The sequence below is a fragment of the Homo sapiens genome, chromosome 7 (assembly GCF_000001405.40).
Source record: "Homo sapiens chromosome 7, GRCh38.p14 Primary Assembly".
Lineage (NCBI taxonomy): Eukaryota > Metazoa > Chordata > Mammalia > Primates > Hominidae > Homo > Homo sapiens.
In genome coordinates, this window is record NC_000007.14 from 79,620,196 (window position 1) to 79,692,284 (window position 72,089).

Consider the following 72,089-nt stretch of genomic DNA (forward strand, 5'->3'; position numbering starts at 1 on the left):
TTTTTATTTATTTTTTTATTTTGAATTTTTAATATACAGGTAGATTACCTAGTGATATGGTTTAGCTCTTTTTCCCCACCCAAGTCTCCTGTTGAATTGTAATTCCCAATGTTGGGGGAAGGACCTGGTGGGATGTGATTGGATCTTGGGGGCAGAATTCCACCTTGCTGTTCTGGTGAGAGTGAATGAGTTCTCATGAGATCTGATTGTTTAAAAGTGTGTAGCACTTCCCTCTTTGCCCTTTTTTTTCCTGCTTTGCCATGGTAACACGTGCTTACTTCTCCCTTGCCTTTTCCCATGATTGTGAGTTTCCTGAGGCCTCCCAGCTATGCTTCCTGTATAACCTGTGGAACTGTGAGTCAGTTAAAGCTTTTCTCCATAAAATACCCAGTCTCAGGTAGTTCTTTATAGCAGTGTGAGAACAGAAATATACACCTAATAAACACACTAGTTTGTAGTTTAAGACAGAAATGTGAGCATATAGTATATATTTGGAGTCATCAGCTTCAAGGTACTCACTCAAACCTCAGGTATTGTGAAGATCTGCTGAAGAAAAGACAAGATACACAATAAAATTAAAATAGGCCTGGTGTTCAATTGGTCCAAAAGCCATAGGTATGAAATCTATTTGTGAGTTGTTGTGAAAACAAAAACAAAAACAACTGTTTCTCTTAGAGGAAATTAATTATATGTATATCAACTTGGGTTAAGCAGTGAAGCAGTAAAACATTTTTTTTTCAATGTTGTTATCTTATACAAAGCGTTTGACTACCATCAAGCCATGAAAGTGAATGACACTCTCAACACTTCACAAAACTTTCAATTACACGTAGGGTAAATGGAATTTATTAAGTTTTTCCTTTTTTGAGTAGTATTTAATAAATTAAGCCAGTTGGCATAACTGTTTTTAACTTTGGCTACAGAGCATAGCATATTGCTGAAACTTTTTATAGACAGGAATAAATAGTGGATGTTGAAACGTATATCAAAGTTTACTTGAATTATGATACTAGCGGGGATGGAAGGACACTTTCTACAGAAAAAAAGAAATGAAATAAAGTACTAATCTGAATTTCAAACATTCTGGCTTCTACTGGCTTGAATTTTGGACTTTCAGGGTTTATGGAGAAGCAATCAATTAGAAAATTAGATCTATTAGAACAAGTTCAAATAAGAAAATTTTTTTTAAAGTTACCCAAGAGATAACTTTATTCTCATCCTTTCTCCAGGAACTACAAAATAAGACATAAGAAAATAAGTAACAACTGTCACAAGACAATTTCACTGATATAAATAAGAAAAGAGCAGTGTATTAAACACTTGATTAATTAGTATTGCATTGAACACACTTCTTTGGGAGTATTAGAAAAACGTATCAATTTCTATTCTATTAATTTTGATGAGTTCATTTTTGGTTCTCTTAATAGAATTTCCCTATCCTAAAGTATTCTAAAACCTGTTAGTCACCCAACCATTCTTAAAGCAGTAGATCTCAACCCTGTAAAAGCAAATGTTCCTTTTTTGTAATAGTTTTTCAAGGCAGTAACTCTGGAGTTACAGAACCAAAACTTTTCAAGTTTCCTTGGTGATTTTGGTGCACAGCCACAAATGGGAATTCCTCAATGAGGAAACTCGTGGCTAGCGCAATCTCTAATCCTTTCCCTTTTCTCTTTCTCTCTCTCTTTTTTTTTTTTTTTTGAGACAAGATCTCCCTTTGTCACCCAGGCTGGAATGCAGTGGCAGGATCATGGTTCACTGGCACCTCAAACTCCTGGGCTCAAGAGATACTCCTGCCTCAGCCTCCTGAGTAGCTGGGACTACAGATACACGCTACCATATTCAGCTAATTTTATATATATATATAATCAGGCACACACATACACTATATATACATACACATACTCTATACAACATGTTATATATATACACGTACACAACATTTTATATGTATAAAATATATATATATATATATATATTTTTTTTTTCCTTCAGCTTTTCTACAGCTTTTTCTTCAGCCTTTCAGGCTGTCCTGAAACCCTAGATTTCAAGTGATCCTCCCATCTCAGCCTCCCAATGTGCTGGCATTACAGACATGAAACCACCATGTCTGGCCCCTTTTCTTCTGAGGAGTGTAGTTCGTGCTGTTTGTCTACTGGGCCTGTGGATGAGCTGAGCAAGTGTCATCAGTGGAGAGGTAGAACCAACAGAATAAAGAGAAACCAAGGGTCTCAATATTAGAATTATAACCAAATAAGGAAAAATGTGGAAATCAATATAGAGTTGGACAAGTCTGATGCATTTAGTAGAGGAAAGAGTTTTTATGCTACTTTCTTCTGTGTCACTATTCTGAATAAGAAGGAAAGACTTAGCAATGGAAGGCACAGAATGACAGTTGCTGATAATTAAGTCATGAAGAAGTTCCAGAGCATAGCCAAGGCTATCTTGAGTTTGAATAAGACACACAGGTAGGGAGGTATGGCTGAAAAGATTTTTTTAAACCAAACCAAACTTTGCTGTACCTAAGGTAATACGCAGCCTTGGGAGTTTCTCAGAAATTTGTTGACATTTATCCAGCAAATTAGGCTCAATTCACTCAGAATTATGGTCTCAGTTTGCTGACACTCTCTTGCCTTCTCACCCCACACTGCTCTTGCTTCAGTCTTCTTGCACTGTGTAATCAATGAACTATAAATTAACATGAGTGAGCATAGTTTCATGTTGTAAATAAAAATTGACAGGTACTCTGAGTCATATTTACTTTTTTGCATCAGAGTTGTAATACAAGTTGGTAATTAGTCATAATGGGAAGGAAATAAAGTGCTTGTGTCTGGCAAGTTTTCTTTTGTTCATTGCCTTCTAAAAACTTTATGTATATTGGCTGCTGGTACCCTTGGTAAGGTGGAAAATGGCCTTTGGGAAATATGAACAAATGAGAGAACAGAGAGAATCCAAGCGTCTCCAAATAGGAAGTGGTGCAGGTGATCCTTGCGGGAAAGGGCACAGGACCACTAGATTTATAGAGGGGGAGAGTTGAACTGCTGGCATGAGTAATAGAACTTAGGATAGAAGCATTTAAAATGTGTTTCAGTAGACTGCATGCTATGTTCTTTTAAACCGCTCTTTAGTATTGACAGCAATCCTTCAGAAGAGATCCCTCTCATCAGTACTTTTGTGAGGTTTGCGTAGCAGTTGTTGTTTTATTTATTTTTGTGTGACAGTATGCTGACACTGGCCCCAAGAAAAAATATGGATTCTATTTACAGGTCACAAATAAACAAATTCTAGATGGTTCACAAAGACACTAAATACTAGTTATTGAGTCCCATATACATTGTTTCATTTTATCATCAGTATAATTACTTTCATTTAACTATTGCAAAACCGAGGCTCACAGTTTAGGTGACGAAGTTAAATTAAATGGCAAACCCAGATGTAGACACTATTTCCACAATGCTGAGCCACCCTTATTAATTGGTCATATTTATAAAGGTTTTATATAGCAAAATCACATGTTGGTGGCTATTTCTCTTTTTGTACCCCATTATATATAAACATATTATTTTGATAATTTTTCCTGATATCACAGAAGAACTTTATTCTCTCTCCTCTTCTGAATGACTTTTTATTTTCTCTGAATTACTCTCTGGCCATCCTTCGTAAGAATCACACATCCTATAGTCAATAATTATTTAGTAATTACGATTATTTAATAAATGATATTGTTAATCTTGACATGTATTGATGCTTACATATTATGAGATTATATTAAATATGATACACACTTACTATAAATGTCAATTTGTAAATGTGAGGTATATAATGATGTTTTTCATACGTGTTTTGCTTACTATTATAAATAATAAGCTTTAATAATAAGCTTGTAACATTTTATTTTTGTAGAATTATTGTCTTTGGACAATACATTTATTTTTAATTGGGAAATACATTGTTTCATATATATATGAAACTATATATATAGAAAGCACTATATATGTATGAAACACTATAGCTATATATGTAGTGCTTCCCATATAAAAATATATTATTTTTTACTATATTTTCTAATTATTGGAGATGTTATATTATATGTTATATAATGACTATATATAATATTATATATATATATATATATATGATTTTTAAAGTCATACCAAACTTTGCTGTACCTAAGGTAATACTCAGCCTTGGGTGTTCTTAGAAATTTGTCAAAGTTTATCCAGCAAGTTAGGCTCAATTCATTCAGAATTCTGGTCTCAGTTTTCTGACATTCTGTCACCTTCTCACCCCACACTGATCTTTCTTCAGTCTTCTTGTGCTGTGTAATCAGTGAGTAATTAGCATAAGTGGGCATAGTTTTATATTGTAAATAAAAATTGACAGGTACTCTGAGTCATATTTACTTATATATGATTCATTATATATATGATTATTTTTATCAAATATAATTACATAAAATGTATATTATAAATTATGAGTCATATAAAAGTAAATATGATTCAGAGCAACTGTCAATTTTTATTTACAACATAAAATATATCTAATTATATATATTTTATGTAGTAAATATATAATTATGTTATAATAAATATATATAATTTTATTATATATTTTATGTTGTAAATAAAATGTATGGCTTATATAATATATGATACATAATATATAATATATAATACAATATATAAAATTTATGGATTATATAATATATAGTTTAATTATATATTATATAAAATATGTATTATAATTATATATCACATATTATATGTTATATATTATATATTAAATGGATATATAGATATATAATATATATATTGTATATAGAGATATATTATATATTATATATCTCCCTCAAGATATAAGATATATCTAATCTAAATCTCTCTATTCATATTTATATATAAATTATATATATCTTTCTATATATTATATAATATATCTTTCTATATATTATATATCTTTCTATATATTATATAATATATCTTTCTATATATTATATAATATATCTTTCTATGTATTATATAATATATCTTTCTATATATTATATAATATATCTTTCTATATATTATATATCTTTCTATATATTATATATCTTTCTATACATTATATCTTTCTATACATTATATAATATATCTTTCTATACATTATATATCTTTCTATACATTATATAATATATATTTCTATACATTATATATCTTTCTATATATTATATATCTTTCTATATATTATATATCTTTATATTATATATCTTTCTATATATTATATAATATATCTCTATATTTTATATATCTCTCTATATATTATATAAATCTTTCTTTATATTATATAATATATCTTTCTATATATTATATATCTTTATATTATATATCTTTCTATATATTATATATCTTTCTATATAATATATCTTTCTATATATTATATAATATATCTTTCTATATATTATATAATATATCTTTCTATATATTATATAATATATCTTTCTATATATTATATATCTTTCTATATATTATATAATATATCTTTCTATATATTACATAATATATCTTTCTATATATTATACATATCTTTCTATATGTTATATATCTTTCTATAATATATAATATATCTTTCTATATTATATATTATATATCTTTCTATATATTATATGTTATATATATTTCTATATATTATATATCTTTCTATATATTATATATTATATATCTTTCTATATATTATATATTATATATCTTTCTACATATTATATATATCTTTCTATATATTATATATATCTTTCTATATATTATATGTAATATATCTTTCTATATATTATATATCTTTCTATATATTAAGATTACACATCTTGCACTGTGTAATCAATGAACTATAAATTAACATGAGTGAGCATACTTTCATGTTGTAAATAAAAATTGACAGGTACTCTGAGTCATATTTGCTTTTTTGCATCAGAGTTGTAATACAAGTTGGTAATTAGTCATAATGGGAAGGAAATAAAGTGCTTGTGTCTTTCTATATATTATATATAATGTGTCTTTCTATATATTATATATAATGTGTCTTTCTATATATTACATATATCTTTCTATATATTATATATGATATATCTTTCTATATATTATATATGATATATCTTTCTATATATTATATATGATATATCTGTCTATATATTATATATGATATATCTTTCTGTACATTATATATGATATATATTTCTATATATTATATATGATATATCTTTCTGTACATTATATATGATATATCTTTCTGTATATTATATATGATATATCTTTCTGTACATTATATATGGTATATCTTTCTGTATATTATATATATCTTTCTCTATATTATATATGATATATCTTTCTGTATATTATATATATCTTTCTATATATTATATATGATATGTCTTTCTATATATTATATATGTCTTTCTATATATTATATATATGTCTTTATATTATATATAATATATCTATATCCAAATCTCTCTATACATGTAATTCTCTGTATATAAAATTATATATGTCTATATAGAGCTTCCAATATAACATATCCAATAATAGGAAAATATAGTCAGGAAGGGTATAGTATAGTCAGATGTTTTGAACTAATCATACTGATTTTTAAAATAAAATTGTCGACAATGTCATGCATAAAGTATACATACCATACATATGTTCATCTACTCATGAAAAGGAACTCAATTTTCAGACATTAGATATTTATCTGGAAATATTTCAGAATACATCTGTAAATGATAAGGACACTTTTAAGAAAACTAATCATCATTGTAATTTTTTATAGTTACAAGATAATTCTCTAAGGTGATCAAATATCTTTAATTGGTAATTAATCTGATAATTGGTAACAATTATATTTTGCCAGTGACAAGGTCTCACTCTGTTACCCAGCCTGGAGTGCAGTGGTACAATCATAGCTCACAGCAGCCTCAAACTGCAGAACTTAACTGATCTTCCTGGCTCAGCCTCCCAAGTAGCTGCATTGACAGGAGTGTGCTACCTTCCCCAACTAATTGAAGAAAAAAAATTGTAGAGTTGGGGTACTGCTATGTTGCCATGTTTGGTCTCGAACTCCTTAAGGGGTCCTCCCACCTTGGCCCCTCAAAGTGCAGAATTATGGGTGTGAGCCATCATACCTGGCCCTTTAATTTCTTTGTTTTAATCAGGGCCCAAATAACATCCATATATTGCAATTGAATGATAGTTTTAAAAATATATATTTTACTTCTCCATCTCTTTTTTCTTTCAATATTTTATTGAAGAAACAGGGTCATTTTTTCTGCAGTGTTGACAAGCATGAATTTTACTGAGTACATAGGTACTCATGTAATTTAATACGCTGCTTTAATTAAAATACAATATGTCCCTTGCATTTTCTGTAACTTATAGCTTTATCTAGAGGCTTATCAGAGTCAGGTTTGTTTGAGGGACAAAAATACTTCATAGGTGATGCTGTGTACTTTCATCAGGAGGCACATACTGACCATATGGATGGGATTCTGAAACCCTCAGGAAATTTCCTACATAAAAAAAGGACAGGATGTACGTAAATTTAGAAAGAATTTTATAAGCATGTGCTGTGCTTAATACATTTTAAGGGCAAAAATATTCAACAAGGGATGCAGAATATGGGGAGAAGATAAAGCTTAGAATTACTTTGAAGTGTTCTGTAATTAAGCTGTAAATGACCAAAAAATTTAATACTAGTTTAACAGTTTTCAAATATTTAAAATTCAAGCATTGAGTTCACTCGTTTAATGTGTTACTCTACATAATTCCTCTTTACCATAATCAAGAGAATAAAAACTCTGTTTTGGGATCTTGTTTAAGAAACATAGATTCTAGAAAACTATAACATTTTTTAATAACTAATTTATTTCTTCATTGACAGATTTCTAAAAGTGCTTATTTTCCCATTTATCCTAATAAATTATAATGCTATAAGTTTTATGAAATACATGGCTCCTCTTATGTAATTGTTTTACAGCTCTAAAAATTACATGAGAAATCTACTGATAGAAAGTAACAGCCTTCATGCAACACACATACACAACTATGGGGAGATAAAAACACTATTAAATTAAAGTTACACAGGTGAAAAATGAAAGACTTTCTTATAACTTAGCTCTCTGCTACGGTCTGAATGTGTCCCCCCAAAATTCATCTCTTGAAATCTGCACCATGAAGACAATGGTATTGGGAGGTAGGGCCTTTGTGAGGTGATTAGGTCATGAGGGCAGAGTCCTCATAAATGGGATTAGTGTCCTTAATAAAACAGGCCTCATCTTACTTGGTTTATCTGCAGTATTTCACATTTGATCACACCTTCCTACCAGACTGAAAAATAGGAATAAAGGTAAGGCCTCTTTTTCAAAGCACTTTGGGAATAAAATAAAGCAATGCATTTTATATAGATTTGTGACTTATGATGTCCAATAAATTACTAGTTATTTTCACTTGATAACTTCAAAGTAAGTGAAAACTTTTTAAAAAATGAAATGCATTTATAACAGGAAGTACATGTGATGAAATTCAATAAGAATCTTTAGTAAAAGTGAATGGAAAATACTACCAAAAAATCTATATATCACTATAAATTCAATGGTATAATATATTCAATGGTATAATATTCAATGATATATATATATATTTATAAATAAATAGACCTTGATATGACCCATCTCTTTCTCTCTTATCTATACCTATCTAATATTTTATCCTGGAATATCATAAAGGAAGATACTATGAAGGGATTCTAGATGTGACAGTCCTTTGAAAATACTGACTATTTTGACTTTCCTAATATAGTAATCGGTAAGCTATCAAAAGACTTAACCCTTAAAAAAAAAAACGAAGTAATTTGCCTAGAAGAAAATAACTTTTATACAAATAGATCCCGACTTACATGGAATCATACCATACTTATTCAAAGTATTCTTAGACATTGTTTAGCTTTCCACTTTGATAAATCTGGTATGCATCTGTTGAAATGATTTTATATTTTCTCCTTTAATAATTTTGTGGTTTATTACTTTGTTGATGTTTTTGCATCCCTAGGAAAGGCCTGAAGAATTATGATGTATTATCTATTTCATACAGAGTGGCTACAATCTCATATTTTATTTTGTATGAATGGCTAAGAAAGCAGATAAAAGTCCATCAGCATATGGCTTGGCTAGTGATGGGCAACTTTTCAAATTTGCAAGAAATCACTGAGTAATTTATAAAAGTTAGTCTATCTTACAGAGGTATGTGCACCTTGGCTATTTTTATAAAGTTTTTGTTTTGTTTGTTTTGTTTTAGTATTCCTAATTGCTAGATTAAGATTAAGTGCTATTTGTTTAAGGGTTTTGCACCCATATTAGTGTGTAATTTCCATTCTTTCATTTTGTTCTCATTGAATTTGAGTACGAACAGTATGATAGTATCATAAACGACATTACTGAATATTCTTTCTTTTCTCCTTTTTATAATAGTTTAAATTATCTTTGCTATGATTGTTTGGTAGAACAACCAAATGAATCCCATTTGAGCCTGAGTTTTCACTGTAGGAAAATTTTTGACCACTAATTTGATTACTTTAATGGTTATAGGACTATTCAGATAAGGTCTTACTGTGTTGCCCAGCCTGGTCTCAAACTCCTGGGCTCAGCCTTTAAAAAATTTTTTTTTTAGTTTTTTTTCTAGAAACAGGTGTCTTGCTATGTTGCCCAGGCTGATCTTGAATTCCCAGCTTCACAAAATGCTCCTGTTTCAGCCTCCCAAACTGCTAGGATTATAGGTGTAATTCACTGAAACTGGCTGAAGTTTTCTATTTCTTAAATTTGGTTTGATAAGTTTTATTTTCTTAGGAATTTGCCTGTTTCCCCCAAAATGTTCAAATTTATGGGCATATAATAATTTGTATTATTCTGTAATTATCCTTACAATATTTGACTGCAGTTCTAGCTTTCTTTGCATTACCAATATTATTTGTGCCTTTGTTATTTCTTGTTCGATTTCACTAGAAATTTGTCAGTTGTATTAGTGTGTTTAAAGAACCAACCAACTTTTGCTTTTTTGATTCTCTCTATTGAAGTTTTGCTCTCTATTTTATTAGTTGTTACTCTTTTTTTTTATTCATTCTACTTTTTTGAATTCTTCTGGTATTGTTTTTTGTTTTTCCCCCTAACTTCTTTCATTTTTTTTTTCTAATTTAAGATTCAAAACTATACCTGTTATCTGTAGTCTTTGGATTACTTAGAAACCTATTTCTTAATTTCCACAGATGTAAGAATTCTCTATTGCTATGTTTATATTTTTGATTTATAATTTACCTGCACTTCTAGCCAGAGAACATATCCCATTTGAATTCAGCTTTTTAAATTTGTTGAGACTTGTTATATGGTCCAGTATATGGTGAGTTTTTATACGCACCTCACCTATGTTTGAGAATAATGTGCTCTGCATCTCATCAATGCAATAAGTTGTATGTATTTATGGGATCAAGAATGTCAATTTTGGTTTTGAGAATTTTCTTATATTTACAGACTTATTTTGGTTTTTGGTTCTATTAACTATTAAGAGGTATATTAAAGTCCACATTATAATTGAGGATTTTCAAATTGTTCTTGTAGGTTTGTCAGCTTTTTCTCACTATGCATGAGGCCCTCTTCCTAGAAGTATACACATTTATTTGCAGATTAAAAATTGTGATATATTTTTTATTTCTTTAACTATATTATTATTAAGTTACCCTGTTTATTTGAAGTAATGCTTTTTTCCTTAAGGATAATTCTCTTTGATATCAGAATTGACAAAAATTTATATCAGAAGTTATACTAGCTTTTGTTTAGTAAAAATGTGTCTGATATACTTTTTCATTATTTACTTTCAATATTTATTTAGTTTTATGTTTTAACTGTGTCCCTTGCAATTAGCATGGAAGTTTTAAAACTATTTTTAATTCAGTCTAACAAGTTTGAATTAACTGAAGTGTTTAGTCCATTTGCATTTCTTGCAATGACTTATATATGAATTTTTATCTGAAATTTTTTATTTTGTGCTTTTTCATTTTCCTGCGTTTATTTTCTCTTTTTCTTTATATCTGTCAGCTTCTCTCTTTCCTATTTTATATCCTTTTATTTTTCCCCCAATATTCAATGTTTTCCTTTGACAAGTTTGGAAGATTCATATAGTATTATAATTTTTCAGCAGTTCCTTGGATAATAACAAATTCAATTATTGCCAAGGTCTAGAGTTAATCAATGTCTATAACCCCCTCTAGAGCAATACACTAATATTACCTTAGTTGCATTTGCCCACTTCCATCTTATTTTATATATATATATATATATTCTTCTTTATTAAATATTCACATGGAATTGCTATTTTTGGTTTTTAAAATATTTTCAAACTATGTATTTTTTCAATTTAACCACTGGCTTTTCACTTTATTTTTCTTTTCTTTCCTTCATCTCAGACCTTTCTTTTAGTCATTTCTCTTCTATTTGAAAAACATCCTTTTATATTTGTCCTTAATAAAAGTCTGCAGTAGTAAGTCTTTTGAATTTTTGCTTTACTTGTTTTGCTCTGAAGATATATTTCATTGGATATAGTATTCTAAATTGACAGGTTTTTTTTTAGAATTTTGAAATACATCATTCCACTCTCTTTTGCTTTTGTATTGCTGTTGTCTACTGCATACACATTTACTCTTTTAAAGTAGTCTGTCTTTTATTTGGGATTTTTTTTTTTTGGATGGAGTCTCACTCTGTTGTTCAGGCTGGAGTGCAGTGGCACAATCCTGGCTCACTGCAACCTCTGCCTGCTAGGTTTAAGTGATTCTCTTGCCTCAGCCTCCTGAGTAGCTGTGATTACGGGCATGTGCCACCATGCCTGGCTAATTTTTGTATTTTTAGTAGAGATGGAGTTTTGCTATGTTGGCCAGGCTGGTCTCGAATTCCTGACCTCAAGTGATCCTCCTGCCTTGGATTCCCAAAGTGCTGGGATTACAGGTATGAGCTGCTGCACCCAGCCTTGGAATATTTTTAAAACTCCGTTTGTGTTTCATATTTTTTCCATTTGATTTTGATATATCACAATGTGATTTCTGTGTATGTTTATTGAAACACTCAGGACTATCCTTGTTATATTTATATGTCAACTTGACTGGGTTAAGGGATGCCCAGATAGTTGCTAAACATTATTTCTGGGTCTTTCTGGAAGAAATCAGGACATGAGTCAGTAAAGTGAGTAAAGAAGATCAGCCCTTACCTAAGAGGCAGGCATCAACCAATCCTTTGAGTTTCTGAATAGAACAGAAAGAGAGAGGAAGGGCAAATTACTGCTTTCTTCTTGAGCTGAACGTCCATCTTCTCCTGTCCTTAGACATCAGAGCTCCTGATTTTTGGGATTTCAGACTCTGGGACTTATGGCAGTATCCTGCTCCCTACCCTGCAATCCCCCACTGCATTGGACATGCACTGAATTACACCACCAGCTTTTCTGGTTCTCAGGCTTGCAGATGGCATATTGTGGGACTTCAGCCTCCATAATCACATGAGCCAATTTCCATAATAAAAATCTTTTCTCTGTCTTTCCTTCTTTCCTTTCTTCCTTCCTTCCTTCCTTCCTTTGTTTCTTCCTTTCTTTTCTCTAGAACATTGGTTCAGTTAGCCTGAAGAATCTTGACTAATAAAAAGACATTTTAGTCTGGATTGGGAGTTTTATAGACTGAAAAATTTGGCCCTTGACCCTAATTCCACCTCTCGCTTACTATTTCTCTCCTTTGTTTCTGACTCTCTGATTAGATATATATGTTTGGCCTTGTAGTGAATTTCTTGAAGTTTTGTTTTATTGTGAATTTTCCATCTCATTAATTTCAATTTACCTTGTTATCTTACATATATCTTAATTTATTGTATATACAATTATCTCTTTTTTTTGGAACATATTTCTTCTCATCATTATCCAGTTGCTAAATCTCATCTTTCTAATTTGCTATTTAAACCATTCAATATTTTTAAAATATTAAGGTATAATTAACATACAGTAAAATTTACCCTTTTTGTGTAGTTTCATGAGATTTTTAAAAATGCATATAAACACAACCACCACATTAATCAAAATTTAAACAGCTCTATCATGAGAAAAAACCTCTCATGACTTTTTGTAGATGCTATTACCCAGCCCCACCCACTGTCAACCATATAAATTAAATTATACAGTATTCTTTATTGATTTTTTCAATTCACATGTATTACTCGTAGAGATACATTTGATTTTTTCACTTTATTAACATATAATTGAACTTCTAGTTTTTTATTACATGAACATATTTAAGCTTTACTTTTGTCCTACACATATTTACTTTATTGTCTATCCATAATAATTTCATTATTTGAAGATTTTGTGAGTCTGATTTGCCTCTATTAATTCTACATATTCTTGTTTATGGTGTCTTGATACATTGTATGTTCATTTTTACTATGCAATATTCATTTTCCTTGGAATTATATCTAATGAAACTGTTTGAGGCCTGAGACAGAACGTGACACACTAAAGAGAATCTACATTTGCTTCTGCATATTTTTGGATTGAGATTTTCTTGAACTTCTCATTTCTTGGTAATTAGGTTGCAATATTGTGTGGAGGTCAGCTGTGATTCCAAATTTTTATTGATTATTATTTTCTTTTTTCTGTTGAGCACCAATATATAAAATGGCTGGCATAACTTCATTCTCCAGTTTGGGGAACATGAGTTTATATATAATTCACTCTTATACTAGTTATAAAGTCTTTTGAGTAAAGAAATTGTACTTCAACAAAGAGAGGTCTGATTTTGCATTAGACTTTTTAAGGTGGGGGCGGGTCACACCAGATGTTAAGGATGGGGTGAACCATAACCCATAGGCCTAGGTTGTGGGCTGGCTATGACAGAAAGACCAATAATGTGACTTAAAGCTGGGCCATGTGTTATCATGTGGTATCCCGGTCATGTGGTATCAGTTGACCTGAAAGCTAAGATCAACCACATGGGCAATTAATTAGTCCATCATACCTATGCAATGGGGCCCCAATAAAAGGTTTGAATATGGAAGCTGCAATGCATTGTTTTGTGCTCTCACTCCACAGAGACAGGACAGGAAATACTCCATGTTTGGAACCCTCCTGGATTTTACCCTATGAAATTCTTCATTTGCCTAATTTTAATCTGTATCTTTTCTCTGTAATAAACTCTAACTGTGAGTATAATAGCTTCTAGTGTGTTCTATGAATTCTAGCAAATTATCAAGACTAAGGGTGGTTTTGTAATCCCCTGACATTGCAGTTGATATTAGAAAGGGCTAGCCATCTCTGGAGGACTCTGTGCTCAAATGTTACAGTCTGGATACTGCAGGCAGGGCCCTGGGTTTATTGGATGGCTGCTGTATTGCAAGGCTCTCCACTTTGGCCATACACTGGGTTTAAACCATTTTTACCTTCCCCCAGCAGGTTTGTGTACCAAACCTTTTGCCTTTGACAAATGCACCCAGGATAACAGGCTGCTCCAGTACTCTGCTTCTTTCTCATGCCTGCCTTCACCTGGTCTCTGCCTGAAGGTATATTATGTTTTTGATGGCTTAACAATGCTTATTAGAAGTTTTTGTTTGATTGATTTTACTCTTTCTTAGTCCAAATATCTAACCAACCACATTACTAGAAAGAGATGCAGAGTTCATTTAAAATGTTAAAATACTATGTTTGAGGAACTTGTAGAATAAGTAGAAGTTAATTGTCAGCAAACCGCTGAAAATATAAAATAAGAAAATGTGCAACTGGAGGTGAAGAAAAATTTTAGGGATGGCAATATAGAATGCAAGTGGATTTTAGAAGTATATAGACAGTTATGAAATGAAAAGAGAAAGTATAAATATTTGGTACAAGAAAAAAGAGTATTTCAGGAAAAAAATGCCCCAAGCAATGGGGAGGACCAATATTTATGACACAATGAAAGTCAGAGAGTTTAAAGGAAGACAAAAAATGGAGCAAAGCAAGAAAGCCAAGAAAATATAAAATTAATTGATAGAATTCATAGAAATATCTCAAATAGTAATCTGAGCTGTCCTGAAGTTATGGAGATTTTCAGTTCCATATAAGAAAATTATTTTTAAAGAAAGGTTAAATTTATCCTCCATCCATATGTGAAAGAGTAGATCAATAATTAGAATGATTGATGGAATATTTAAATCATAGTTCCACAAGCATCTGGACTCAGTAGTAAACTATTGATATTGGCATTATAAAGGGGTTAATTTATAATGGTGAAAATATAATCTGTGAAATACACAGCATGACTACATAGAGACATTTAACAGTATGATGCTGAATTGGTTTTCTCATGTTGCTAGAGCACCAGTTAAGAAAATGGGATTGATTTCTATAACATCATGTCTAGTTTTGAAATTTACCTCTTGTTTATATAGAATACAACTATTCATGAATTTCAAACAAACATACAAAACAACCATATCTCCTGAGCATACATAAAAAGAAACCATGTAAAAAGTAAAGTTACTTTCAAACAGATCTTCCTTTTTTAAAATAATTATCCTTTACTTTCTGAAGTCTAACTCACATGTAGCCAAACTCATGTTTTGGCTTGATTTTTATGTTGAAAGACAAAAGACAGATTTCGATAGTTCAGTGTGTATTCATCTGTTTATTTGGGGCTTAGGAGTAATGTAAGACATAAGGCATAGGCACCACCGTATTTTGTATTGTTGTTGACTTTCTTTTTCTTTGCTTTTTCCTGCTTTGGATGCACAGAGACTTATGACAAGAATATGTCTAAGTCAATGTGCTGAATATTGGCCTTTAACTTGTGCCAGCTTTTTGTCTGTCCTCATGACTTTCAGTTACACTGACTGTACAATTTGGACTTGCATTCTCATAATTGATTTGAGGATGAAATTAACTTTTATGAAACTTTTGGCTTGAGTATTGCCATCCTAAACTAGATGCATTTTACTGATCACAATTTGTCATCTAACACACTCTTTTGTGTTTTAAGTGAGGTACAGTCATTTTATTTTTTCCATCATAAATGGCCGTGATATAAAGTGTATTATACTTTGGAGAGAATGATTGAAGCTATCTCCATACTTAAAGCACTTTGGCTGAAAGGTGCTGTATTTCTGAAATAGGCTTTCATTATTTATTGACTCACTGCCCTATAATAATTTTTCTGAAGCACTTTTGATCTGTTTTATAAATATTGTGTTTTCATTTTGAAAGTATTTAGCATGCTGGAAAACTTACCACTTAAAAAATTATCATAATGGTCCTTCAAAAAGGATTTTGTTTAAGTAGCCGGTAGTTGAAACCTGTTCTCTGGACTCAGGCAAACATTTGGGAACAAGTCATAACTGTGAGCATTGTCAAAATGGTTAATAACACCAGCATCATATACGCTAAGGGAAATGACTGGTGACAAATTTAGGTGAAAAAAAGGCAAGAGCATTATCATTCTGAAATGTAACCTTTTGCTTTAAAATGTCAAGGATAGGATGTCAAAAACAGCTTTTTACATCATCAGGAAGAGTAGGTTAATTTAAAAATCCTGTTAATGCTAGCTAAGTACATGAAGTTCAATAAATCTCTGCTGAATATATCAGCCTATGAACAATTTAGTTTGTGATATCTTAAGCCAGTCCTAGAACAGTATTTTGCACATAATAGGCACTACTAAATATTTGTGTTATGATTTAAGGAATTTAAAAAAAATAATAATCTATCCCATAGTCACCATTTTCAGGGTTGAACTTCCTGAAATGTGTAAGTCCTTGAGGGCTTGGTTCTGACCTTCAATCCTTATCTAGTTCAGAGCCCTGCTAGCTGGAAAGCACACCCATTTTAAGAAGGTGGAGATTTTAAGAACAGTTCAGACTTGGCTATACAGTTTGTTCCTGTCATTCAGTTTTTTTTTTTCTTATTTAGTTTTACATTTATTTATTCAAATGTCAGCTTCTTTGAGCTGACTTCCCTGACTGCTCCAACTCTGGTAACCATGATATTTCAGCACTTTATCATATATATTTTTATTTCTGTAGGGTTTAGTGTCATCTAAAATTGTCATGGTCATTTATTTGTTTGTTTTTGTATGATCTCTCTTCCCAATTAGAGTGTAAATTTGCCTATCTTATCATTAACTCTCCAGAAATGCGTTAGCATATTGTAGGCACTGAATCAGTGTTTATTAAATATATGCCTAAGTCTTTAAAATGTGTGATCACCTCTGAAGTTGCCGGGAAAATATAAGTCATTTCCCCAGGGAAGGCACCGACTGGTATTCCTTTTTCTTCCATACAATTTGTAACTCTTGTGAGGGAGGTTCTGACAACAAAGGGAATGACATTTATTTGTTTATGTGTTTCAGTATTCCTTATTTTAATTCTAGCAATTTAATGTAGGGAGATACTACTTTTGGACTCTATTTGAAGTGTCTTTGATGAATATCTAAGATTCCATCAGTTAGTGATGAGGTGGTGCTGCCCTCCCAGACCAGAGACATGACATGCAGTTTAAATATGGAAAATGTTTTGGGGATGAAAAATAATTGGTTCATTAATATGACAGTAGCAAGGAGTTTAGAAATGGGGGAAATTATTTTGACAAGTATAAATTGTGACTTAGAAAACTAGAAACAGACTACTCAATAGAAAGTGAAGCTGAATAATTAAGGGTGAATACAATTGGGCATTTAATAAGTATTTGTCAGAATGAATGGACACTGAAGTTTTCCTTTTAAAAATAGCATTTCTATGTTATTCCATGTTCAAAACACTTACCACTTGAACATAGCATCACCGAGACAAATTTACTGATTTAATTCACTCATTAAAAATTTACTTTATATAAATTTCTATGTGATTTGTAAGAAGTGTTTATCAGATTTATACTACTGCAGGGAAATATTAAATAATGATTGATCTTGAGTGAAATATTGAGAGGCCAATATTCCAAGTGTTATATTATCCCAAGTGCTAATAATAAATGGTGTTAGAGAAAACAAACTGATTAGATGAGAGTTTATTGACATTTTAAAAAATCATTTAAATTATGTGGTGGTAATAAAGCTCTATTTTATGTTTGCTAATGGCACATACAATAAACTGCCTAAGATGATTTTGGGTTGGTTGTAATGTAGGGTGAGTGAGATTAATATGTTTTAAAATGACAAGTCGTATGTCATAAAAATCCTCTTGAGTTTTAACAGATTTGTTTCTTGTTAATAAACTCATGAAATTGCATTTAAAAGGTTAATGGGGAGAATAATCTCACACAAGGGAGAAATTGTTAGGCTCCTAGAACCTTTTCCTTGGGATCATAGTAAGTGACCTTTTTCTGAAGGTTCCACCAAAACTATTAAAAACGAGTCAACCGTAGAGAGTGATTATCTTTTAAATTAGCCACTGATTACTAGCTAGTTTCAGGAAATGCCAGTTTTAGGAAAATAAATAGTAATTTGTTTCAATGTCTCCTACATTTTTAGGTATGTAAATGGCCTAGGGCTGTGAATATCAGTGAAGTAGAACTTCTTACATACTCTACTTATTCCTCAAGAGACTGGACTCAGTTTGGAAATAAGGTCATTTTTGAAATGTCATTTCTGAACAAATAGCTTATAGTGAATACTTACAATTATGATTACTGCACTTTTTGCCCTTTTAGTCATATGTTAAGAAAGAAAATTAAAATCTTAAAAAATTAAAGTATTTTTGATGGTAGAAATATGAAGAGTATAAAATAGTATAACAATATTTATGGTAGTAAACAATAGTTACAAAAATAGTAAAGCAGTACCATATTGTTTCCAACATGTTTAATGCCTCTGTTGGCCAGGTTCATCCATACATAATCTCTTAATAATAATCTTGTAAGACAATACCCCAATTATTGGAGTAGGAATTCTAATAACAAATACATGGAATAGCTTGTCTTTTGTTTCACAGTTCAGATGTGAACTGTGACCCAGTTTGACCCAGATCTCTCTCTATGCTGATAATCATGTTTATAAAGACTGTAGTACATTCATTGACTATGAGCCTTAGTTTGTCATCTATAAAATGTTGACAGTATCTACTTCCTAAAGTATTTATACTAATGAAATAAGACAAATGCATATAAATTACTAGCGCAGGGTCTTCCCATAGAAAGTGTTAAATAGATATTAGTTATCTTTACTATTATTAAAATTATGACAATTTTCTAATGTTTTATTTTGAAATTATCAGCTACTTAGGTTTCAAAGCTATCTCTGTTTAACTTTTGCACCATCCTTTTGAGGAGCAACTCACTGTCATTTGTTTGAAAATAAAAATTTGCCTAAACAGAGAAAAAATATTAGAGCATTTGTGCTTCATGTTTTGTTTCCTGAGAAGTTTATATTTTCATGAAGTATATTGTAAGTTAATATATTTTTCTTGTTTTCACATTAAATATGGATTATAATTAGAGATTACTATAGGCCCAATGTTTGCCATAAGAATATATGACATTTAGCCACAGGAAGTAATAACCAGTTCACATGCAAAACAGAAACTAGGAAGAGATGACACTCATCATTTTAAACAATTGTACTGTCTCAGTAGGCTTTTGGTTGTTACTGACAAAATCTGTTCCACATGGTTTCTTTTTCCTTATTTTTCCCCCACTTCCTTAAAATGTACCTTCTGTTTATCTACAGGTACACTTGCAAATTTACATAATTGGTCTTTGCTTATATAAAACGAGTCAGAGTTTATAACATAGGGAAATTATTGTGTGATTTTTATATGGTCAATAAAGTTCTTTGATTCACAAAGATTAAGATATTTTGGAAACTGTGAGCTCCACTAGTTTGTTTACATAATTCAACTTATATAACACTTTAATTAACACTGAACCATCAATCAAACCAAGGCATAGTTATATAATCAAAATGGAAAAATAAAAGTAAAAGTGTTTAATAGATTTTCTAGGAAAGTTCAGGGTACCATGAATAATGCAAATGGCACATAATTGGACTCAAGTTACTTAAAACACCAGTTCTGCTACTAATTAACTGTTCTACTTAGGAAAATCATTTAACTTCAACTTTCTCATCTACGCCATGAAGTAGTTGAATTAAATGTGCGGTATCTAAACTATGAAGAAGCCCTAATATGCTCTCCAGAATTATTCAAATACCTTCCAAAGGTGCTGAGTGATATCAAATATGGGGATTTCCAACCATTCTTGTTAAATTCATTTAATGCTGTTCTGCTCTCATCTGATTTACTGGTGCTCTCAGAACATTTTCATTTGTTAAGAAAGGCTTACGTTGCTAGTAACATTTGAAAAACAACTCGATTTCTAAGGTCATTTCTAACACTAAGTTTTATTTTCCATTATTCCAAATGGGAGGACTGAATCTAAAGTGCATATTAACTTTGGAAAAGTGCTTTTGGCTTCCAGAAAAGGAATATATTAGGAACATAAAATTTATATAACTATTTTGCAAAGTAGTTTTGAACAGTAAAGGATTTTGAGGGTCAGAAAAAACTGCCTTTTTGCAATTGTTCCTTCATACATACAGTATGCTTTTTCCTGGCCCTGCTTCTACCATTTGTCAATCACTGTATCAACTCATTTTAACTTACATTATGTCTCCAATATTTAGCAATTGAAAGTAAAAGAGAAAGAAAAGGAAATTAAGAAGTGACAGTGAGGTACTAATTTTGAAAGTCACAGAAATATACTGTGTTGCATTGTATGAAATTTTGAAGTTAACTATAATATTTAGCTAATATTTCTTTGCAATGCAGTTAGGTAAAGACACTTTTAGATATTCTATATCATTAATGAAAGATTTTAATTTTACATGATTTCAATGCACAATAATGCTAAACTGAGGAATGAACATAATGCACACACTGGGAGACTTAAGAAAATTGCTTAGACATAAGGTGGAGCTTTAGATTAGAGCTCTTAGATTCCTAATAATTCCTAGACATATTTTTTCTGAGATACTGTATGTATTACAAGACTAGCTAATATTTATTCTTTCATTTGCAGTAGCCATTTATTTTTTCTTTTTAGATATTATAGCCTAGTATTGGCCTATTTATATATTTCCTTAATTTAATTTATTTATTTTGTTTTTTAAAACATTGTTTTTCTGCTATTGCTCATTTATCTAGCAACATTGTATATGTGTGTGTGCATATAAAATAATGCACTGTTATAGAGTCATCGTTTCCTGGGGCCAAAGCTGTCATTATAAAACATGTAGTCTATCACTGCTAATGTCAATTTTATTATTTCCTTTGCCAATTCTTGCTCTATCTATATATCCTGGGAATTTACTATGTGATTTTGAAAAGTTAGTAATAATTACTATATTTCTGCTGCATTTTGGGGAGATGTTGGTGCCAGGAGTAGTGTTTTCATCTCCCTAAATTTCCACATAGAACACACTGAGCAATTAGGATGGTAAAGACCAAACCTCAGAAAAAATGACTACAACAAAAAGAAGTGCTACCAAAATCTAAGCAAAAAATACCAACATCTACTAGATTCATTTGAAATCTGTATGGAGGAAGTGGAGGCTCTGAGAAAAGGAAAACCCCAAAGTGGTCATCAGGAACATAGTGAAATGGGTGTCAGGCCATTGTGAGATGAACAGTGTAACTGGTAGGGGGATACAGACTTCAATTTTCAGATGACTTCAGACTTCACGGAATCATCAGAAAGTCTAAAACACCTGGAAGTAGTTTGCACCCTGAGAACTCTTGAACACACAAAAGCTCTTTTCTAGCAAAAAGCACATGTGTAGAGAAAATGTTGGGAGAAGAAAAATTCAGTAGAACAAAGATAATAGAAGCAAAGAAAGAGAATATCAAGATAAAGTTGGGAGAGGGAAAGTGAGGAGAAAGAACTCACAAAGTACACAGACATTTTTTATTACTTCAGTAAGGTTAATAGAGTTACAGAGCTACAAAACCAGAAAATTATTTGAGAATGTCTCTCACTCCTAAAAGCATAAGAAAACTAATTTTACTTAAAAAATAATGGCAGAAAAGTACCTTGGTTAAATTCCACACAAACTATTTTAAAAGAAAAGGGAAAGTGAGATTGAATGACATCTTGCAGAAAAACTGTAAACCAATGTTTCAGAATGAAATGAAGAAATTAAAAGAGTAAGAGTTATGAAAAAACATTATGGATTAGAAATTTTAAAGTTAAAAATTTGATTATTAGAAAAACAGAAAATGGGCCAGGTGCAGTGGCTCACACCTGTAATCCCAGCACTTTGGGAGGCTGAGGCGGGCGGATCACCTGAGGTCAGGTGTTGGAGACCAGCCTGGCCAACATGGTGAAACCCCGTGTCTACTACAAATACAAAAATTAGCCGGGCATAGTGGTGGGCACCTGTATTCCCAGCTACTCGGGAGGCCGACACAGGAGAATCCCTTGAACCTGGGAGGTGGAGGTTGCCGTGAGCCTTGATTGCCTCACTGCACTCCAGCCTGGGTGACAAGAGCGAGACTCCATCTCAAAAAAAAAAATAAATGAATGAATAAATAAGAAAAACAGAAAATAAAAAAGAGAAGTGACAAAGTTCTGTTATGTTTTGACTTTTTAATAATAGCCATCCTGACTGGTGAGGAATAGTAATTCATTGTGGTTTTGGTTTGCATCTCTCTAATGATTAGTGATGTTGAACAATTCTTCATATGCTTCTTGGCTATGTGTTTGTTTTCTTTTGAGAAGGGTTTGTTCGTGTCCTTTGCCTTTTTTTTTTTGAGACAGAGTCTCGCTCTGTCACCCAGGCTGGACTGCGGTGGTACAATCTCGGCTCACTGCAACCTCCGCCTCCTGGGTTCAAGCGATTCTGTTGCCTCAGCCTCCGGAGTAGCTGAGACTACAGGCGCGTGCTACCACGCCCAGCAAATTTTCTATTTTTGGTAGAGACCGAGTTTCACCACGTTGGCCAGGCTGGTCTCGAACTCCTGACTTCAGGTGATCCACCCGCCTCGGCCTCTCAAAGTGCTGGGATTACAGGTGTGAGCCACTGTGCCTGGCCGCCCATTTTTTAATGTTTTTTTGTTTTGTTTTGTTTTGTTTTTTGCTTGTTGATTTGTTTAAATTTCTTATAGATTCTGGATGTTAGACCTTTGTTGAATGCGGTTTGCAAATATTTTTCTCTCATTTTTCAGGTTGTTTGTTTACTCTGATGATAGTTTATTTTGCTGTGCAGAAGCTCTTTAGTTTCATTAAGCCCTTTTTGTCTGTTTTTGGTTTTGTTGCAATTCTCTTTGGCGTCTTTATCATGAAATTTTTTCCAAGGTCTATGTCCAGATGGTATTTCCTAGGTTTTCTTCTAGGGTTTTATAGTTTTAAGCTTTACATTTAAATCTTTAATCCATCTGGAGTCTATTTTTATATATGGTGAAAGGTAGGGGTACAGTTTCATTTTTCTGCATACCACTAGTCAGTTATCCCAGCACCATTTATTGAACAGAGAGTCCTTTCCCCATTGCTTATTTTTGTCAGCTGTGTCAAAGTTCAAATGATTGTAGGTGTGCAGCTTTATTTCTGGGTTCTCTAAATTGTTCAATTGGTCTATGTGTTTGTTTTTGTACCAATACCATACTATTTTGGTTACTGTAGTCTGTATGGTTTGAAGTCAGGTAGTGTGATGCCTCTGGCTTTGTTCTTCTTGCTTAGGATTGTGTTGGCTATTCAGTCTCTTCTTTTAGTTCCATGTGAATTTTAGAATAGTTTTTTTATAATTATGTGAAAATGATTTTGGTAGTTTGATAGAAGTAGCATTGAATCTGTAAATTGCTTTGGGTACTATGGCCATTTTAACAATTTTGATTCTTCCTATCCATGAGCATGGAATGTTTTTCCATATGTTGGTGTTGTCTCTGATTTCTTTTAGCAGCATTTTGTAGTTCTCCTTGTACAGATCTTTCAGCTCCTTAGTTAGCTTTATTTCTAGGTATTTTCCTTTTTAGGTGGCTACTGTGAATGGGAGCGCTCCTTGATTTGGCTCTCAGCTTGGACATTATTGGTGTGTAGAAATGGTACTGATTTTTTTCCATTTATTTTCTATTTTGAAGCTTTAAGTTGTTTATCAGATATAGGACTCTTTCAGAAAGAGAGAGACTATGGGATTTTCTAGATATAAAATCCTATGGTCTATGAAGAGAGAGAGTTTTACTTCCTCTCTTCCTTTTTGGATGCCTTTTATTTCTTTCTCTTACCTGATTGCTCTTGTTAGAACTATTGTATTATACTGTGTTGAATAGATGTTGCAATAGTGGGCATCCTGTCTTATTTGGGCTCTCAAGGGGAATGATGTTGGCTATAAGTTTGTCATAGATGGCTTTTATTATTTTCAGGTGTGTCCCTTTGATGCCTAGTTTGTTGAGGATTTTTAACATGAAGGGATGCTGAATTTTATTAAAAGCTTTTTCTGTGTCTATTGAGATCATCATGTGTTTTTTGTTTTTAGTTCTCTTTATGTAATGAATAACAATTATATATTTGAGTATATTGAACCAACCTTTCATCCCAGGAATAAAGCCTACTTCAACATGGTGGATTAGCTTTCTGATGTGCTACTGGGTTTCACTCGCTAGTATTTTGTTGAGAATGTTTGCATCTGTGATCATCAGGGATATTCACCTGAAGCTTTGTTTCTTTGTTGTGTCCTTCAGGTTTTGGTATCAGAATGATCTTGGCCTCATATAGTGAGTTAAAGAGGAGTCTCTCCTCAATTTTTTGAAATATTTTCAGTAAAATTGGAACCAGTTCTTCTTTATACATCTGATAGAATTTGGCTGTTAATCAATCTGGTCCCAGGGCTTTTTCTGGTTGGTGGGATTTTTATTATTGATTTGATTTCCATACTCATTATTAGTCTCTTTAGGGTTTCATTTTCTTCCTGGTTAACTCTTAGGAGGTTGTATGTTTCTAGAAACTTATCAATTTCTTGTAGGTTTTCTACTTTGGGTACATAGAGGTGTACATAATAGTCACTGAGGGATTTTCTATAGTCTCTGAGGGATTTTCTGTATTTCTAAGGGGTTGGTAGTAATGTTCTTTTTGTCATTTCTGACTGCGTTTATTTGGATCTCCTCTCTTTTTTTTTTTCTTTGTTACTTTAGCTAGCAGTCTATTAATCTTATTTATTCCTTCAAAAGACAATCTTTTGGTTTTGTTGATCGTTTGGATGGTTTTTTGTGTCTCCATTTGATTAAATTCAGCTGATTTTGGTTATTTTCTTCTGCTAGCTCTAGGGCTGGGTTTATTTTTTTTCTTCTTCTATTTTTTTTTTTTTCTATTTCCTCTGGTTGTGATTTTAGGTTGTAAATTTGAGATCTTTCTAACTTTCTGATGTGAGCATTTAACATTATAAACTTTCCTCTTACTGCTTTAGCTGTGCCCCAAAGACTCTGCTATGTTGTACTTTTGTTCTAATAAATTACAAAGAATTTCTCAGTTTCTACCTTAATTTTACTATTTACCTAAAAGTCATTCAGGAGCAGGTTAATTTTCAGGTAATTGTATGTTTTTGAGAGATCTTCTTAGTATTGACTACTAGTTTTATTGTGCTGTGATCTGTGAGTGTGGTTGGTATGATTTTGGATTTTTTTAATTTTTTGAGAATTGCTTTATGGCCAAGTGTGTGATCAGTTTTAATGTGTGTGCCACATGCTGTTGAGAAAATCGTATGTTATTTTACAGTTCATTGGAGTGTTCTTTAGATGTCTGCTAGGTCAATTTAGTCAAATGTCAAATTAGATCCTGAACATCTTTGTTAGTTTTCTCTCAGTGATCTGTCTAATGCTGTCAGTGGGGTGTTGAAGTTTCCTATTACTGTTTTGTGCTTATCTAAGTCCCTTCATAGGTCTCTAAGAACTTGTTTTATGAATCTGGGTGCTCTAGTGTTAAGGTCATATACAATTAAGATATTTAAGTCTTCCTGTTAAATTGAACATTTTATTACCATGTGGTGCCCTTTCTTGCCCTTCATGATCATTGTTGGTTTAAAGTTTGTTTTGTCTGAAATTAAAATAGTAACTCGTCCTTTTTGTTTGTTTGTTTGTTTCACATTTGCTTGGTAGATTTTTCTCCACCTCTTTACTTTGATCCTATCGGTGTCATTGCATGTGAGATGAGTCTCTTGAAGATAGTATAACTTGGTTCTTGCTTCTTCATCCAACTTGCTATTCTATGTCTTGTAAGTGAGGTGTTTAGCCTATTTACGTTCAAGGTTAATATGGATATGCGCATATTTGGTCCTGTCATTGTGTTGTTATGTAGACTTGATTATGTAGTTGCTTTGTAGTGTAAATGGTCTATGTACTTAAGTGTGCTTTTGTGGTGGCTGGTAACAATCTTTCATTTCCATGTTTTGAACTTGCTTAAGGACCTCTTGTAAGGCAGGTATGATAGTAATGAATTCATTTTCACTTACGAAGCTTAGTTTGAATGGATATGAAATTCTTGTTTAGAGTTTATTTTCTTTAATAATGCTAAATATAGGCCTTCAATCTCTTCTGGTTGGTACAGTTTCTGCTGAAAGGTCCACTGTTAGCCTGATGGGGTTCCTTTGGAGGTGACCCACCCTTTCTCTCTAGCTGCCATTAATGTTTTTTACTTTTGCATTGACCATAAAGAGTCTGATGATTATGTGTGTTGGACATAGTCATCTTATATAATATCTTGTGGAGTTTTCTGAATTTCCTAAATTTGAATGTTGAAACAACCTTCAACACCCAGAGGAAATAGAAAAAAAGAAAAAAAAAAGAAGCAACCTTCTCTCTAGTGAGATTAGGGAAATTTTATTGGTCAATACCTTCAAAAAGTTTTCCAAGTTGCTTGCTCTCTTTCCCCCTCGTTCAGGGACACCAATAAATCATAGGTTTGCTCTCTTAATAAAATCCCATAATTTTCAGAAGTTTTGGTCAATTCTTTTTTATTTATTTTTGTCTGATTAAGTTGATTTGAAAAACTGGTCTTTGAGCTTTGAGATTCTTTCCTCAGATTGGTTAATTCTGCTGTAAATGCTTCCATTTGTAATTCTTATAGTGAGTTTTCAATCTCTGTTAGGTTACTTTGCTTCTTTCTTAAAATAGCTATTTTGAGTTTCATCTCTTGTATCATTTTACTGGATTCTCTAGATTCCTTTGAGTGGTTTCAACTTTCTGCTGAATTTTAATGATCTTCGTTGCCATCCAGATTCTGAATTTTAAGTATGTAATTTCAGCCATTTCACCTGGCTAAGAAGCATTCCTGGGGAGCTAGTGTAGCTTTCTGGAGATAAGAAGACATCCTGGCTTTTGAGTTGCCAGAGTTCTTGCACTGGTTCTTTATTATGTGTGTAGGCTGATTTTCCTTTAATATTTGAAGTTAATGTCCTTTTGATGGGACTTTTTGATTTTATATTCATGATGTCCTTGAGGGTTTGTGGTTTAAGTCAGTCAACTGGCTTCGTTTCTGGACAATTTCAGGGGTCCCGGGCTCAGGTCAGCACTCCTGGGCTATATGTTCTAACCTGGGGGGTTGGATCAGGCCCACGACTTTGTTCTCTGGTCCTTTGAGGTTAGCCACCTGCTGCGCTGGAGGAGTCAAGGTGCTCTCAGTCTTCTGGAAACAACACACCAAGGGCGGGGGAGGTACCGGCAAAAGCACTTTGTTGGGTGGTGGCAGCAGGGTCTGCACTTACATGCACTGGCGATGGCAGCTGGTGGCCAGAGTCTATGCAAGTGGGTACATTGGTGAAGGCAGGGCTGTGGTGGTGAGGTACACACATGTACTGGTGACAGTGAAACAGGAGTCTGTCCACACGTGCACCACAGGTGAGTGTGTGCTGGCTAAGTGTTGCGGGGAGGCTGCTGGGGAGTGCATGTCAGTGGGGGCCCGTCTGCTGAAGTTATCTGATAAGTGGAGTCTACTAGCTAAGAAGCTATAGTGGCAGATTCTGGAAAGCACCCTGGCTGAGGATCCAAGGCTGCACTGCAAACAGGTATGGCCAGGGAGGGGACCCAGAAGAGGCCAGCAGATATGGTGGTGCTGAGATCAGATTGACCCTGTCCCATGAGCAAGACAGCCCTGCTCTGACCTGGTATGACAGTCAACAAAGGCCAAAGACACCTAGAGGAGTGTGACACACCTTGGGATGGGCATCACTGCCTGTGCTCCACTGCTGCTATTCCCACACCAAATCTTCTAGGCTCCTCACAGGCTGGAGTCCTGTCCCTGCCACTTCTCCAAGCAGCTTTCCCTGCCAGCTCAGATGTCAGTGGGATCATGGGGTCCCCTTCAGCCAGGATTCCAGAGGTCTCTGATGAGAGTGGGCCACTCCTCACCTATTCAGCTCATCCCTTCACCAGGAGCCACTGGGGGCTGCAAACAAGCCTTGGTGCTTGGCAGCCCCATGCAGGGTTCCCAGATTCCTCCCCGTTCAGCCCAGCATCTTCATCCTCCCTCTGTGTATTCTCAGTCCTCTCTTTCTGCAGATCTGCTCAGAGTTTGCGGGTCTTCTTCATCGAGATATATTTTCTTAAATGTATTGGACTTAAAAAAAGAAAGAAAATATTTTGGACATCCAGACAAAAGACAAATTGCAAAAAAAAAAAAGTACAAATTGTCATCAGACCTTTTCAAAGCAACACGCTACGTTAGACAAAAGTAGGACATTATTTAAGATACTCAAGAAAAGAAAAATGTGAACTGGGGATTATACATTCAACCCCAAATACTTCAAATATGGAGGCCACAAGCAACCTTTTAGAACGTGCCATCTTCTATAGGTATTTTCTACAACATTGTTACTATTCATGAGTCATCTAATAATGAGTTTAGGTAACCTAAATGATTGAAGAGCCATCAACAAATGAACCAGTGTTGATATGGAATATATTTACCTGTATATCAAAATAAAATAATGGATTATAAGAAAATCAGTGTTGTAGAGAATGGCTATACATTCTCACCATGTACATTGTACAATTATTAACCACTGAGGGAGAATGAGGAAATTATGTGAAAAATAAGATGCTCAATAACTGACTTTCAGATATTATTTTGGAGAAATAAGATATTACTTTAAATCAGATAATGATAAGAGGGTGTCAAAGGAGATAAAAAAGTTAGCACCTAATTTAAATATTTCTCATGGCACAAAGTATCAATAAATAAAATCAAAGGAAAAGCAAGAGTGAGGGATTAAGGGTAGTACATAAAGGCATTGTATGTGTGTAAAAAATTAGTATAGGATATATAAATAGCACTTTGTGTAAAATATATAGTTATATTTTAAAATTCGAAAAGATAAACCTTTTTTATCAAAAAGTTACTAATAGTTTAAAGGTATAAATAAGCTGGAGGGAACACCATTTGTATGGATCTAGACTTCTTTGGATATACTCTGGTAGATCTTAATTTGGAACTATGAAAATTATAAAAGTATAAAACAACATTGTTAAAAATGTCTCCCAAAATTGAAAGTACAGTGGAACAGATTAGCCTAAAAATGTATAGAGTTAGTTTCATTTCTATGCAGAATGGAACTAATCTAAGGATACTAAAATGTAGTTCTGGACTACACATCTCTTGTGGGAAATATATAAAGGAAAAAAATTAAGAATTGAATTCTTCATAAGCATATTAATGGTGATAGGGCGAGTGTTATTCTGAGACTCTTTTGTATGCAGTTTAGAAGATAAAGCAAGTTCGTAAATTTTGGTGTCACAAAACTGTAGAATATTTGGCCTGGAGAAAAAGAGATACAGATGTAAGATCAATGAAGTTAAATAAAACTCTGTTAACTTGAATTTGAATTATAAGTATCAGTATAAACTCATGAACTCATGTACTTTATAAATAACATGGTATACATACTCTAGGTGTCTTCGCTTCAGAGGCCAGGGAATAATAATGAACCCCATAGCAATGAGCATTCTTTCACTCAGGCTATGGTCTCTAAATACATTTTCACACAAACTTAAAATAATTTTTAAAATTATTTAAAAAATAGTCAAAGCAGGAAAGATACTACATGAGCCTGGAGTATACTGTTAGGCTACCAAGAAATGTGTCTATCAAAGGCTACTGGTGTCATGCCAAAAGGGCACAGAAGCCAAAGTTTTTCCCAATCGTCAAAAATGGGGTCATTGATTGTTAACATAAAGAATACTGCAATGGATTAAAAAACATCACGCATGTTTAAATCCATGCATGCATAGTAAAACCTTTATTGTAAAAAATCCTCATCTTTGAATGATGAGAAGAAATTGACTTATTATTTTAAAACCAATAAACAGAGAGAAAACACCATTCACTGTGTTTTCTATGCTATTTGCACTCCAGTTGACCAAAGAGTTGATAAAAGAAAGTTTCTTCTTATAGAAGTATCCAAATAAAAATTAAGAAATATTAGAATTATATCATCATTTTGCAATCTCTAATTAATTAATGGACCCAAGAAATTATCATCAATGACTGATAATAGCACAAAAACAGAGTAAAGCAGGCAATATATCCCTTCTAATGGGAATGACCATGACCAACTATGAAATAGCCTTGCAAAACAAAACACACAAAAAACTAAATCTTATCCTGCCTCCATAGTAACTACAGAAAATATGGGAGGCAGAAGAATGTGTTAAGTAGCACCACGGTAATGTAATGAGCAAAATCTGGGGCTAACTACAGTATTTCTTCCATAAAAGATTGCCAGAAAAATAATATAATGGAAGGTGAAACTCTGGTAAAAGAAACGTATGAGATATATTAACTAAGTGTAATCCACAGATCTTTCTAGGATTGCAAATGGCAGACAAACAAAAGTTATAAAAGTTACGAAATGTAAACCCTGGATATTTGATTATAATGTGGACTTACTGTTAATTTTCAGGTGTTATGTTGGTGGTGCTATGTGTAGAAAAGAGGCATTATGTTTTAGAGATTTACACTGAAATATTTATTCATGAAAAGGTGTAATACTTTCAATTTGCTTTAAAATAATCAGGGGTATGAGGAAGTGAGTTGTGTACAGATAAAACCAGATGGCTCAAAAGTTGATAACTGCTGACACTGGAGAGTGGAGAAATAGAACTTCACTCTACTTCTGTTGCTACATTTGTGTATTTTGAAGTTTTCTGTAAGAACATTTTTAAAAGATACTATTTGGAAAGGGTTTAGTTAATTCATTGCAAAAATTTTCATTATATAGCCAGGAGCAATTACTGACCCACTTATGCTTCAGTGAGCAGACTTGTTCCACAAACTGTTATTATACCTTATATGGCATTTTTTTCAGCCAAGTTGTATTGTCTCTTGTGCTCCCACTGTCAACTCATAGATATGTAAACAAAAAGATTTTAGGTAAAAGTTACCAAAATTACTGGTTGCCATCACCTCTACCCATTCCCCACCCAGACGTGTAGACTGTAAATAATTTAACAAATGGCTTATCAGTTTGGTTATGGCTTACCTATACATTAAAAACACAGTGTTCATAGTGTAAAACAACTCCTGGTACACTGTCGGATTCTGCTGTATTCTTAGGCACTCAGAATTACTGTATAGTACACCTTTCACTTCTGCCACTGAAACATGAATTTAAGGTTTATTATGGCTCTGGTATAGAATATGATGCTCCTACTTGTACAGTCACTAAATCAGTCTTCTATCAATTCAGACATCTTGGGAAATTAAAACAATTTTGCCTTTACTTGTTAACATTGCTTCATTTCCTTTTCATTTTGCAACTGCTGTATTGTATGTCACCGTCTAATAGATGACCAGATGGTGCTATTTGAAAGCTTCAATTTGTCCTAAAATTAAATTCCAATGAAAAGAACATCAGGAAAATTCACATTAGTAAAAGTTATGTTTTCAAAACTTGCTGCTGCTACATTTAACTCATAATTATTTATAAATTCTCTTTATTATTTTAAAAGCAATTGAGAGAAATCTTCTTCGCTGAATGCATTTTCCTTGTAAATTGGAGCTAATGTGCAATAATATATTCCTTTTAATTAAAAGAGAGTGATGCATTTAAGTCATTAATTATAAATTAAGTTATTTTTGGATATTAATGCTATGTAATTTGTAGATTGAAATATTCATTAGTATAGAACTTGGGCTATTTTAATGTATCTGCACTGAGTTGAAGACATATTTTACTTGAATACTTGGGCACAAGAAAACAGACTGTCATGTCATCTACCATTGTTACACTAGTGCATCTTTCTCAGCTCACAACTGTGGTTTTGTGTTTCCTTCTAGACCTGCTGGCAGAAAAGGAGAAATGCTGTACGAGGTTTATGAATAGGTCAGTTTGGTATACAAACTGAAGCCCTAAGTGGACTGCTACTACTATTGCAGGGTTAGTGCTGAAAGACGGTGAGGAGGGAAAATTATCCCAATGAATAGAGGTTACAAGTTGTATGTGGTCATCCACTTTATTAGAAAAGTGGCCTGAGTTTAGAATTTAAAACATCTCATGGGAAATATGTAAGGGCTTGGTTGATTGTTCACGGGCCTGGAAAGAGAAAGTTTGAAAGATTAGAGACAACAAGCTCTGGGTAATAAGCTGTGAATGAACTGATAAGACTGGAATGTGAAGCTCTGTGTATTATATACTAGGGCCTCCTACATTGCATTGTCTATGTAAGAAGAACTCAACGATCACATAGAAAGTGATTTGGCTATTAGTTCTTAGCCTGCCTCTGATATCAGCCATTCAATTGCTGGCATGATGGACTTGTGACCAGAATAGTCATAGTAGCAGGAAATGGCCCAACATAATGGGTTTTCACTCACCAATCCTAATTTAACTACTTTTGCTACCAAATTTCCAACATGCCAGCAACAGAGATCAAAGCTGAGGCCATAATTCAGCATTGTTTCCCAAGAAGACTCGAGATATTTTGTGGCAAATTGGTCTCATTAAACCACTTCCACTCGGGAGGGGGCAGCAGTTCAGTTTGACTTGAATGAAAATATATTAGTGTTATGAATGTATCTTTCCTGTCTACAGGGAAGACAAGTTCATAATGGTAATGTGTTTTGATTCAAGTCAAACTACTATTCCAGGGCTAATAGAGTATTTGAGTCATTAGTATAGAATCCTATCTAATATATCACACAGAGGTTATAGAGTACTTGAGTCATTAGTATAGAATCCTATCTAATATCATATCACACAGAGGTTATAGAGTACTTGAGTCATTAGTATAGAATCCTATCTAATATCACACAGAGGTTATAGAGTACTTGAGTCATTAGTATAGAATCCTATCTAATATCATATCACACAGAGAAGACACTTTACAGCAAAAGACAAGCAACCCTGGGCATCTGACTCTTGGCTACACTCATCCTATTTTATATATTAGGAAACAAAGCGTAGAAGTTGGAATAGTCCCTCTTAGTTGTACTTGCAATGACCCATGTGGGCACAAATGTGCTTTCCATCACCACAATTCTGAGCTCTAATGTTTATATGCATACAGAATACCAGGGAAAGAATATTTCTACCAGGGGACACAGCAAGAATCTCACTAAACTTTAAGCTATAGTTGCCATTTGGTCAACAAGAAGCTAGCAGGGAGTGGACTAATTATTCTGGCCAAAGCAAATAACACTAACCATCAGGAGGAAGCAAGGCTGCTGTGATAAAACGGGGGTAGGATGAAAAGTTCATAGTATGCAGTCAAGCTACTGTGGCATCATTTGGTATTGTCCTGGCCAATTTAGATATTAATTAACCAATGCAGCAGTCACAGCCTGAGAAAGACAAAGTACCAGGACTCACAGCCCTCAGGAATAAGGGCATGGATTACCCATCATGTAAGTAACCTAGGCCAGCAGAGGTGCTAATAGAGAAGAGAATTTCCCACAGCCATAGCACCCTGAACACACCAAATCTCATTTGATCTCAGAAGCTAAGCAGGGATGGGCCTAGTTAGTACTTGCATGGGAGAAGAGTATCTTGACTGGGCAGAAGAGAGATGATGAACATGTAAGGTGCAAGAGGCATTCTGCGATGGATGCTGTGGTGTCTGGCTCAGATCTTAATTCAGGATGGAACAATCACTACCCCAATCTCTGGGAGTACTGGCAGTTGATGTCACAGCTATATCCTTCCCAGACAATTGCTTTCAGACAAGGAGCAGGAAACAATAGTTTACTATTTTTTTTCAATCCAGAACATCTCTGACCGGCCAGGTTCAGAGCTATCACTGAGGCTCTGCTAAAGTCGCTTTTGTAACTGTAGCACAGTTCATCTTCTCTCTTTGCCCAACTCTCCTTCTTTCGCTTCTTTGTGGGTGTCCTCCTCCTGCCCCACCAGGAGTATTTTCCAGTAAAAAACTTGCATGCAAATCTTTAGCTTGGAGTCTATTTTCTAAAAAATAAACTTACTGCATCAGGCTTAAACTATAAATTGGTTTTGATTTATTGGTTTAAAACACTTTAAAAATATTACTCTATTACAAGTCTTATTTTACACAGAGAACTTCACAGTATGTAATGGGAAGATACTATGATTTTGTTACTTAATTTGTTTAACATTGACCTTTGAATGCAAGTGTGTGTGTGTGTGTGTGTGTGTGTGTGTGTGTGTGTAAATTAGCTTCCCATGCTCAGTAATTCAGCTAAGAAATTACAGGGGAATTGCAGTAGGTGTTTGTATGAACTCCAGAGGATTATATATTTTGCCTCAGAAGATGGCTAAAGGACACTGAAGATAACTGCAAAGCACCAAACGGCCATAAATCAGACATAAAAACAACACGGTATAAAAAATTACTTTATTTACAGTGGGTCCCCCAGATGTTAAAGAAAAGCTAGTTTATATGCCATAGCATCAACTGCAATTATTCAATTTTCTCTCTTTAAGATACTTGACATTTTACTTTAAAAAAGCGAAATTCTGATTATGCTTCATTCTGTTATCACTTGATTCATTCATCCAATACTCATTACATGGTGAATATTCCTTCTGATTTAAGGCATGAAGCCTCATGTTAATCTCCAAAATGTAAATCTTTCCTTAAAATACACGAGAACTTGTAACGCAAAGTGTAGTCTGTGCATCTGCACTAACAGCAGCACTTAGTAGCTTGCAGACATGCGAAATTCCCACTGTAGACCTCTAAAAACAGAATCTGCATTTTAGCAAGACTACCCCAAAATATTATATACACATTAAAGTTTGTTTGAGAATTACTGCATTAGAGAAAAATTAATTCTAGAGCTTTATCAGAACAAAGTTTTCTAATTTCACTCGAAAAACAAATTTCACTTGAATGAAATTAGAGGTTCTACTGCAAAAATCCAGGCTGATCACCAGCTAGGACATCTGCATGGCTACTTACTCTCAAAGGCTTAGGGGAAATATTACTTCAACTGGGAGGTGTGCACTTTTCCCTAAACAAAAATAAGGCCTCTTCTCTCTGCACTGGATATTTCTAATGACTCCACATTTTCCTTATCACAGAACACAGCACACAAGAAAAGGTGTCTGTCTTTCCTGTGTAATGGACAGGTTTTGAATCGTGGGCCCAGAAGGATTGTCTGGTAAGTTCCCCTTTTTATTTCCACCTGCATGTTGCCGCAGTAGCTGTGGTGATACTAATTTGTGCCCTTTTCTCTGTCCATAGACGACTGGTCGAATGGCAAGCATCTTACTCAAATAGAGTCATAAGGTCTCTTCTCTGGGAATTTTAGCCCTTGGAAATTATGTGGGCACCTGGACTATCACATATACACTGGGGAGCTGTATGTGGTAGCCATTTTCTGCTACAAGATCTAAGAAACAGAAGTTAGTTTGCAATGAAAGATTAATAATACAACAGGTACTCACAAAGAGGAGAAGTAAGGAAAATGGAAAACAATTTGAGTTTTCTAATATCAATGTAGGCCTTTGTTTCATTCTAAGGTTGCATCCTCCTCTTGAAACCTATGCAGAATCCCATTTTATTACCAAATTTTTCTTTCTCTTGAGTAGAAATTGGGTATCTACCATTTGCAACCAAAACATTATTAATATACCTTAGAACATTAGGAGCTTTGTGAAAATAAGATCAATTTTATATGATTTGGGTTGCAATGACCCTTCTCCTTCTATCAGGCAGTATTGGACACATTACCCAAAGCTTGGATAGAGTATTCATTTTATACTGGACACAGTAGAACATTCAAGAGAAAAGCACCACTGTCATTTCAATAGACACCAGAAAGGTGTTTTTAAAATTTACATCTTGTTCCTGATATAAGTATTTGACATACAAGGAATAGAAAGAAATAATACCTGATTTAGTGATTCTATCTAAAACCTTCAGCAAGCAAAATAAATTCTTATGAAGCAGTAGAAGTATTTCCAATAAATTCAGGGCCATTTAAGAAAGTACCACAAAATAAAAGGATATAAGATTAAATATATAAAAACCCCAAATTCTCCTATAAAAATTAATAATTAATTATAAAAATGCAAAAAAGAAAAATCCCTTTAAAACAGCAACAAAAATCAATAAAGTATGCATGTACTAAAACAGAAATGGACAAGACATATGTTGAGAAAACTTTAAAAAATACAATAAAGAAAAATTAGATCTAGCCCATATTCATAAATAATAAACATGGTACACATTTAGTTTTCAAATCAACCTATATATGTACTACAATTTTAATCAAAGTTGTTCTGAAGATCTTTTATGGGACTTGCCAAGTTGATTCTATAATCAGTATGTCAGCTTAGCAAGACCAGCTTTGGAAATGAAAAAAGATGGGGACTTACTCTATCAAATGCCAAAATATCTTATAAATTTAGATAATTTAAAAAATCAAGTTTGAATGAAGTCTCTATCTCATATCTTTCTAAACTATAACTTCCACATTTACTGAACATTAAGGAAAAATATTGGCAGAATACAATAAAAAATGTTTATGATTTTAAGGCAAGGAAGGCCATCTTATGCTCCAAAAATGAAGCAAGATCTCTGAAGTAAAATATTTTAATTGACAAAAGTAAACTACTATATGGTAAATAACATTATCAGCAAATTTAACAACACAAAAACCCTTAAAATAATTAACATTAAGCCCCCAAATCCCACAAAAAGAAAAAAATTGCCAAAAGCTCCACACCCAACACGAGTTACAAACTAGAAATGCAAGTATTATTAATCTTCCTAATACAGGGAAACAAAAACAACAATAATAAAACACTAATTTTTATAATAACTAGCATATGTAAAGGTTTGGTGAAATTGATACCTTATATATACTCCTATCGGCGTGCAAAAGCCATTTTGGAGAAAAATGAGGCAGAATATTATTACGTTTTGTTTCCAAAAGCCCACTGGAAAATAAAAAACAGACACTAGGCTTCTATTAACAGGGAAAGTGGGCAATTGCTGAAGGTAATTCACTCAAGCCAATTATGACAAGCTAATTCACCAAATAGCCAAATTGCAAAAGTCAATTCATAGAAAAATCAATTTGGCAAATTTAAATTAAGACAAATATTTTTAAAGTTTACAATAATTTAAATTGCATGAAAAATTTAAACAAACATTTTGTTTTGGATAGTTGACACATTTTTTATTTTTATTTTCTTGACAGAATTATAAGGAATGTCCATTTGTGCTTTAGCAACTTGAAGCTTCAGTGAAAAGAATCAGAACACAGAGAAAACTTGCTGCTAGGACAAAAATGAAGGAAAGAATCATCCCAGGATGGTGATACTCGGGTTACAGGTGAGCGAGGGGCACAAAGAAGGGAAGCCAGAAGGGCATATATTTAGAACATGATCACCACCTTCTGAAAAGTGAAATATTTTTCATTTCTAAATAACTCAACTTAAATTTTGCAGAAATCTGCAAAAGCTGACAAAATTATCTTACGTCCTCAAATTTGTGTAAGTACTATAAGTAATTTTTAAATTATTAAATTTTATTGCATTGGAAATTGACAAATTATAACTGCATAAAGAATTATTGTATGATCCAGCAATTCCACAGTTGGGTGTACATTCAAAGGACATAAAATCATTATGTAAAGCGATATCTGCACCGCCATGTTCATTAAAGCATTGTTCAAATTACCTGAGTTATGGAATCAGCCTGTATCTGTCAACAGATGAATGGAGAAAGAAAATGTGCTATCTATACACAATGAAATACTATTTAGCCTTTAAAAAGAAGGAAATAAAATCATTGTTACAACATAAATAGTTAAAATGTAAAAAGTAAACATTGCAAAATGTTTATTTGACAAATTGATTAGTTGGCAAAATGCCTTTCAGTGAATTGGCTTTGGTAAAATGGCTAAACAGATTGTGGCATAGTCAATGAAACAATGCATTATAGTTTAAAAGAATGAGGTAGATCACACAATGTGATATGATACTTTAAATAAAGTAATTAGTAAATTAGTAAAAAGTGAATTAGTAAAAAGTAATTAATAAAATTAAATAAAAAATAAAATAAAAAGTAATTAGTAAAATTAGTAAAGTAATTAGTAAAAAGTAAAAACCACACAAAACAAAATGGCACATTTCTTTAGGTACAAAGAGTTAGGATACACTTTCAAATAATGATAGACTGTCTTTGGGAGAGGAGAGACTTTTGCCCCAAATCTTATAAGTAAAATTTAATATCTTTTTCAGATGATTAAAATTAAATTTACATTTATATGTAGCAGGAAATTTAATTTATATCTTCCCCTTATCTTGAGACTTTGCCAAAGGTCCCATGCTAAGACCATGACTGCTGAGGCCCCAAACACTCTAGAGCAAGGTGATAGACCACAACACTGACTCAGTGGTAATGTAACAGAACTTGTGGACTTTGGCTCATACTCAGCTGCAAGCTGTGCAGAGTTGAAAAAAAATCAAGGAAGCATTTAGGAGGGCAAGGTCAATAAGTAGGTATTCACTTTTTGGCCCAAAACTGGGCCAAAAGAGTGTTGGACACCCTCCCACTTCTTCTCTAGGAAATTGCCAAGTGCTTTCCCTGCACATAAATTAAGCCAGGTAGGGGTGACGTGACTTGGAATCTTCTGCTGCCACAGGAGTATGATGGTCCAGAGAATTTGAGAATGTAAACAGTGTCCCTTGGTCTTGCAGAAGTACCAATTACTACTGTGCTTGACTGAAGAATCAATAAAAATTGTTGAGGGATGCTGCTGTGATAAGCAGAATAATGACCTCCTCCCTGAAAAATGTCTATGTCATAATCCCCAGAACTTAAATGACAAAAGGGAAATCAAAGATATGATTAAGTTAAGAATCTTGAATGGTTAGATTGTCCTGGAATAATCACAAGGGACTTTATAAGAAAGAGACGGGAGTATCAGGATGAGAGAAGTAAATATGACAATGGAAGCAAAGGTTGGAGTGATGTGCTTTGAAAGTGGAGGAAAGGGCCACAAGACCAGGGGTGCACGCCACCTCTAGGGGCTGGAAAAGAAAACGGATTTTCCACGAGAGACTCCAGAACAAGTGTAGCCCTATTAACATCCCAATTTCAGTCCCATAAAATTAATTCTGAATGTCTGACTTCCAGAACTCTAAGATAAGTAATTTCCTCTATTTTAAGCAAAAAAAAAAAAATGTGTAGTAATTTATCATAGCAACAGCAGGAATACAGCTACTGACCTCAGGTGACAATCGGTGTTGAATAAGTCATGTATATGTCCTTCCATCCTTCCTTCCTGTGTCATCTGATCCTGGATGAAATAGAAACAAAAGCAGGTTAAAAGACAGGGGGGAAAGAAAAATGACCATAACAGCGAAGAAAATAAAGAAGAAAAGAGCCCAAAGGGAAGAAAACAGACCACACCCATTTTCCCACTTCAGATTCTCCAGTCTGTGTCAGTCTTGAGCTGAGGAACAGCAGAGAACTTTTGAATTAAGATACAGAACATTTGATTTAGATCAACCTGGAATTTTCTAGACCTAAAAAATAAATATTCCTTTAATGCCTGAAAATGATCATAAAGCTGTGAGTTTAAGATATTTTCCTTAAGAGCTGGGAAAGAAGAGCAGGTTGGAAGAGAAAAGGTGAGAGATAAAGATAGTTATTCCCCTATTGTTCCTAGAATAGCAAGTCCCTTCAATATTACACACACATACACTCCGTCACCCTGAAAACATATAGTCTGTTGGGGAATGACTTTGGAGATAAGGGATAAAAGATTTTCTCATTTTACTTTATAGAAGCATCTGTTTTCAAAACAGTTAAAATGTATGTTCTACTTTTAACAATTCCAATAGTCAAAGAAATATCTGTCTAGCTTATTTAGTTACAGATGTAGATATTGGTGACATGAAGGGACTTTGTTTTCCATCTCAATCGCCATGAGGCAGAGCAACCCACACATCTAGATGAGGTGAGAGGTGAGAAAGATCAATAATTCAGTTAAGCAGGAAATGAGTGATTTAGTTCTTCAAATAATTGTAGCATCCCTTATATTTTGCCTGGTAATATTGGCATGGGTATCAGTGGAAGTGATATGTTTCCCATCACTCCCAAATTTCAGATGGAAAATTTGTGTGTATGTGTGTGTGTGTGTGCGCGCAAAGTCATTTTATTCTCTTCCTCTGACGTTCCTTTGGACTTCTTCAGAATGTGCCAGATGTCCACAGATTATTCAGTTATCTAAATGATTAAATTATGTAGTATAGACTACCAGAGAATAAGACAATTGGAGTAAATCATTAATTCTATGGTGTCAAGAGTAATTGCAAAAGAAGGAGACAGTGGAGGTTCGCAGAGGCTGCACTTCTGGGGACAGGGGAATAGTATGTGCAAAGAAATGGAAGTGGAATGTTACAGCTGATAATGTGACATGTGCTTATTGTAAGGTGAAGAAAGCAGCTGGGCTGACTCCTTAATGCTAGCCTCCACACCACAGGATAAACGTTCTCTTCCAGATAAGTCATTGAGTTAACATGAATACTTTTTATCCATCTTTGCATTCACATTCACGTTTATAGACTTCACGCTTGGTTTGTTTGCTTTCACAAAAGATAAATTTCTCATGTTTGAAAAATTCTAAGTTATTGGGCTGGGACACTCATATATCCTCATAATGTTAATTGTTCCAGAAACTATTATTTCTGGTCACTGCCTGACTTCTGTGTTTCTTGGCTGTTACAGAGAGGCTAAAGTGTCAACCATCATTCTGTTAGAATTGCTTAGTAATGCTTGCGTTGAATTGGCTACATAGGAAGCTTAGCTCAATGCCTATGTGCTGGTGTGAAATGTGTTGCTTCTGTGATATGCCTAGTATCTGCCAGCTAAAAGAACAGAAGACCTTCAGGGAACTAGAGTTTCTGAGAGCAAGGTGAGAGGATTATGCATGAAGACACTGGGCTGTCATCCATGATGCGGGTGGGTGAGAATTCTCTCTACGTTATTATAAAATATAGCAACGGTAAATATAGAACAAGTTGTCATCTTACAAAATAAGTTTTTGCTACAAATTTTCCCCCAAGTTTTTTTCTATTTGAAGACCTTGCATGACTTGCTTCTCTTATAGCTGCTTTGGGCCCTAGAGTCTACATTTCATCCTCAGTGCCATGATCTCTGCCACTTAGCAGCATTTCGTTTTCACAATTTAGTGACATGTCTGTCAAAAGCAATGGACTAAATTGCTCAGCAGTTAATTTATATTAATTTTGAGAAATGCATTTCAGTTTTTGATTATGTTAATAAGACTTTTACTTTGAGGGTAGAATATTCTAGCAAATGAAAAAGATGTTACAATCTTTAGCCAAAAAGAAACCACATATTTTGCAAAGGAACAGAAAGGATTTTGAAAGAGCCCCAGCGTCTAAAAATCTTTTTAATTGAAATTCTTTTAAGTGTGGCTCATAGTTTAATGGGCCTTATATGGCAACATTGCTCCCAGATAATGGCCATTCCTAAATATCATGACATTAAAGCATAGAATAAAGAATGTTCTATGACAACTTTACAATGTATTGCATACACAAATTGAGGTAATGATAGCTAGGTGTTTTGTGCTAATGGAGTCATTATATTGATCCATGGTGAGACAGAGATACCAGCTCTCCCTTTGCTCAGTATTATAAACTACAACTGTAATTGTTAACAAAAGAATATATGGAAAGAGAAAGTTGGTGAGAACCTTATTTACTTCCTATGTCAATATTTTCTTTTTTTAAATTTTATTATTATACTTTAAGTTTTAGGGTACATGTGCACAATGTGCAGGTTAGTTACATATGTATACATGTGACATGCTGGTGCGCTGCACCCACTAACTCGTCATCTAGCATTAGGTATATCTCCCAATGCTATCCCTCCCCACTCCCCCCACCCCACAACAGTCCCCAGAGTGTGATGTTCCCCTTCCTGTGTCCATGTGTTCTCATTGTTCAATTCCCACCTATGAGTGAGAATATGTGGTGTTTGGTTTTTTGTTCTTGCGATAGTGTACTGAGAATGATGATTTCCAATTTCATCCATGTCCCTACAAAGAACATGAACTCATCATTTTTTATGGCTGCATAGTATTCCATGGTGTATATGTGCCACATTTTCTTAATCCAGTCTATCATTGTTGGACATTTGAGTTGGTTCCAAGTCTTTGCTATTGTGAATAGTGCCGCAATAAACATACGTGTGCATGTGTCTTTATAGCAGCATGATTTATAGTCCTTTGGGTATATACCCAGTAATGGGATGGCTGGGTCAAATGGTATTTCTAGTTCTAGGTCCCTGAGGAATCACCACACTGACTTCCACAATGGTTGAACTAGTTTACAGTCCTACCAACAGTGTAAAAGTGTTCCTATTTCTCCACTTCCTCTCCAGCACCTGTTGTTTCCTGACTTTTTAATGATTGCCATTCTAACTGGTGTGAGATGGTATCTCATAGTGGTTTTGATTTGTATTTCTCTGATGGCCAGTGATGATGAGCATTTTTTCATGTGTTTTTTGGCTGCATAAATGTCTTCTTTTGAGAAGTGTCTGTTCATGTCCTTTGCCCACTTTTTGATGGGGTTGTTTGTTTTTTTCTTGTAAATTTGTTGGATTTCATTGTAGATTCTGGATATTAGCCCTTTGTCAGATGAGTAGGTTGCGAAAATCTTCTCCCATTTTGTGGGTTGCCTGTTCACTCTGATGGTAGTTTCTTTTGCTGTGCAGAAGCTCTTTAGTTTAATTAGATCCCATTTGTCAATTTTGGCTTTGGTTGCCATTGCTTTTGGTGTTTTAGACATGAAGTCCTTGCCCGTGCCTATGTCCTGAATGGTAATGCCTAGGTTTTCTTCTAGAGTTTTTATGGTTTTAGGTCTAACGTTTAAGTCTTTAATCCATCTTGAATTGATTTTTGTATAAAGTGTAAGGAAGTGATCCAGTTTCAGCTTTCTACATATGGCTAGCCAGTTTTCCCAGCACCATTTATTAAATAGGGAATCCTTTCCCCATTGCTTCTTTTTCTCAGGTTTGTCAAAGATCAGATAGTTGTAGATATGCGGCGTTATTTCTGAGGGCTCTGTTCTGTTCCACTGGTCTATATCTCTGTTTTGGTAACAGTACCATGCTGTTTTGGTTACTGTAGCCTTGTAGTATAGTTTGAAGTCAGATAGCGTGATGCCTCCAGCTTTGTTCTTTTGGCTTAGGACTGACTTGGTGATGCAGGCTCTTTTTTGGTTCCATATGAACTTTAAAGTAGTTTTTTCCAATTCTGTGAAGAAAGTCATTGGTAGCTTGATGGGGATGGCATTGAATCTATAAATTACCTTGGGCACTATGGCCATTTTCACGATATTGATTCTTCCTTCCCATGAGCATGGAATGTTCTTCCATTTGTTTGTATCCTCTTTAATTTCATTGAGCAGTGGTTTGTAGTTCTCCTTGAAGAGGTCCTTCACGTCCCTTGTAAGGTGGATTCCTAGGTATTTTATTCTCTTTGAAGCAATTGTGAATGGGAGTTCACTCATGATTTGGCTCTCTGTTTGTCTGTTATACTCAACTGTGTCATAAATATTCAGCATCAGAATAGGTGTGTTTTTGTGATTTTAAATATGAGAGACTCAGAGTTCAAATTCAGGCTTGCCTTATAAACTTTCAGACCCTCAATTTTCTCACCGACACAAATTAAGATTACAGTACCCATCTTTCTGTTCCTATCTTTCTGCATTACTGTGAGAAAAACATATTTACATGACTTTGAAATGACATCAACAAGGGACAAGGTGGCAGAGTAGGAAATAGCAGTATTCATCCCCCCAACCCCCTCAACAAAAGCAAAAAAAAAAAATTTAAAACCAAACAAACAACAACAAATGGAGAATATACACACAGAAAGAAATACTGGTGAGATCGACATCCCTGAAATGCCAGTAAATGTCTAAGAACAAAGAAGAAAGGCAGAGGCTGTAGGTATCAGCCATGTGGCTGGAACCACCTTGGTTTCCAGTGGCCAGCTCTGTTGAGAACACTGGTTCCTTTTGTAACTGAGGTAACAAACATCCATTTCCACCAGGAAACTCTAGAGAGGAAGAGTTGGGTACACAACTCTAACCCCATAAAAAGCAGCCATTGTTGAGCTGCTTTGGGAAAAGAAATGCCACCTCTCCAAATCTTCTGTATGCCCCAACTCCAAAGCTATGGTTATATCCAAAGTGCCCATACTCCAGCCCTGTGCTCTGTGGTTGCACTTTAACTGCTTACATCTCAGAAGCTAGAGCACTGTCATAGCAAACTAGTTTGCACTCCAAGCCCCAGAGCCAAAATCTCTCTGAGCATGCCTGCATTCTGGACACCAGCTCAGCTGCCATAGAGAGCTTGGCTGAGGCCAGGCTCAGAGGCCACGCCCAGGGCCACTGTAACTTTGCACACAACTATGTTCCTATAATAGGCTCCCTGAATACTTCACAAGCATCTGTCCCTTGCATACTGTTACCAATGCAGCAGAAGGGTGCTAGTACTCCAGACACCAATGCCATTACTGTCCGAGATTCCAGAGCTATCATCTCTCCATGTGTGTTCATGCTTTAGGCTTCAGCTCAGTGACAACTCAATGAGTGCTACTCATCAGACACCAGTGCCACTACTATTGTGAACAAACTCACAAGTTGGACCTACTGCCAAGAGGGATCCCCTCAGCCAAAAATTCCCTTTTGGAAGAAAAAGACACCTTATCTGCCATCACTAGAGACCCTTTAGACTCCAATTGGTTACACCCTGTGAAGGACTGGCCCACAACTAACCAGTGGCTGAAGTGGAGACTTGGCCTACAGCCAAGCAGAGGCTTAAGTGGAAACTTGTTATCACAGGAGTGAGGATGTGGCCTGTATGCTGCTTACTCTTGCCTAGAATTGGATGCACCTGCTTGTTTTTTTGTTTTGTTTTTTTTTTTTTTTTTGCTTATGTTTTAAACCTTGGTTACCCTAATTTCCTATTCTTCTGTCACACAATCATATAAAAATTAGTGATGAACTATTTTACATTCTTTGTGTATGTGTGCCTGTGTGTATTATAACCATTTTATTGTGGTGTGATTGGCATACAAAAAGCTGTACATGTTTAATGTACACAACGTGATGGGTTTGGAGATAACTATACACATATGAACCACCACCACTGTCAATGCTGTAAATGTATCCATTACCTCCAAAAGGTTTCTCCCAACCCCTTTGGGTTTTTTGCTGCTATCGCTCTGTTTTGGCTTTTCCTTTGGTGGTAAGAGTACTTAACAGAAGACCTACTATTTTATATTTTTATTACTAAGTATTTGAAATCCAGTGTATAGTTCAGTGTATCTATATAACACATCTCAATTCTAACCAGCCACATTTCAAGTGCCCAATAGCCATATGGCTAGTGGCTTCCATATCAGCTAGTGTAGCTTTAAAGAACTAACCAGGCAAACTAGGGAAGAGAAGTTATACAGACAGTGAGAAGATTCCAGTAAGTGCAAAGTATCAAGGTGAAGTAGAGAAACTTAAATAGCCTGTCTTACAGAGAGCACGGGTTTCAGGTAAAGTAGCACGATACAGAGCTAAAATCACATGGAATTTTAGAGTTCATGTTAATGCCATGTATTGTGTTCTTTATTCTACATGTTATGAGAAGTAATTGAAAATTTTACGTAGGGTATACAGGTACTGATTCAGATTTCAAAGGATTGCCCTTGCTGCTCTAGGAAGAATGGATTGAAGGGGCAAGAGTGGATATGAAGGAGAACATCCAGAAATTATAATTAGCACTTGCCATTGTCCAGGCAAGAGCAGGTGATAACAAGGACTGTGGAATGCAGTGAAGAGATTCAAGATATTTAGTAGATACAATTAATTAGACTTTTTTTTTAACCTTTGTAGACGGTCTGGCTCCATTGACTGGCTGGAGTGCAGTGGGTGATGACGGCCCACTGTACCTTGAACTCCTGGCTTAAGCAATCCTTTTGCCTCAGTTTTCCAAACTGCTGGGATTAGAGACGTGAGCCATCACACCTAGCCAGGCTTTTCCTTTTATCTTTTCTATTTGAGAAGGGAATTACCTAGAAGAGAGGTAAAAGCTATTTGCATTTGCTTTGTTTCCAGCTTTCCTGGAGAGGTAAATGTTATGCAAAGTCTGAGGGACAAAATTGGTCAACTCAGAGTTAGACAAGAGCCAATTAAATTATTTAGTTGGATAACTAGACATATATTTTGAGGACTGGATACATAGTAGTTGAGCTGAAATAAATGATCTGGTATGGTCTTTGAATTTCAGAGGACACCATTGATCCTTGCAGATTGTCAGGTTCCGGGGACGGCTCAGATTTATAGCTTCAGGGTTTGGTTGCCCGGCATATAACTGGCACTAAATAAATGTTTCTTGAATATGCTTTGTTATGACCCCCTTTCTTCCCATGATGAGGTGGTAGCTAAGACTGACAAGCCAGGCAAATAGACCTTCAGCAGTATTCAATTTGTGCACCTGTAATTTTTTCCCCATTTTCACATTGACCCTTGCCTTAATTAATGATTGCAAGGCCTGGGTGTGGCCCATGCACAAGCAGCCTTGAGTCCAAACATGGGTTAGTGAATTTTTATGGTTATTTCTCACTATTAAAGTCATAAGCACATTTAACAAATCACTTTGAACCTAAAAGGTAAAAGGTTCAGATTAATATTACTAAAATGTAGTTATAAATTGTATTATGTAAATAAGAGAACAAAATCCATTGCAATTAATTCTATCAGTAAAATTGGATCAATACAAGGTTTTCATACAATGCTTCCATGGCTTTTATCTTGGTGACACACTTACATCTAGGATTTTGTGAAGAAAAGCCTGTTTAGACTTGACTTTTCCATCCTTCTGAATTTTTTTTATGCAAGTCACAGCCACAGTTCCTTTCTTTTGCACGTAACAATAATAAAATATGACATCTTAAATATTCAGAAAAACCTACAAAGTTTCAAACTTTCAAAGCTGTCTAGAGCACCTGTACATCACAGTGATATGAAAATCATCCCTCCTCAACTGTAATTGTATTTTAATGTAAAATAATATCAGTGACTTAAATATGCCTAAATTTAGGAACTAATAAACCAACATTATTTTAAAGTGTCTATCATGCTGCACCTTGTACAATTCTAGAAGTGTTGAGAAATTAAATCCTTACCCTCAATAAACTGACACTATGGCTGAGAAAGCAAAGTGAATTAAAAAGAAAAACATTCATGATAACATATGTGTTATTAGCCAGGGAAATTGAGTAGCTTTGTATTTACTGGATAGGGAAAAGATTTAATGGGGATGTTTGGCTTGTTTTCTTTTGGCTGAAATAAGGAGTAAATTAGATAAGTGAAAGAGGGCTGAATTTTCCTCTTTGAGTGTTTTTACCATAAACATGATGGAACCAGAATGAAAAGCATTCTGTAGTGGGGAGGTGGTTCATAATAAGTCTGCTAACAGATTGGTTGTAACAGTACTCTCAGAGACTGTGTTGGTCCATTTTTCTTGCTATAAAAAATGCCTGAGGTAAGAGGTTTACTTGGTTCATGGTTCTGCAGGTTGTACAGCAAGCATGGCACCACCATCTGCTCAGTTTCTGGTGAGGGTCTCGGGAAGCTTACAATCATGGTGGGAGGTAAAGGGGGCAGCCCACATATCACATGGAGAGAGGAGGAGCAAGAGAGAGAAGGAAGAAGTCCCAGACCGTTTTAACCAACCAGATTTCTCATGAACTGGGCAAGAAATCACTCATCACCAAAGGAATGGTGCTAAACCATTCATGAGGGTTCCACCCCCATGATGGAATGCCTCCCACTATGGCCTACCTCCAACATTAGGAATCACATTTCAACACGAGATAGAGAGGGAACACACATCCAAACCATATCAGAGACATTTAATAACATAGTGTTACATGAATAAACTATAAAATGTGACAGTTATTTATATTTTTGTCACATTTTGACACTAGTTACTTTTTCTTACCTATAGAGTCATTTTGAAATTAAGGACAGATAGGTGATAAGCACTCTGCTAAGTGTTGTGGCCAAAAGAAAGGGATAAGAAATAACTCCTGTCCTCAAATCATTCTCTTCCAGTATCATTTTCTTATTTGGGGCCATCATCATTTTTCATTTGGACTTCCAAACTAAACTCCCTAATCTCTCTCCCTGACAATAAATCATCCACAGGCTTTCAAGGACAGTTTTCTTAAGTACAAATCTAATCAAGTTACTGTTCTGCTTAAAATTCTTCAATGAATTTGTGTATGTTGCATAAAATCTTGGTTCTTTAATATGACATAGACATTTCTTAACAGTTTTCATTTTTCCTGGCCATCTTGTTTATATTGAAGCCACACAAAACTATTTACTGTTTCCCAAATCTACCTTGTTCTTTCATGGCTCTGGTTCAAGGATAGTGACTTGAGCATATTTTCACTGTTATATACCATTTTGATAAGGTTTGGCTCTGTGTCCCCACCCAAATCTCATCTTGAATTGTGCTCCCTTAATTCCCATTTGTTGTGTGAGGGACCCAGTGGGAGATAATTGAATCATGGGGGTGGTTTCTCACATACTGTTCTCATGGTAGTGAATAAGTCTCACAAGATCTGATGGTTTTATAAGGTGAGAAACCCCTTTCACTTGGTTCCCATTCTGTCTCTTGCTGCCACCATGTAAGAAGTGCCTTTCACCTTCTGCCATGATTGTGAGGCCTCCCTAGCCACATGAGACTGTAAGTCCATTAAACCTCTTCCTTTTATAAAATGCCCAGTCTTGGGGATGTCTTTATCAGCAGTGTGAAAATGGATTAATGCAGTAAACTGATATCAGTAGAGTGGGGTGCTACTGAAAAGATACCCAAAAATGTGGAAGCAACTTTAAAACTGGGTAACAGGCAGGGGTTGGAAGAGTTTGGAGGGCTCAGAAGAAGACAGGAAAATGTGGGACACTTTGGAACTTCCTAGAGACTTGTTCAATGGCTTTGCCCAAAATGCTGATCATGATATGGACAATAAAGTCCAGGCTGAGGTGGTTTCAGATAGAAATGAGGAACTTGTTGGGAACTGAAGCAAAGGTGACTCTTGCTATGTTTTAGCAAAGAGACTGGTGGCATTTTGCCCCTGCCCTAGAGATTTGTGGAACTTTCAACTTGAGAGAGATGATTTAGGGGATCTGGTGGAAGAAATTTCTAAGCAGCAAAGTGTTGAATAAGTGACTTGGGTGCTGTTAAAGACGTTCAGTTTTATAAGGGAAGGAGAGCATACAAGTTTGGAAAATTTGCAGCCTGACAGTGCAATACAAAAGAAAATCCCATTTTATGAGGAGAAAGTCAAGCTGCCTGCAGAAATTTGCATAAGTAACGAGGAGCTGAATGTTAATCCCCAAGACAATGGGAGAAAATGACTCCAGGGCATGTCAGAGGTTTTCATGGCAGCCCCTCCCATCACAGGCTGAGAGGCCTAGGAGGAAAAAGTGGTTTCATGGCCCAGGACCAGGATTTCCAGGTTGTGTGCAGCCTAGGGACTTGGTGTCCTGTGTCCCAGCTGCTCGAGGCATGGCTGAAAGGAGCCAACACAGAGCTCTGGTCGTGGCTTCAGAGGGTGCAAGCCCCAAGCCTTGGCAGCTTCCACGAGGTGTTGAGCCTGTGAGTGCACAGAAGTCAAGAACTGAGGTTTGGAAACTTCTGCCTAGATTTCAGAACATGTATGGAAACGCCTGGATGCCCAGGCAGAAGTTTGCTACAGGGACAGAGCCTTCATGGAGAACCTCTGCTAGGGCAATGCAGAAGGAAAATATGGGGTCAGAGCCCCCACACAGAGTCCCTACTGGGACACCACCTAGTGGAGCTTTGAGAAGAGGGCCACCATCCTCCATATCCCAGAATGGTAGATCCATTGACAGCTTGCACCATTTCCTTGGAAAAGCCACAGAAACTCAATGCCAGCCCGTGAAAGCAGCCAGGAAGGAAGTTGTACTCTGAAAAGCCACAGAGGTGGAGCTGTCCAAGACCATGGGAACCAACCTCTTGCATCAGTATGACCTGGATGTTAGACAGAGTCAAAGGAGATCATTTTGGAGCTTTAAGATGTGACTGCCTCACTGGATTTTGAACTTGTGTGGGGCCTGTAGCCCCTTTGTTTTGGCCAATTTATCCCATTTGGAATGGCTGTATTTACCCAATGCCTGTACCCCATAATATCTAGGAAGTGACTAACTTGCTTTTGATTTTACAGGCTCACAGGCAGAAGGGACTTGGCCTTTCTCAGATGAGACTTTGGACTGTGGACTTCAGAGGTAATGCTGAAATGAGTTGACTTTGGGGGGACTGTTGGGATGGCATGATTGGTTATGAAATGTGATGACATGAGATTTTGGGAGGAGCCAGCTACCGCTCATAAGGTTTCACTCTCTGTCCCCACTCAAATCTCATCTTGAATTGTACTCCCATAATTCCCATGTGCTATGTGAGGGACGCAGTGAGAGATAATTGAATCATGGGGGCAGTTTCCCTCATACTGTTCTTGTGGTAGTGAATAAGTTTCATGAGATCTGATGGTTTTATCAGGGGAAACCCCTTTCATTGGCTCTCATTCTTTTTGTTACCACCACCATGTAAGAAGTGCCTTTCACCTTCCACCTTGATTGTGAGGTCTCCCTAGCCATGTAGAACTGTAACTCCATTAAAGTTCTTTCTTTTGTAAATTGCCTAGTCTTGGGTATGTTTTTATCAGCAGTGTGAAAATGGACTAATACATATTTTAAAATAATACATTTAACTCATCTCCTTACTTATTTTCTTTTGTTTTGGAGATGATGCTTGGACTGAAGCATCATAGGTTTAGATTTCAGACTGTGATTGCTAGTGTAGACATGCAGGGTGTGATATATGATGGTATAGGGCTTCAACTATTGAACTGAGAATTTGGTAGCAGTGTAGAGCTGATAAAGGTTAGATTTTCATTTTAAGTTGTTTGTTTCTAGCAATTTGCTTAAAAGAGTGTCTCAAGGCTGTAGTATCAATTGCACCAATGTTAGATTGCTGGTGCCTCCTACAACATTTAGGAATGTATTGCAGTAATACAGATGTAATATGATTATATCCTGTATTGGGGTAGGCTTAGAAAGAAAAGGTGAAAACAATCACATTTAAGGTAATTTAACTTGAAATCCGAACATAGAAAGTACACAAATAAAATTATTCAAATTTTTTAAAAATAACCAACAATTATAATAAAAATATAGTAATGTATGATTGTCCTATGGTGATAGTGTGATCTGAATGCCTCTACAAAAATTGGTTAAACTTCCAGAGATGACTGATTCCTGATGTATAGACCAGAGGTTCAAAACATAACAAACAAATATTCCTCTGTGAGATTCTCTCTTGTTGTGAAAACCTAATAAATATAATAGAACAAAGTTGTTTACTACTGAGCAAGTGATACATAATATTTCCATTCTTCAAGAAACTAAAAATTCGGAAAGAACACACATCTAAGGAACATTCTCTCTACCTATATGTCATTTTATTAGTTAGTGGTCAGAGCACTATGGGGCACTGTAGAAAGATATAGTTATGTATGCTACCTTGTTCTGGTATAGTTTTGCTAATAGCTGGGTAACTACATAAAATGGAAGTAGACAAATGGGAATGCTTTCCACTAATTTCTAAAGATTGGGGCTTCATAATAGTTCAACTAAGTAAAAATTTAAAGAGGATTAAGTACGATTTTGATACAACAAGAAACAGGTGGTTTTTCTTTTTCTCAGAGTGTCATTATAGTTATCTGCAGCTTAAATTTGGAGGTAAGTCAATCACTGTATGTTCCTAATCTTCCCGTTTCCTGCCCCCTCCCCCAATTTCCAGTATTTCTCAAATACATAATCCTATCCCCTAGTTAAGCATCAGTCTTTTCGATTTTATTTGTGAGTCTCTGGGAGCCAGTACATTGGCTTTGTGGTCTGGTATTTTTGACATAGAAGCTTCAGGTGAGGAGAGAGGTTTATACAGAAGGAGATAATTTGAGGGTATAAAGATAAAGATGTGAAGAAAGAAACGGTAGACATGAGGAAGTGTTTGATAAAAAAAATTCACACATGAAATGTCAAGGGGATTATGACATGTTTATCTGTAGTTGGCCTAGAGGCATCTCTTGAGAGTTTTTTTTTTTTTTTTTTTTCTTAATAACCTTTACTTCCTTTGACAAAAGTCCTATTACTATATTATAGAGTCCTGGTACTCCATCATACAAATGATGAACAGACAAAGTGGAAGGCAAATTTTTAGTAAATGACTCAGTATTCCATCAATCTCTATTAATATAGTGTCTACCACCTGAATAGATAGCAATGTCAAACCTGACCTTGTTGTCACAAGTGTGTTATGGTGCCAGCCACTTTGTAAATCACGAGCACAGGGTCATCAAATGAAGGCTTATGTTCTCTGGCTGAAGAGTTGTGTAGTCATACTATTTATCATAAAGATCCTTTTATTAGTTCACTTTCAAAAAATAAAATATAATCTGAGCATCTGATTTTTCCTTTCATGTGGCCTATCTCAAAAGAAAAAAACCTGAAATAATAGAGATTTCTCAATTATTAAGAATTTATATGAAATTATTAATCTGATAAATTTTACCCATATACATTTGACTTAACTTGCATTTATATTCAGTGAAGAGAATGGTTTACATACACAATACGCATCTCCATTAAATAAGTCTTTTATTAAATACTATGTAAAACAATCCTTAATTAATGCTTACTATGTGCTGCACTGTGCAAAAATTAACTGTAATTATTGCACTCCATTTTACAATTTAAGTAGGAACAGATTTCCATTGCAAATACTCAGCTTTCACACACAGGTGAATAGATGGCATACAGCAGATTTTACTGCTCATCAAAACTTGATAATCTTGTCAGCTGTGAGATCTTTTTGTATTGACATTTTGCTTCTGCAAAACGTTTTTCTGAATGGCAGTGAATTTCTATTTCCTGTTTGGGGTAACTCACTACTTACAGTTGTAGGGAGCTCAAAATTGACAATAAGAATTCTACTATAGAAATCAGATGATAATATAAATATCTTGTTTGATGTTCTGAATGTTTGCAATCAAAATTTTACATGTCTATCTGAATAGCTATAGAGGGAAGCAGGAAAACTAAATTACATGTTTAAAAGAGTATAAAAGGGAGCTATATATAGGAAGGATTGCTAGATGGGTTAACAAAATCAAATCTTTCTATCTTCTACAGGAATAGGAATTTTAGCTAGGCACATGGACATCAAGTTGAAGATTACTTTCTTGGACTGGAAGGAAGCAATATACGCTATTTCAGAGTTATGTGGTTTACGAGAAAAGGGGCAGGTTCTTCCTATTCTTTCCCTATTGTAATTTTGTTGGAGTATGGATGTAATGGTGGGGGTTAGAACAGCCATCTCAGACCTGAGATAAGACCTGCATGAGGAAGCTGGCAAAGCCATAAACTGGCAGGGCCTGTATTATTTGATGTCATGAAACAGATTGCTTCCACTTGGAAAGGGTTATATATTTGCCGTTTGCCTGAGCCACTGCTATTTTTTCATTTTTTGTAACAGCCACACCACACCCTAAAAAATACAACATCTAAATCATTTCAAGAAAATATCCAAATCTTAGTGAAAGAAAGATTTTTGGGGACCAAATTAGCCAAAGTTACTGTCTGACTTGAACATGTTAATAGTAGATCAGCGCCGTCCAACAGAACGTTCTGAGATGATATAAATGTTTTCCATTATCCAATTCAGCAGCTATTAGCCACGTATAGATATTGGACATGTATATATGATAAGTTATATTAGATTCTGCTATTGAGTTTTCCAAATTGTGCAAATTTGCCTCCCCATTTGCAGTTTATGAAATTTCCATTGTTCCTCCTGCACTCCAATTCTTAGTTAGTACTTTTAATTTTAGCCACTTTGGTAAGTGTGTTGTTTTATTTTAGTTTTAGCTTGTAAATTTCCCTTATCACTAATAGTCTTAGCATATTTTCTTATGTTTAATTGGCTGTTTGGGCGTCCTTTTTTAAAAATTGCTTGTTAACACCTCTTGTTCATTTTTCTACTGTTTTTCTTTTTCTCATTCCTTTACAGAATTAAAAATGAATTCTGAATATAATTCCCTTTGTCATTTATATGTGTTACAAACTTACTGTTCTAGTCTAAGACTTTTCTGTTTGGTCTCTTGATGGTGTCTTAATAAACAGAAATTGTTAATTTTATTGTAATCTAATTTATAAATTTCCCCTTTATTCATGTATCTTGCATTCTATTTAAGAAGACTGACCTTAACTTCAGCCCATAAATAAATTCTCCTGTATTATCTTCTAGTAACTTTTGTTTTGTCTATCATAATTTGATTGAAATAATCCAGATGTTACTTTTACGTACATGGTAAAAGACAGTATTCAAGTATTTTTTTCCCACATGTATATCCAGTCAGCCCTAGCACCAGGTATTAAAAAGACTGCTTCTACAAATTTGCTCTGCAATGCTATCTTGTTGAAACTCAAGTGTTCATAATATACCTGAGTCTAGACTCTTTTCTATCATTGTCTATTTTTATTGAGTTTTGTCTTCATGCTCTATCAGTAATTAAGAGCAATACTAAAATCATTCAGTATCTTTATAGACTGGCCTGGTTTGTCTTATACTTTTGTTAATTTTTGGAATTCTCATATTTCCTCTATATGTCTACCTTATATCATTATCTCTAGTAATTGTTTCTTCCCTACAGCTACCATATCATAGGCCAGCTTTTTAAAAGTTAGATTTACAAGTCATATGTTTATTTACTAATGTGTTAGATGTGTTTTCTAACATTTACAATTTCACTCATTATTGTTCATAACCTAAAACCTTTTTTCATATTATTGTAACATTTAGCCCACTTACATTTAATAAATAAATAACATATATTTAATTTATAACTACCACATTACAAAGGGCTATTTGACTCATCTGCCTATGATTCTTTACTTTCTATTTTCTTGCCTTATTTTTATTTAAGTGTTTTAAAAATTATTGTCATGATCTCAATTTGAAAGTTATGCATTCTTTTCCTATTCATTATTTACCGTAGTATTACTGCATGTCTCCTTAATTCATCAAATATAATGCTAAATTGTGATTTTGACATCTGTCCAGACGTTACATCATTCAAGTCTATCTTCTCTTCTTCCAACTTGCATGCCATTGTTGTCACATATACTAATTTTCTTTTAAATATACAAATCATTTTTTGCAGTAAACAGCCACTATTCTTTTAGACTTTCCAACATACGTATCCTTTTCTTTAGTATTTAATTTCTTTTTTTCCTCTGAGATTTGATTTAGAATCATTTTTCTTCTAATTCCAGAATATAGATTAGTCTATGTCTCTTAGTTTATATATAACACACACACATATAACTTTTAAATCTTACATAAAGTCCAGGCACTATCTAGACACTAGAAATACAACAGTGAATAAAACAAACAAAATTGCCACCTACATAAAGCTTACATTCTAATCAAGGGAGACATGTGCATAAGTCAAATATAAAATATATTTTATGAAGTATATCAGGTAAGGCAGTAGAGAATATTCATGAGGAGGGGATGGGTATTCTGATCTATGGACTTTGAAAGCATAGCATAGCCTAAGCATAATAAATACCAGAAAATCCATACCTAGATATGTCACTGTGAAACCAGATTATCAATGGCAAAGAGAAGCACTTAAAGGCAGATAGAGTAAAAAGCAAATAACTTGCAAAGGAATGACTGTAAGCCTGACAATAGACTTTTTTTTTCTTTTTTTTAAATTATACTTTAAGTTCTGGGGTACATGTGCAGAATGCGCAGGTTTGTTACATAGGTATACACGTGACATGGTGGTTTGCTGCACCCAACCCATCATCTACATTAGGTATTTCTCCTAATGCTATCCCTCCCCTAGTCCCCCATCCCCCAACAGGCCCCAGTGTGTGATGCTCCCTTCCCTGTGTCCATGTGTTCTCATTGTTCAACTCCCACTTATCAGTGAGAACATGTGGTGTTTGGTTTTCTGTTCTTGTTCAGTTTGCTGAGAATGATGGTTTCCAGCTTCATCCATGTCCCTGTAAAGGACATGAACTCATTCTTTTTATGGCTGCATAGTATTCCATGGTGTATATGTGCCACATTTTCTTGATCCAGTCTATCACTGATGGGCATTTGGGTTGGTTCCAAGTCTATGCTATTGTTAACAGTGCCACAATAAGCATACATGTGCATGTGTCTTTATAGTAGAATGAGTTATAATCCTTTGGGTATATACCCAGTAATGGGATTGCTGAGTCAAATCGTATTTCTAGTTCTAGATCCTTGAGGAGAAATCACACTGTCTTCCATAATGGTTGAGCTAATTTACACTCCCACCAACAGTGTAAAAGCGCTCCTATTTCTCCACATCCTCTACAGCTTTTTATGAGAAAAATGGAAACCAGAACACCTCAGAATAATATCTTTAAACTATTTTGGGAAAAAATTCTGTAAACTTAAAATTGTGGTCTCATGATTGCATACAATATTTTAAGGAGGGTGAAATAAGGGCTTCTATAAATGTGAAAATCTGAGAGAAATTACCACTAATAAATCTTCATTAAGAAGATTTTGAGAAATGTACTTCAGGAATCAAGAGACGCAAAAAGCAATGGTAAACAAAGAAATATGTAAGCATTTAAGTTAAATATAAATAAGAATGGTCTATCAAAAACAACTTTAAAAATCCACTTTGTGGAGTTAGAAAGGCCAACCCTGAAAAACAGTATTCATATTTTAAGGCAGCGGTGATGACTTAAAATCTTATAAGACTATAACACTCTTCCTTGGAAGAAGATATAAAATATTAACTTTACACTTTGTAAAATTCCATAGGAAATTACGAAGTGTAAACAACAGGATAGAAAAATAGAATTTGTAACTTTAAAACATGTGGTTTGAAAATATGTAATAACATAACAAAGAAACAATTTACAATCAAGAATAAGTGGAAAAAGGAGGGCAGAATTATAGAAAGTAGAAAGCTAACAAATTCATGATACTATTTTAAGTAAAAAAGCAGCAAACTAAAATTATATAAATTACAGGTTTGAGAGAAGACAATGGATGAAATTTGGGGGGACAGGAATATACAGACAATTACAACAATATGGGTAATGTTCTATTTCTTATATTTGATGGTGATTGATGGGAGGTTATTTTGTTATTTTTCCATATTTCCATAGTTATACACCAAAAATATAATACTTTAGGAATTTAAAAATTATATGAAGTGGCAATATCTATGATTCAAATTAGAGAAAAATACAACTTGTATGTTTTCTCCGTTTTTCCTCCTCACTTACATGTATTTAACATGAAAATTCCACTCACTGACATTTTAAGTTATTGCACCTGTATTCATATCTTTTGAAGGTACAGATCCTTTCCTTGTACTTTCTTTCTTATTTTGTCTGGCTCTGCCTGAAATGAACAGCTGGCATTTAAATCGACGGCAAATGTGCTTCACTCTACAAAGGCCAAAGATACCAGTCTTCATGATATCCAATAGCCTCTACTGTCCTGTCATCTGTCTTTTCCAAGTGGACATCAGTTAACCAAGACACACATATACAGTAAGGTCATTGATAATGTTTGTCATCAACTCAATTTATAATTTCAAATAAATGGAGTATGTCTTAAAAACTAAGCATTAATTTAAATAAATCAGATTTGCCTGTGAGCTTATAAAAATGAAGCAAAGATTCACACATTAAATTATGCGCTACTGAGCCATTACAATGCTGTCTAGATGTACTATTCTTCTAAATTGAACAAATCAGCTCATACTCTTTAGCCTAGCAAATTCGTTGTTAAAGATACTTCATTTTTAGTTCAAAAACCTGAAAACGAAAGCATATTTTTGCCTGAGGAAAATTTAATATTTAAACAGATTCAGCTTGAGTAAAATCCACATGAAACTGAGGGTTTACTCTTTAAAAAGCCATAGGTTTCCATGTAGAATTTTGGTAAGATACTGTGGTTAGCAATTATTATTATTATTATTATTATTATTATTATTATTATTATTATTATTTTAAGACGGAGTCTTACTCTGTCGCCCAGCTGGAGTGCAGTGTCGTGATCTGGGCTCACTGCAATATCCATCTCCCGGGTTCAAGCAATTCTCCTGCCTCAGCCTCCCAAGTAGCTAGGATTTCAGGCACACGCCCCCATGCCCAGCTAAGTTTTGTATTTTTAGCAGAGACAGGGCTTTGCCATGTTGGGCAGGCTGGTCTCAAACTCCGGACCTCAGGTGATCCACCCAGCTCTGCCTCCCAAAGTGCTGGGATTACAGGCGTAAGCCACCATGCCCGACCAGCAAACTTTTCTTACATATGAAAAAAACTACCAATTCACTTCTGGGCTTTCAGTGACAAGGAAAACTGAACAGATCAAGGTGGTTTAATAAAGATTCAAAACCAGATGCAAATATGATGAATTCACTCAGTGAGCTTTTTGGAAATATGCCAGATCTTAACTCCAAGAGGACACCAAGTTTGAATTAATTATTTTAGCTTGAATAAAGTTATTATGCAAAGATAAGTATCACAATAGCTATAAAGCTTGCTTCTTATAATTATTTCTGTATATTGGGTTCCTTTTTATTATAATGAAATATTTTAAGCACACTAAAAATGGAATACTACATGGATTCCCAAGTGCTTACCCTCTAGTTTAAGCAATACAACCTCATAAATATAACTAAGACCTCCTTTGTAGGATTTCTCAGTTCCATACTCTCCCCTTTACTCCCTAGAGGTGTAAATCCCGAATTTCATGGTTATCATTCTAGTGCATATCATATATTTTTATTAAATATGTTTACACCTCAAAATAATTTCATTTTGTATGTTCATAAATTTTATATGAAAGTATGATTCTGGGCCTAATTTTTATCTCAATATATTTTTAAGATTTATTTAGGTTGATGTAATTTTCTCTTTCATTTATTCACTATACATTCATTCTTTGCTTGATAGCTATTTTATATTTTCTCATTGTTACAAAAAATACACAATAAACATGCTTGCACATGTCTCCTTAATACTTAAAAATCAAAACAGAATGGAATGGAATAAGAGAGAAAAGAAAAGAAAATATCTGAATGTATCACATATAGTAAGGGTATTGTTTCACGGACCTTTTTTTTTTCCTTAAAGAAAAGTATATTTGTATGAGATTGTAGTACAAAATTTTTTTTTAACTGGGAATGGTGGTCAATTTTTTAAGCACTGCTTTAAAATATGTAACTAGGAATTGAATTCCTTGATAGTAGGGTACAGGCATCTTAAATGGATATTTCCACTTTCCTGTCTAGAATGTTGGTGCCAACTAAATCTCAAAAGCAGTGAGGGCGAAATCTTGTTTGCGTATAGTTTCACCAATGCTTCTGAGACACTGATTGCTTCTCACGGTTTTAACTTGCATTGCCCTCACTGGCAATGAAGTAGATTATCTGTTTTTCTTATTAGTCATTTTATTTCCCTTATCAGTGAACTGTCTATTTATAGTCTTTGCCACTATCTCTTATTTTCTTAACTATTTGCAGTCTGTCTTATTTTTGTATTGTGAGAGATCTTTATCATCTCAGACCTGTGTCCCTTTGATGGCCACCTTGTTCAAACACTTTTTTTATGTAGTCTGTGGTTTGCCTTTTAAATCATTTTGTGACACACAGAGATTTATTTTTCAATGTATTTGAATAGAGTACCACCATTTTGATTTTGATTTTTAAAACACATTATTACAAAATTATTGATTATCTTGCAGTCATGAAGTTATTCTTTTCTGTTTTGTTCCAACGTATTTTAATTGTTCACATTTAGTATTTTAATGCCAATAACATTTATCATTAGTATAAAATGGAAATCCAGTTTATTTTTTATCTTTGAATGAAAGTTTATCTTAGGACCATTTATTAGATAGGTCATTTTCCCCAATTACATTATCCCTAAAATATAATTATATTATGAAAAATAATTACAAAAATTGCTGCATCATTAATTGCAGTCTTCTGAACTTGTTCTTTGATAATTCTTTTCTATTTTTTCAATGGTTGCTCTTTCATATAATTTTAAGAATTAGCTTGTCTATGTAAAAAACTCCTTTGATTAATTTGATCTCAATTGCTTTGAATTTACAGATTCATTTTGATGTAATTGATTTCTTATATATAATAATTTTTATTGATATTTAAGAGTTATATTTTGGGGTACAGGTGATATTTTGATGACTGAATATGTGTAATGATAAAATCAGTGTAATTGGGATATCCATCACCTCAACCATTTATCTTTTCTTTGTGTTGGGAACATTGCAATTGTTTTTTTCTAGCCATTTTGAAATATACAATAAATTATTACTAAGCATAATTTCCCTACTGTACTCTTGAATGCTAGAATTTATTTTTTCTATCTAACTGTATATTTGTATGCCTTAACCAACTTCTCTTTATTCTCCTTCCCTTCTACTCTTCCGAAACTATGGTATCCACCACTGTACACTCTAGCTCCATTAGATCCACTTTCTTAGCTCACAAATGAGTGAGAACATGTGATATTTGCCTACCCATGCCTGGCTTATTTCACTTAACGTGATGACCTCCAGTTTCATCCATGTTGCTGCCAGTGGCAGGATTTCAATTTTTTTTTAACAGCTGAATCATATTCCGTTGTGCAATAAAAGTTTTATTTGAGAGTAGTTTTGGATTTACAGAAAATTTCAAAGACAGTACAGAGAATTCCATTTATTTGTGATATAGTTTGGCTGTGTCCCCTCCCAGATCTTATCTTGAATTGTAACTCCCACAATTCCCATTTGTTATGGGAGGAACCCAGTGGAAGGGAATTGGATTATGAGGGCGAGTCTTTCCTACGCTGTTCTTGTGATAGTGAGTAAATCTCAGGAGATCTGATGGTTTTAAAAAGAGGCGTTACCCCGCACAAGCTCACTCTTTGCCTGCCGCCATCCACGGAGGATGTGACTTGCTCCTCTTTGCCTTCTGCCATGATTGTGAGGCCTCCCGGGACAGGTGGAACTGTTAAGTCCAATAAATCTCTTTCTTTTGTAAATTGCCAGTCTCGGGTATGTCTTTATCAGCAGCATGAAAGTGGAAGAATACAATTTAACACCCAGTTTCCCCTGTTATTAACAGATTACATTAGAATGTACATTTGTCAAAAATAATGAACCAATATTGACACATTATCTCCTGTAATATTTTATTCAGATTGCCTTAGTTTTTACCTAATCTCCTTTGTTTTTTATTCTAGCATCTCATTCAGAATTAGTATTCTATTTATTAGTCATGTCTCCTTAGCCTCTTCTTGGTGTAACTTTTTCTCAGACTTTCCCTGTTGAAGTTTTGAGAACTTTGAGGAGAACTGGTATTTGGTAGAATGGGTATTTTGTAAAATGGCTTTCATTTTAGATTTGTCAGATGTTTTTCTCAGGCATAGACTAGAGGAGTGAGTTTTGGGGCAGAAGACCACAGAGCTAAAGCTAAAGACATTCTTATTACATCATGCCAATACTCAATATTATCAACCTGACTTATTTTTTACCTGATCTCCTCACTGAAGTATTTTCTGTCAGATTTTTTTTTTCTTTTTTTTTTTACGGCAAAGTTCCTCTTCCTCCCGACCCACCTTGCATACTGTATTCTTTAGAAAGAAGTCACTCTGTGCAGCCCAAATTAAGGAAAGGGTAGTAAGGACAGAAAATCTACTCAATTTATTTGACATTTTTCTGCATTGAAGACTTTTCTGTTCTGCTTTATTCATTTATTTATTCATTTATTTATGTCATGGACTCATGGATATTTACTTTACATTTTGATTATAATTCATCACTACTTACTTTATCTTCTTGCTCAAATTTTTTCAATTTTAGCCATTGGAAGCTTTTTTCCATTGGCTCTTTTGTTTCTTTGACATACCCCATCACTGTGTGTGTGTGTGCTTGTGTGTGTGTGTGTGTGTGTGTGTGTGGTGTGTGGAAGGAAGGGCGACTACTTTCTTACTTTATGACACTACACAATGCTGTAGGCTCCTCAAGTATATTACCTGCCCTAGTCCTAGAACCAGCCTTTTTCTCAAGGAGCCCTGGTTCTTTTCATTGGATAATGTGTTCCGTGTGCTTAGTGCAACTGAAGTCTTTGCTTCTCATCCCTCCACTGGTAGAACAAGGAAATACCTGTATATATACTTACCTGTGTTACCTATCTATAAATATTTATCTGTTTAGTCACCTGTATCTATATGAATGTAAACCTGAGTTTCTATTGATCCCTTCAATGCTAATCCATGCCACATGGATCATTCTAGCTTCTTCTCCTTTCTTATCTGTAAACTCCCATGACACCAATGATAGAAACCTAGCTTTCATCATTAACCACCCATTATTTGTTTTATTACAGTATATATGTATAGTATAGAATTATTAGAGTTATTAGAATTAGAATTAGAATTATTAAGTGAACCCCATGGGACACAACTTTATCAACTAGTGTACAGTGTTTGTATACTGCTACTTTTACCTTCTTTCTTAGAGACTTCACTCATTTTCAAAATTACTTAGGTCAGCACCTTTTTACCCCATCCCCTTCAGTGACGTTGTTTCATATGTTTGTAATATATTTAAATTCTCTTGTAATTGTCTACATTCCATTTTAGGGTATCCCCATATCCTAAATGCTTGTTTAAAACATTGAATGAATTGAAGTTCACTCTTTGTTATGGGAAGTGTTTTGGGTTTTGACAATGCAAAATGTCACTTAGCATTACCTTTCAGTATCATAGATAGCATAGCATTTCTGTCATTACAATACTATACAGACGTTTCACCACTTTAACAATTCTCTCATATTTCACTAATTCAAACAGAAAACCACAAACATGTATAAACACGTACACATACACACACACATCCCTGGTAAACACTGGTATCATTCCTTTTATCACTGAATAGTATCCCAATGTACAAATGTAAAACATTTTGTTTATATATTATACTATTTAAAGGATATCTTGGCTGCTCCATTTTTTCATGATTATGAATAAAGCTTCTATAAAAACCCATATGCAGATTTTTGCATGGATATGTTTTCAAATAAGTTGGGTAAATACCTAGGAGTGCAATTGCTGAATTGCATATTAATACTCTGTTTAGCTTTGCAAGAAAGTGCCATACTCTCTTCCAAAGTGTCTGTACCATTTTGCATTCTCATCAGCAAAAATGAATGTTCCTGATGCTATGCATCCTTACTAGCAATTGATATTGTCAGGTTTCTGTGGATGTATGTCACTCTAATAAGTGTGAAGTGGTATCACATTGCCATTTTGATTTGTATTTCCCTAGTTACAAATGATGTTGAGCACATTTTCATATGCTTTTTTTTTATTGTATATCTTCTTTGGTGAGGTGTCCATTCAGATCTTTTGCGTATTTTTCAGTTAGGTTGTTGTTTTCTTATGGTTGAGTTTCAAGATCTTTTGTGTATTTTGGATACACGACTTTATAAAAAGATATGTGGTTTGCAAATATTTTCCTCGTAGTCTGTGATTTGACTTTTTATTCTTAAATAACTCATTTTAATTTTAAAATTCATTTTAAGGTATTAATAAGATAAATGTGATAACTACTTTTTATGCTATTGACTACCGTGTTCTCCATTTTAGCAAAGTGATGTTATTATTGGCAATGCATGCTAATACAGTGACAGCTGCTGTAATTTTTAAGTATCTTCCAGGTCTCTGGAAGACCTTTAATCAACTTAGTCTAGTATAATAGTGGCTAGCATTGGAAAACCTTGATAACAACCATAAATTCAAGCAACGTTTTCAGCACTTTTTTGTGTGTGCTAAGCACTTAGGATATATCAGTGATCAAAATAACATAGATATCATTCTCACAAAGTAGCAGTGGAATAGGGAAGGAAGATAGTAAATAAGTAGTCACAATGTGAACTAATGCAGATGCTCAGAGAAGGTGAGAAGCAGCTTTTATTTACCCCACACTATAGCTGTCAGCATCCAATGAAGTAAATAGAAACAAGAGGTAGAGAAAGAGCTGAGAAGCAAAATGAAAAACTAAGTCCACCTAGAGCTTAGGAAGACCAAGAGGGATAAAAGGACAAGGGACGGGGTAGTGTTATTGGTGTCCAAGATTATAGTCACCCGGGGGAAGTTTGATCTGTAGTGGAACAGTCTGGTGGCAGCTGGAACCATAGAAGAGATGCAAGTGCACACCAGTGATGTCACTAGAGGCAGGGAGAGAGAGGAGGAAGAAATACTCTAGCTTCTCTCTTATTCCAGGCTCCAGTCTTCTGTGAGACCTTTCTGCTCGCTGATCCCTGCCAAAGCCAGCAGACACAGTAGCTTAAGAGTCTGTAGGGGTGAGCCTCCTTGAAATGCAAAATGGAGCAGAAGCAGGGAGAATGAATGGGCCAAGCATTTGCCCCCATACTTAGTATTGTACAACTTAGTTTTTAAAGAGGTATAATTTTTAGTGATAATCAGTAGAAAAATAAAATTCTATAAACTTACCATTCTAATTTTATCCCTCTTCCATTATTTTCTCCTACATTCCCAAATTCTACTGGCCAAGTAAACTCTCTTCTAGCATAATGGCAAGAGGGAGAATGACCAGTGGTTATTTAACAGTTACTATTTGTCAGGCACTGGGTAAGATGCTTTATATGAACCAACACAGTTACTCTATGGAGTAACCTTAGATCTGAGTAAGTTGGTTTAGTTACATGCCAAGGTTCCATAGATGCTACGTGAAAAAGTTGAGAGCAAACTGGATGTGTCCGATTTCAGAGCCCAGGCTTTACATGATACATGCAGACCCTATATGATTCAGGAAGTGTGAGATTTAACCATTACTTCAAAGTCATACAAAATATACTCAAATTCTAATAACATCCTTTAAAAAAGAGAGACCAGGCGCAGTGGCTCACGCCTGTAATCACAGCACTTTGGGAGGCCGAGGCAGGCAGATCAGGAGATTGAGGTCAGGAGATGGAGACCATCCTGGCTAACACAGTGAAATCCCGTCTCTACTAAAAATACAAAAAATTAGCCAGGTGTGGTGGCACATGCCTATAGTCCCAGCTACTGGGGAGGCTGAGGCAGGAGAATCACTTGAACCCAGGAGCTGGAGGTTGCAGTGAGCCAAGATCATGCCACTGCACTCCAGCCTGGGCAACTAGACTTGGTCTCAAAAAAGAAAGAAAGAAAGGGAAAGTACAATGTAGAGCATCTGATTAAAATAAGTACATTAAAAAATTCAAACAATATTTTTGGAAGTATTTATGTTACTGTAGCCAGGGCTATTTTTGTTACCAGGTGCAGAGATCCTCATAGACTTGTTAAGGACAGAAAATGTCCTTGAACCACAGACACCATGGGAGTGATATATTCTCTTTGTCTTTTTTTCTGGACAACATGGTTTCACTTTAATTGATTTCTGGTTTGTGTGTATCTTCTCAATTGGCTTCTCCTACTGTCTCATAATTCCTAGACCTTATAAAAGTGCTGTGACATCTCTTGCTCCTTATTTTCTGGCAAACTCAGCACATATTCCTGAGATAGATATATTGTTATATCTTCACAGTTTTTCCAGGCCTTTGGTCCCTGGCCACCTAGAAATTGGCTGCATTTGTTTCATTTGCCCATTTCTGATCCCATAATCTCTGGAAAGATTTAGGGAGAAGTTAGAGATATAAGAGCCTGTGACAGAGAATATTTCTGCTGCTTCTTCATCAGTAATGGTAGAACAGAACTTATTAGAAGCAGGGAAGTTGCTGAGACAACTTTAAGTAATATAGGTTCAGCTTTTGCCAAGAAATTATTCTATTCCCTAAATGTAATGATATTTGAAGCTGGGAGCCATTTCAAATATATACCATATTTTGTATTATTGTATTTCGAATATATACCATATTATTGTGTATAACATATTTTGTATTATTCCCAATGGTATTCTTCACTGGGAACACGTTTCCCCGACATTTTCAGTATCTAGAGCTGTACTCCTTTCATTCCTTGGTTCACGGTCCCTTTCTCCATCTTCAGAGCCAGGAGCTTGGCATCTTCAAGTCTCTCTCCGCTTCTGTTATCATGTGGTCTGTTCTCCATTCTATAGTCTAATCTGGCTTTGCTTCCCTTTTCTAAGGACACTTCTGATTGCATTTAGAGCCCTCCTATATTATCCGGGATAATCTCACTGTCTCCATACCCTTATTTTAATCAAATCTGGAAAGCTTTTCCCCCCCCCCCCCCATAGAAGGTAACATTCACATGTCCAGGGATTAGGAGCTTGATATCCTTGGGGGGCCATTATACAACCTGCCATGACTTTTTGTTTGGAGGGGGAGGGGAGGATAGAGCTTCACTCTTGTTGCACTGGCTAGAGTACAGTAGCGAGATCTCAGCACACTGAAACCTCTGCCTCCCGGGTTCAAGCGATTCTCCTGCCTCAGCCTCCCGAGTAGCTGAGATTACAGGCATGCACCACCACTCCCGGCTAATTTTGTATTTTCAGTAGAGATGGGTTTTCTCCATGTTGGTCAGACTGGTTTCGAACTCCGGACCTCAGGTGATCTGCCCGCCTTAGCCTCCCAAAGTGCTGGGATTACAGGCATGAGCCACCACGCCCGGCCCCTATGATGACTTTTGTGCCTGTGTGTGTGTGTGTGTGTGTGCGTGCACGCACGCGTGTATGTGTGTGCATGTGTGTGTGACTGTGGACTGTGAACTACATATGAAATGCAATGACAATAATACAAAATATGGTATGTATTAAAGAGACAGGGGCCGGGCACGGTGGCTCATGCCTGTAATCCCAGCGCTTTGGGAGGCTGAGGTGGATGGATCACCTGAGATCAGCAGTTTGAGACCAGCCTGACCAACATGGTGAAACTGCATCTCTACTAAAAATACAAAAATTAGCCAGGCATAGTGGTGCATGTCTGTAATCCCAGCTACTCGGGAGACTGAGGGAGAATCACTTGAACCAGAGATTCAGAGGCTGCAGTGAGCTGAGATTGCGCCACTTTACTCTAGCATGGGCGTGAGACTCTGTCTCAAAAATAAATAGAGAGAGAAAGAGCTACAGAGGGAACATCTTTAGTTTTTGGAAAATATCCAAGGTTTGTTCTTTTTTTTTCAAATTAGATTAAGGCCTTATAAAAGCTTCATATTGAACAAAATTCCCTGATGTATAATTAAGGGCTTGTCTTAGTCCATTTTGTGTTACTGTAACAGAATATCACAGACTGGGTAATTGAGAAAGAAAAAAATATATATTTTTTTACAGTGCTAAAGGCTAGGAAGTCCAAAGTCAGGGAGCCAACATCTGATGAAGGTCTTGCAAACCAGATGGATATTTATTCCAAGTTCCTAATTCGAATTAAGTTGATAAATTTCTAGGTTTGGGTTAGCCTTTGAGCTAAGGGATTTCAATGACCACTGCATTGCTTTGGGTGCACAATGGAGTTCTTCCTTCTATACTCTTTGCTTCATCTCCAGAATTCAAAATCTGTTTCTTATTCCAGGAAGACTGTCTACAGTCTGAAAAACATTTGCTGTGGAATGAAATGTCTATTACATTTTCATTCCTATTTCATCAAATTATTTTTCCCTCAGCAACTAGGCAACATCCCCTGAGCATGTGTGACCACTGGTTAGAGACAAATTACTGCAAGTGGTCACCTACTGGAAAACTGAAGGTTACCATAAAGGATCAGTGGGAAAGCTTGTGTATGGCATAATGTTAATTTATTTTATACATCACAGGATTCAGCTTCTGAGCAGTAATAGATTTTATTACTCTTATTATAATGCATATTTAGAAGCTGAAAGAGAAAAGCTGATGATGCCTACTAGTATTTTGTACTTGTTTAATATGTTGTAAAAGCTATGAATCTAAATTACATATAATGATGCTATTAATGTGTTGTCCATCATGAATATAGTTATACACCTGACTTTCAAAGTTGTTTTAGTAATCTGGATGGTGATTTTGCACTAACTTTGTACTATCTCTGGTCCGATAATGAATTCCTTTTGTGACCAATGGAGCATAGTTGTGGCATGGTGAATTAAGATTTTGCTACAGCCTGTCACTGATGCAAGAGCAAAGTTAGAGGTCACAAATAGAAATTGATAAAAAGATATGATTTTAATAACAAAAAATTACAACAAATGAAACAATTAATCACAGATGCAGGGGCAAAATCATGATACAGTGATTCCTATTATTCCTAGAGGACATTCAGAAATAATAGAAATTGTTGTTTTCCTTTTTTTGATAGATGTTGTTAATAATAATCGCTGCAATATTCAAACTTTTTCAACTATAAGAGCAAGGATTAACCCTGAGATGTTAAAATATAGGGATATTGAAGGCATAAATTAAAGTTTAAAAATGGAAATACTTTTATAAAAGAGTTGTTCAACAATTTTGGCTACATAAACTAGAGCGTTACAGAGTAATATATGGAATTTTTTTAAAATAGTAAATTAAGCAAACTGAAATACTCCATTATGAAAGCCTTGCTGGAAAAAAAAATAGTGGTGTTTGACTTGAATTTCAGCTTTTTTCCAATGGAATAAAATAGATCGTTCAGGAAGGTTTTTTAATGGAAAAGATAATTATATCTTAAAAGTAAGAGAACATGTTTGCAACTCAAAAGACCTAAGGCAGATGAAAAAGTAGAAGCTTAAATCTGACAAAATGGAAGATTAAGTAGAAGTTTAGAATGAAAGACATACTTCTCTTTTCATTACAGTTATTTTTCTTACTTTATGGTACCCAGACTTAATTGATACAAATGCCAGGTTTTGTTTGTTTGTTTGCTTTCCCTTCAACAAATGTAATATATGGCTATCACTGGTTGAAGAGTTTCATTGTTCTCTTTGTTGTACTATCACGCCCAGTGTAGCTTTACTTTACTCAGAGAAACCTCAACTGATTTTTCAGGAATGCTTAGTCGTGATAATACCCACACTAAATTTTAATTCACTTTTGAAAACTTTCTCAAATGATCTCATGACGTTTTCCCTAGTCATTTCTGGTAATTGTAGAAGAAGGCATCACAATTCAATTCTTACAATAGTGCCTGTTAGCATCTTCTGCTTTTGTGGATCTCAGCTTATCTATGACAAACTATGTTATTACAGAGTTGTAACATGACTGTCATTTAGCAAACCGCAGGGAGGAAACTTAAAATACATTTTTATAAAATATATTTAACTAAATTGTGTTGGTTGACATTACACATAGGGTAACAGCACAAATTTTTAGTGGTAAAATAGTCATGCAGGTATCACTTTTGCAATTACTAGTGTATCCACTTTCTACATAGGAGACAGATAATTGCTGAAATGAACTAGAAGGCTTGCCTTCATGACATCTTCATTATTTGGGCTTTATATTTAACTATTCAAGAGACAGCTTGAATTAGTAAATTGTATATTATTCTAGAGTAAAAGTCCTTATTCTTTAAGATAACTGTGTATATTCACTTTTTTGTTGCATCAACACTGATTTGCAATAAATACAGAAATGCAGTAGTTCTATGTATTTACAGGATGTTTCAGGAGACGTAGAGACCACAAATGTTCTGTGAGAGAAACACACAGGACTCCCACCTAGTCATCCTTAGAGTGCTGGTTATACTCCGCCTCTGTGGTATAGGATTATCGAGACATCCTGCCCCTCAAAGCTCATTTAGGCCATATTTGCCAGCATAGATATACAATCTCCTTTCAAATGCCTAGAAACCACACACAAAGTGCATTTCATTTAATTGATTCACAAATAATACATAATTTTCTTTTCTTCTCACCTGACCTGCATGCATGTAAAATTTTGAAGCAAATTGGCTATTAACAAATTGGAGTAATAAACATTGTGTAGTCAACAGTGTAGGGAAGGGATATTTCTAGACACCTGTGGGTGTGTGAGATTATTTCTTCAGATATTTTACATTGGTGATAACAGTAATAATAATAATAATCATAACAGTGATGTTTACTATTTTTGTTGAGTGTAATCTGCAGAGGACAGCATGATATTATACTCTTTTCCAAGAATTATCTCCTTTAATCACCATAGCAGTAGGAGATAGGTACTGTTTTCTCTATTCTACAAATAGAAAATGAAACACACACAGCTTGAGTGAATTTCCCCATGCTACCCAGCCAGAAAGTAGCACAGGTAGACCTTGAATCCTGAATCTGGATTCAGACAATGGACTGCAACTGGAGTATACTGAATGACAGTACTGTCATTTGTTTTTCAGGTTACACTGCCATATTTTCAAAGAATTGCTAATGTGTTTTAGATAATTTTTAAAGTGCAAAATACAAAATATGTCACATTTGCTGGCTAAGTGGACTGTCAGTCATAGGTGGACTTTGCAAGTACTGATAAGGAATGAGATTGCAGAGGCAATAAATGCAAATCCCAGGGACATCACACAAGATACAGTATGCAGTTGCATTTCCTTCTGCTTCTGTTTAAAAATTATTTTATGGTACCAAATACTGCAGGGATAACGAAGTCAAGATATGAAGACTGGCTGACTTCCTGGCAGATGTATCCTAAAGAAAAATTGAAACTGAGATGACAGTTGATGAAATATGCAACGTGTGATATATCGGTCTTACTCTAAATTCTAGAATTACTTTTTCCATTTATTTTGTCAGCATTCAGAGCTCTCAACAAACTCAAAACTTAACCTAGGACACTTAAAAAATAACAGAGTTGAAATATAAGAGTACACACACATGCTATCATGGGAACATCACAGCAAAGTTGCTGCTTAGACATTAGAAGTAGAACACCACACCAAAAAGGCCGAAGCTGGTAGTGAGATAACAGCTTAGAGGCTTCTCTCTTATTTACCAGACTGGGCTCCCAGCTTCTCCCTCCATTTCCTTTAAATGAACTGATATGGTTTGGCTGTGTCCCCACTCAAATCTCACCTTGAACTGTAATAATTCCATGTGTCAAGGGCAGGTGGAGATAACTGAATCATGGAGGTGGTTTCCTCCATACTGTTCTCATGATAGTGAATAAGTCTCAAGAGAGCTAATGGTTTTATAAATGCATTTTCCCCTGCACAAGCTCTCTTGCCTGCCACCATGTAACATATGACTTTGCTCCTCATTCACCTTCCACCATGATTGTGAGACCTCCCTAGCCGCGTGGAACTGTGAGTCAATTAAACCTCTTTCCTTTATAAATTACCCAGTCTCAGGTATATCCTTATTAGCAGTGTGAGAGCCATGACTAATACATGGACCACTGAGGCATTTGCCTGGGAGCTTAAAGTGACTCACAGCCTATTCTCTTACATATACTACTAGTTGCCACACTTGTACTCTCTCTGTCTCGTTTTCTCTCTCTCTCTCTCTCTCTCTCTCTCTCTGCCTGACTCTTCATTCTTGCCTCATGTGAC

The 72,089-nt window shown here is 34.7% G+C and overlaps 1 long non-coding RNA gene and 1 pseudogene across 4 annotated transcripts, besides 2 other annotated features; both read left to right on the forward strand.

Annotated features, from left to right (window-relative positions):
- The first annotated feature begins 14,413 nt into the window (after window positions 1-14,413).
- LOC105375369 (uncharacterized) lies at window positions 14,414-50,976 on the forward strand. Of its 4 annotated transcripts, none has more exons than XR_927704.3 (5): window positions 14,414-14,593; window positions 32,304-32,403; window positions 35,521-35,600; window positions 37,647-37,780; window positions 50,745-50,976. It is a non-coding gene; the product is annotated as an uncharacterized LOC105375369 (long non-coding RNA). The 4 variants fall into 4 exon arrangements; XR_001744958.1 differs by lacking the exon at window positions 14,414-14,593 and adding an exon at window positions 35,684-35,878 and having other exon boundaries at window positions 32,041-32,403; XR_001744959.2 differs by lacking the exon at window positions 14,414-14,593 and having other exon boundaries at window positions 32,054-32,349.
- Window positions 25,985-26,612: an enhancer, noted in NCBI's record as "OCT4-NANOG hESC enhancer chr7:79275496-79276123 (GRCh37/hg19 assembly coordinates)". NCBI's record gives its function as "activates a minimal SCP1, AML or CMV promoter by ChIP-STARR-seq in primed H9 embryonic stem cells {active_cell/tissue: H9 hESC(primed)}" and the evidence as "EXISTENCE:reporter gene assay evidence [ECO:0000049][PMID:30033119]".
- RNA5SP234 (RNA, 5S ribosomal pseudogene 234) lies at window positions 33,914-34,032 on the forward strand (annotated as a pseudogene).
- Window positions 46,261-46,803: an enhancer, noted in NCBI's record as "OCT4-NANOG hESC enhancer chr7:79295772-79296314 (GRCh37/hg19 assembly coordinates)". NCBI's record gives its function as "activates a minimal SCP1, AML or CMV promoter by ChIP-STARR-seq in primed H9 embryonic stem cells {active_cell/tissue: H9 hESC(primed)}" and the evidence as "EXISTENCE:reporter gene assay evidence [ECO:0000049][PMID:30033119]".
- Window positions 50,977-72,089: the final 21,113 nt, after the last annotated feature.